The sequence below is a fragment of the Elephas maximus genome, chromosome 19, assembly GCF_024166365.1.
Source record: "Elephas maximus indicus isolate mEleMax1 chromosome 19, mEleMax1 primary haplotype, whole genome shotgun sequence".
Lineage (NCBI taxonomy): Eukaryota > Metazoa > Chordata > Mammalia > Proboscidea > Elephantidae > Elephas > Elephas maximus.
Window position 1 is genome coordinate 26,491,065 of NC_064837.1, and position 60,948 is coordinate 26,552,012.

The window sequence follows — 60,948 nt, forward strand, 5'->3', positions numbered from 1 at the left end:
CTTCACGTCCTCTTCACTTTCAGCAAGCAAGATTGTGTCATCTGTGTATATCACAGGTTGTTAGTGAGTCTTCCTCCAATTCTGATGTCCCGTTCTTCTTCATATAGTCCAGGTTCTCAAATTATTTGCTCAGCATACAAATTGAATAATTGTGGTGAAAGGAAACAACCCTAACACATGTGTTTCCTGACTTTAAACCACGCAGTATTCCCTTGTTCTGTTCGAATGACTGCCTCTTGGTCTAAGTACAGGTTCCTCACAAGCACAATTAAGTGTCCTGAAATTTCCATTCTTCTCAATGTTATCCATAATTTGTTGATTTACACAGCCAAATCCCTTTGCATAATCAATAAAAAACAGGTAAGCATATTTCTGGTATTCTCTGCTTTCAGCCAGGATCCATCTGACATCAGCAATGATATCCCTAGTTCCACATCCTCTTCTGAATCTAGCTTGAATTTCTGGAAGCTTCCTGTCAATGTACTGCTGCAACTGCTTTTGAATGATCTTCAGTAAAATTTTACTTGTGTGTGATATTAATGGTATTGTTCAATAATTTTCACATTCTGTTGACTCACCGTTCTTTGGAATGGGTACAAATTATGGGTCCCTTCCAGTCGGTTGGCCAGGTAGCTGTCTTCCAAATTTCTTGGCATAGACAAGTGAACACTTCTAGCTCTGCATCCATTTGTTGAAACATCTCAGTTGGTATTCCATCAATTCCTGGAGCCTTGCATTTTGCTAATGTCTTCCGTGCAGCTTGGACCTCCTCCTTCAGTTCTTGATCATATGCTGCCCCCTGAAATGGTTGAATGTCACCCAATTCTTTTTGGTGCGTTGATTATGTGTATTCCTTCCATCTTCTTTTGATGCTTCCTGCATTGTTTAGTATTTTCCCTGTAGAATCTTTCAATATTGCAACTCGATGCTGGAATTTTTTCTTCAGTTCTTTCAGCTTGAGAAATGCCAAGTGTGTTCTTTGATTTTGGTTTCTAACTTCAGGTCTTCGTACTTGTCATTATAATACTTTACTTTGTCTTCTCTAGCCACCTTTTGAAATCTTCTGTTCAGCTCTTTTACTTCATCATTTCTTCCTTTTGCTTTAGCTACTTGACGTTCAAGAGCAAGTTTCAGAGTCCCTTCTGACATCCATTTTAACCTTTTCTTTCTTTCCTGTCTTTTTAAATGACCTCTTGCTTTCTTTATGTTCTTGATGCCATTCTACAGCTCATCTGGTCATCAGTCATTAGTGTTAAATACATCAAATTTCTTCTTGAGATGGTCTCAAAATTCAGGTGGGGTATACTCAAGATCGTACTTTGGCCCTTGTGGACTTGTTCTAATTATCTTCAGCTTCATCTTGAACTTGCATATGAGCAACTGATAGTCTGTTTCACAGCCAGCCCCTGGCCTTGTTCTGACTGATGATATTTAGCTTTTCCATCATCTCTTCCATAGATGTGGTCAATTTGATTACTGTGTGTTCCATCTGGCGAGGTCCACATGCATAGTCACCACTTATGTTGGTGAAAAAAGGTCTTTGCAATGAAGAAGCCATTAGTCTTGCAAAATTCTATCTTGTGATCTCCGGCATCATTTCTATCACCAAGGCCTTATTTTCCAACTACCAATCCTTCTTCATTTCCAACTTTCGCGTTCCAATCACCAGTAATTATCAGTGCATTCTGAGTGCATGTTCATTCTACTTCAGGCTGCAGAAGTTGGTAAAAAAAAAAAAAAAACCCTGTAATTTCTTCATATTTGACCTTAGTGGTTGGTGCGTAAATTTGAATAATAGTCATATTAACTTGTCTTGGTCATCTAGTGCTGCTATAACAGAAATACCATAAGTGGGTGGCTTTAACAAAGAGAAATTTATTTCCTCATAGTAAAGTAGGCTAAATGTCCAAATTCAGGGCATCGGCTAAGGGGGAAGGCTTTCTCTCTCTGTCAGCTCAGGAGGAATGTCTTTGTCCTTAATCTTCCCCTGGTCAAGGAGCTTTTCAGGTGCAGGGACCCCGGGTCCAAAGGAAGCGCTTGCTCCTGGTCCTGCTTTCATGGTGGTATGACGTTCCCAACTCTGCTTGCTTCCCTTTTATCTCTCCAGAGATATAAGGTGGTGCAGACCCCACCCCAGGGAAACTCTCTTCATGTTGGATCAGGGAGGTGACCTGAGTAAGGGCGGTGTTACAATCCCACCCTAATCCTCTTTAGCATAAAATTACAATCACAAAATGGAGAACAACCACACAATACTGGGAATCATGGTCTAACCAAGTTGACACATATTTTTAAAAAACATTTAAAAAAAAAAAAACCATATTTTGGGGGGGACACAATTCAGTCCATGACACTTGTCTTCCTTGTAGGCGTATGGCTATTATCCTATCACTGACAGTGTTGTTGTACTTCAGGATAGATCTTGAAAAGTTCTTTTTGATGATGAATGTAACACCATTCCTCTTCAAGCTGTCATTCCGGGTATAGTAAAGTATATGATTGTCTGATTCAAAATGGCCAGTACCAGTCCATTTCAGCTGACTAATGCCTGGGTCCATTTCAGCTGACTAATGCCTGGGATATTTGTTTATGCATTCCATTTCATTTTTGACGATTTCCAAGTTTCCTAGATTCATGCTTTGTACATTCCCGGTTCCGATTACTAATGGATGTTTGCAGCTGTTTCTTCTCATTTTTGAGTCACAGCACATCAGCAAATGAAGGTCCCGGGAGCTTGACTCCATCCATGTCATTAAGGTCGACTCTACTCTGAGGAGGAACTTCGTTCCCAGTCATCTTCTGAGTGCCTTCCAACCTGAGGGGTTCACCTTCCAGCACTATGTCAGGCAATGTTCCACTGCTAGTCATAAGGTTTTCACTGGCTAATTCTTTTCAGAAGTAGATGCCAGGTCCTTCTTCCTAGTCTCTTAGTCTGGAAGCTCAGCTGAAGCCTGTCCACCAAGGGTGACCCTACTGGTATTTGAATGCCAGTGGCAGAGCTTCCAGCATGCCCCTACAGCAACACACAAGCCCCCACGGTAGGACAAACTGACACATGTGTAGAGTCCTTAAAGATTACAACCCTGGAAACCCTATGCAGCGTTCTACTCTGTCTTATAGGGTCACTATGAGTCGGAATCTACCTGAAGGCAATGGGTTTGGGTTTGTATATGTGTTTGGAGTCCTTCAGTGGTGCAAATGATTAAGCACTTGATTGCTAACCGAAAGGCTGGATGTTCAAGCCCACCCAGAAGCACCTGGGGAGAAAGGCGTACTGATCTACTTCTGAAAAGCCTGCCACTGAAAGCCCTATGGAGCACAGTTCTCTCTGACACACATGCGGTTGTCATAAATAGGAACCGGTTCTATGGCAGCTGGTTTTATATACGTTTCTAATTATATAGATAAATACCTATGTTATAATGTTAAGTGAAGAAAGATAAAAACTGTTCATATAATATATCCAAAGTTATGTGAAAGGAGAAAAAATATTTAGAAAAAAAATAAAGAAATGGAAGACACACCAAAATGTGAACCTTGGGACTATGGGTGATTTCTTATCTTTCAACTTTTTCTAGTTTCCAAATGTCTTTAATAATCTCATTTTACTCTTAAAACAGAAAAATGAACTTTTAAAAATTACATCATTCCTGGTAGGGATGTAAAATGGTGCAGCCACTGCAGAAAACTGACAGTTCCTCAAAAAGTTAAACACAGCGTTACCACATGACCCAGCAATCTCACGCCTACGTATAAATATCCAAAATTATTAGAAACAGGGACTCAGACAGATAGCTCTACACCAATGTCCATAGCAGCATTATTCGCGATAGCCAAAAGGTGGAAACAACCCAAGTGTCCACGAACAGATGAACAGATAAATCAAATGTGGTATATCCACACCAGGGAGTATTATTCAGCCATGCTACAACGTGGCTGAACCTTGGAAACACTGTGCTGAGTAAAATAAGTCAGACACAGAAGGACAAATATTGGATAATCCCATTTATATGAAATATCTAGAATAAGCAGATACATAGAGCAAGCAGAAAGTGGGTTGGTGGTCATCAGGCACTGTGGAAATGGGGGAATGAGGAGCTATTGTTTAATGGGTACAGAGTTTCTGTTTGGAATGATGAAAACGTTTTGGAAATAACTAGTATGATGCTTCCAAAAAAAAGAAAAGTTAAATGTTAAATAAAAATCTATTACCCATCCCTCTTTATGGTCCAAGTGCAGAAGGTAAAAGTAGAGGAGGCAAGACGTTAATACACCACTCAAGGTCTTTTCAACTCCATGATTCTGCATTAATAAAGTTTGTTGTGGTTTCCTAACTCCTTTTTACTTTTTCCAGCTTGGCAACTGCTGCCGATAAAGACAAGACGTAGCTCATAAATCACCCAAAAGAAAACTGTATTTATAATACCCAATACCAATGACTGGGCACCAAGGATGAGCAATACCAGACATTACTACACTGTACATTGATGCCACCTTTTGGGAAAGCAATTGGGCTATATGAATATGAAGCTGTAAAAAGTGTTTAGACCCTATGGCCCAGTAATTTGACTTCTGGACTCTATCCTAAGGAAAAACCTGAAATACCAGCTTTATACATAGAGGTCTTAATTAAGGATGGTTCACAGCCATAAAAAAAAAATTACAATTACGAATAACATGTAGCAACATGGGAAAAAGTTTATGATACAGCACTGAGTAGAAGAATACAAAACCATGTGTATCCTATAACCACTTAATGAAATGCATGTGAAAAAACTCTGGAAGGCAGTACACCAACATGGTCACGGTGGTTGTTTTCAGGTGGTAGCATTGTGGGGGGGGGGGCGGGGGGGAGAAGAGGTTCCCCTTGTCTCTTTTCCAAAATGTTTATAATGTGCTCTTTTTAGAATAATAAGTTTATAAATAATTGAAATTTGAAGTCTGGGCTGTTCCGTAGGAAATGATTAGTTTCCACATGACTGTCTCCATTTCCCTTTAGAGAAAATAAAGCCAATTTTTGCCTTCCATGAGGGAGGCTTGCATGTTGCTATGATGTTGAACAGATTTCAACAGAGCTTACAGACTAAGATGAACTAGGAAGAAAGGCCTGGCAAGCTACTTCTGAAAATCAGCCAATGCAAACCGTATGGATCACAACGGTTCAATCCATAATGGATCATGGGGGTGGGGCAGGACTGAGCAGTGTTTCATTCCTTTGTGCATGGGGTCATGTTGAGTTGGGGCCAACTTGATGGCAGCCAACAACAACATCTCCTATAATAATAACAGTCACGAATACTTGTTGAGCAACTACTACGTGCCAAGTCCTTTACATATTTTAGTTCCATGAATCCAATGAGATAGAAGTCACTATTACCATTTTGCAGATGGGAAAATCGAAGCTCAGATAAGCTAAATGACACAACTATGATGAGTGGCAGCATCAAGATTCAACCCTCGTCCTCCTAGCTCCAGACCCAGGTCTTTCCATCATGTCACATCGACTAACCCCAAAACAGCTAGTGGTGTCCGGGGCGTGCTAGGGAGAGTGCTGACACTTTATACATATTTTCTTATTTAATAACCCTGTAGAGTGTCCTCACCTTACCAGTGAGGAAACAGCGGTGAAGAAAGGGTAAGTCACAGCACAAGACACCACATTGGTACGGAGTAGAACTAGGATTCTAACTCAAGTTGGTCTATATTTATAGCCATTACACTGTTGTGGTTTCCCATGAGAAGAATAACCCAGAAACTCTGAGCCTGGGACACAGGGTGCCTTCGCTGGCTCAGTGTCTTAATTAGCTAGTGCTGCTATAACGGAAATACCACAAATGAATGGCTTTAACAAAGAGAAATTTTTTTTTTCACAGGCTAGAAGTCCAAATGCAGAGTGTCAGCTCCAGGGAAAGGCTTCCTCTGTCAGCTCTGGAGGAAGATCCTAGTCATCAATCTTCCCTTGGACTAGGAGTTTCTCTGTGCAGGGACCCCAGGTCCAAAGGACATGCTCTGCTCCCAGTACTGCTTTCTTGGTGGTATGAGGTCCTCAACTCCCTGCTTGCTACCCTTTCCTTTTTATCTCTTGAGAGATAAAAGGTGGTGCAGGCCACACCCCAGGGAAACTCCCGTTACATTGGATCAGGAATGTGATCTGGGTAAGGGTGTTACAATCCCACCCTAATCCTCTTTAATGTAAAATTATAATCACAAAATGGAAGACAAACACACAATACTGGAAGTCATGGCCCAACCAAATCGATACAAACATTTTTGGTGGGGGAGACATAATTCAATCTATAACACTTAGTCACCATCAAAAAAGGAACATCTGACCCTCATCCATTCCACAGCCACTGTGGAAAACAATTTGGCAGTTGCTCAAAAAGTTGAACATAGAACTACCATATGACCCAGCAGTCCCAATCCTAGGTATATATCCAGAAAATTGAAGCCAGAACAGAAACCTGTACACCAATGTTCATTGCAGTATTGTTCCCAATAGCCAAAAGGTGGAAACAACCACCATGTCCATCAACAGATGAATAGATAAACAAAATGTGGTCTATACACACAATGGAATACTGCTCAGCCATAAAGAGAAATCAAGTCCTGATGCAGGCCACCACATGGATGAACCTTGAAGACATCATACTGAGTGAAGTAAATCATTCGCAAAAGGACGAATATTACATGATCTCATTTATATGAAATAAAATATATTGAAACCAAAAACTGTTAGTGGTTACTGAGGGTGGGAAGGAAGCGGAACGGAGAAGTTTTTGCTTAGAGGGCGTTGAGATTATGTTAATGGTGGTGGAATAATTTGGAAAAGGCTAGCAAGAATGGTTACACAACTTGAAGAATGCAACCAATGTGACCAAATTGCACATTTAGAAATTGTTGTGATGGCATATGTTTTGTTATATATATATATTACCACAATTTTTTAAATAAATTTTATTTTAAAATTTTTAAAATAACAAAAAATGGAGCATCTAGAAGAGAGGTGAAGGAAATAAGGGAGAGCTTTCAGGGCTGTCCTGGACCGGGTGGGGCCCAGCTCTGTACAGCTCACACACCTGAGCCCATGGGCTTATGGAGGTGGTGGTGTGTAGAGACGTCCATGTGGCCTGGCCAAGGGCCAGCACAGATGTCACGTCCTCCTGCAAGTGCTGACAGTGCTGGTGCTGACCTGCCAAAAAGCCTCACGAGAAGCTGGTTAAGCTGTCTTTAAGGATTCCTGGTTCTGGGTGGGGAAATATCACCTCCTCTGTGGTGGAAAATTCCAATGCCACTTGGCTTGGCAAGGGAAAGGGATATTTAACCTCCTTCACCCCTGGGAGCCACAAGGCCCTATTGGGACCCAGCATCCTGTGCCAAGGCTGGACCTCCGTGCCTGGACCCAGAGGCTGAGCTTGATGAGTCAACGATACAAGCAAGGGTTTCAACTCTCAGGTAGGCAGGAAGTACAGGTCAGCCTGGGTGGTCAGGCCAGAGGCCAAATGATGTCTGAGCATGGCCAAGGGGCCTCTGAGATGTGAACAAGGTTGAGGAAGGAGCCAGGCCAGCATCAAAGAGAGGTCTGAGGATATGGAGCTTTGAGAACCCTCATGCACTGCTGGTAGGAGTGGAAATGAACCCAAGTCTTTGGAAAACATTTTGATACAATCTGGCAGGCATTCCTAAGTGGTGCAAATAAATGGTTAATACATTCGGCTGCTAACCAAAAGGTTGGAAGTTCGAGTTGACCCAGAGGTGCCTAGGAAGAAAGGCCTGGTGATCTACTGAAAAAAATCATCCATTGAAAACCCTATGGGGCACAGTTCTGCTCTGACACACACGGGGGTGCTGTGGGTCAGAACTGACTCAAAGGCAACTGAAGGCCCACTAGGTCCAATGAGACTCAAGGAAAGACCTGGTGGAGCTTCTAAGAAAGAAGAAACCACAAGAACCCAAGGTCCTCTCTGTCCTAGTAGACAAGAGTGAGGACCACGTGGCTTTGATGGCCACAGGCTGCCAGCCCACTACCAGGAAGATACCCAGCCCTAGGACGACATTAGTGCTACGGATGGCAGAGTAGAGAGACCGAAAGAGCCTCAGTCTGTGATGACGTCATTGAGCAGCCGGCACACCCTGAAGCACACCTGACCTCTGTTCCGCCCTTCCTCTTACGTAAGCTAATACATCTTCCTATTGCTTAAGTCAGGTTGATTAGGGCGTTCGGTCATTGCAGCTAAAAGCCTCCTAACTGATCCAGGTAATGTATATAAAGCCCCGTTATAATGCTGGACACATAGTAGGAACTGAATTTACACTGTTACTCTGAACTGTACTGTTCATGGATCACTTTCATATACACTGGCTAGAAGTACATAAAGAAGACAAGGCAGAATGAAAAATCCCAGTTGGACACCCTCACTTCTCATAGAAGACTCATCATTTTAGGCATTTCTGCCCAACTCCTAGACCATTATATCTCTCCTGACAGGCAGGTGCTATAATAATAATGATTTTTTAAAAGTACTACTTATATATCCCTTCACAGTATGCAATGAACCTGTGATGGAGGCAGGACAGGTTATCACCCCCAATCTACCGAAAAGCAGGGAGAAAAGGGGTTTGTTCATAGTCACCGAGCCAGAGCCAGGAGAGCCCAGGCCTCCCTGATTCCAGGTTCCACTACACCAAGCTGCCAAGTGCCTCGAGATCACTTCACCACCATGTAAAACAGCACTTTCTATTTTTTGCCCTGGGGGCAATAGTGGTTCAGTGGTAGAATTCTCGACTTTCATGCAGGAGACCCGGGTTTGATTCCTGGGCAATGCACCTCATGTACAGCCCCTGATCAACTGTCCGTGGAGGCTTGTGCATTGCTCGGACGCTCAGCAGGTTTCAACAGAGTTTCCAGACTGGCGATCTACTTCTGAAAATCAGCCAGTGGAAACTCTACATACAGATCATGAGGGTCCAAGCCCGCTGTGTAAGGGCTGACCATGAGTCAGGGTCTACTCAATAGCAGCAACAACAACACTGTTCACCCTAAAACAACTTCTGAAACTTCTAGATGTACTCCCTAGGCCTATAAGAATTCTAGGATTGGACAAGCAAGGTTGTCCCACCTTGTCTATACCTCATCATGAAAAGATTTTAATTACACTCCCTCCTCAGTCTCCATCTTTCCAGGCTTACAAATTCTAACTGTGGAGCTGGCCCTCATGGCAAAAGCTCTCTATCACTCCATTGTCTGGCCGCTTTCCAGTTCTATTACGTCTTTCTTGGAATGCGGAGGCCATAACAATAGAAACCACAGTGACTTCCATTTGGAAAAGCTTTCTCCAATGACAAGGGCCCTATTTATATATTCAAACCAATGACTGGAGAGGTTGTGGCTCGCCCAAGGTCACACATGGTGTCATCCATACAGCCTAAACAAAAAGAATTCCAGTTGCCATGATCTCCTCACCACACCCTGCTGCCTGTGTGCAGTATTCCAGAGGGGCACTGTATATGTGTCAGGTTGCACTCAGTAATAAGTGACAGGGGAAACATCAGGTCAAACTGGCCTAAAGTAATAAGGAGGATTTATTGAATTACATAACTGGAAGTTGTGAAGCAATGGAGCTTCTGGATTGTTTAATACGGGCTCAACAATGTCATTGAGAGCCCAATTTCATTCTGTCCTACCACCCACAGAGGCTATACTGGGTTGAATGGTGGTACCTAAAAACATACGCCCATGTCCTAACCAGTGGAATTTGTGAATGTGACCTTATTTGAAAAAGGGGTCTTTGAAGATGTAATTAAGTTAAGGATCTCAGGATGAGATCACAATGAATTATCCAATGAAAGGCATCCTTATAAGAGACAGAAGAAGACACAGACAGAGGAGAAGGTCACATGAAGTCAGAGGCAGAGACTGGAGCGATGTGGCCACATGCCAAAGAACACCTGAAGCTACCAGGAGCTAGAAGAGGCAAGGAAGATTCTTGCCTAGAGCTTCCAGAGGGAGCACAACCCTGCCAATACCTTGATTTCAACCCAGTGAAGCTGATTTGAGACTTGTAGCCTCCAGAACGGTGAGAGAATACATTTCTGTTGTGTTTAGCCACCAAGCTTGTGGTAATTTGTTATGGCGGGCCTAGGACTCTAACACAGAGGGCAGGAATTCAATCATGCTATTTAACTTAAGCCTGAACCCATGCCCCACCCCTACATCCAAGGATGGAGTTAGCTTTCCTCAAAGCCCACAGGCTGCTTGGGAAAGGTGTGGTCACCAAGAGAAGAGGAATGGATGTGGAGGAGGCAACCACAGCGTCCACTCCAGGCACCTTGTGCAACAAAGTCACCATCTCCTGCTCTCTGGGTGACAGAAGACCATATGAAGAACAGGGAGTACCCAAGAGGCATGATCTTCACATGTTCAAGGTGCTACACACCCTAAGGCTTCTCCAAACCCTGAGAAAGCAGTTGAACACCTGGAACACAGAGCACTTCCTTGTGAAATAGTGGATGTAAAACAGCTTATGGATGATAAAGATCACTTGCACTTAAGAGATTATTCCATCTACCTGGTCATCCAAGCTAGGAACTCAAGGTCATTCCAGATTCTTTCTTCCCCCTAGTCCTACCCTCACAGGCAATCTGTCACCAGTCTTGTGAGGTCTGCCTCCTGTACACAGCTCCACTTCCCTCCAGCTCCACAGCTACTGCCCTAGTGTAGGTCACCATCAACTCTTGCTAGATTACTGAAACAGCCCCCAAACTGGCCTCCCTGCCTCCAGTCTCAGCATCTTCCCACCATTCTCCACCACGAACCAGAAGGATCTTCTGAAAATAGAAGTCCACCCATGTCCCACTCCTGCTAAAACCTCTTCAAGGGCTGCCCAAGCCCCTTGGCACAGCTTTCAAGGCCTCACGCTTACCTGACTAGCTTCATCTCTCAGCACATCCCTCAACATAGGGAATGACATATGGTTCTCCAAATCGACCAAGTTCTCTCACACCTGAGGGCCTCTGCACACACAGCTCCCTCTGCCTGGACCACCACCACCACTTGCCAACCAAGCCCTCAAGGACTCAGCCTATAGACCGTCTCCTTCCAGAGATCTTCTGGCCATGCCCACCCCTTCCTCTGGGTCCCACAGCACCCTATGCTTACTCTTATTATGGTCCTTCTAGTGTGTTGTGATGGTCCATGTGTGCCGTTACCCTGCCCCCTAGACCCCCTAAGCTCCTTGAAACCAGGACCCCTCTCCAGCCTGACGGTGTGCATAGTAGATAGCAAGTGTTCGGAAATAAATGAATAAAGACCAACCCTACACTGGATGCCTTTGCTCTTTCTGAAAGAAAATTCATCCTAGCATTCCTCTACAGTAACAAAAAGAACATCAAGGAGGAAATCACCAAATCAATACCATTTACAGTAGCCCCCAACAAGATAAAATACTTCGGAATAAATCTTACCAGAGACATAAAAAACCTACACAAAGAAAACTGCAAGACACTACTGCAAGAAACCAAAAGAGACTTACATAAACAGAAAAACATACCTTGCTCATGGATAGGAAGACTTAACATTACAAAAATGGCTATTCTACCAAAAGCGACCTATAGCTACAATGCAATTCCGATCCAAATTCCAACATTTTTTAAAGAGATGGAGAAACAAACCATCAACTTCATATGGAAGGGAAAGAGGCCCCGAATAAGTAAAGCATTACTGAAAAAGAAGAACAAGGTGGGAGGCCTCACTCTACCTGATTTTAGAACCTATTATGCCACCATAGTAGTCAGAACAGCCTGGTACTGGTACAACAACAAATACATAGACCAATGGAACAAAATTGAGAATCCGGACATAAATCCATCCACATATGAGCAGCTGATATTTGACGAAGGCCCAAAATCAGTTAAATGGGGAAAAGACAGTCTTTTTAACAAATGGTGCTGGCATAACTGGATATCCATCTGCAAAAAAAATGAAACAAGGCCCATTCTTCACACCATGCACAAAAACTAACTCATAATGAATCAAAGGCTTAAATATAAAATCTAAAATGATAAAGATCATGGAAGAAAAAATAGGGACAACACTAGGAACCCTAATACATGGCATAAACAATATACGAAACGTTACTAACAATACAGAAGAGAAACTTGATAACTGGGAGCTCCTAAAAATCAAACGCCTGTGCTCATCCAAAGACTTCACCAAAACAGTGAAAAGACTACCTACAGACTGGGAAAAAGCTTTTAGCTATGACATTCCCGATCAGCACCTGATCTCTAAAATCTACATGATACTGCAAAAACTCAACCACAAAAAGACGAATAACCCAGTTAAAAAACAGGCAAAGGATATGAACAGGCACTTAACTAAAGAAGACATACAGGTAGCTAACAGATACATGAGGAAACCCTCACAATCATTAGCCATTAGAGAAATGCAAATCAAAACTACAATGAGATTCCATCTCACTCCAACAAGGCTGGCATTAATCCAAAAAACACAAAATAATAAATGTTGGAGAGGTTGTAGAGAGACTGGAACACTTATTCACTGCTGGTGGGAATGTAAAATGGTATGACCACCTTGGAAATCGATTTGGCGCTTCCTTAAAAAACTAGAAATAGAACTAGTATATAATCCAGCAATCCCACTCCTTGGAATATATCCTAGAGAAATAAGAGCCTTTACACGAACAGATATATGCACACCCACATTCATTGCAGCATTGTTTACACAGCAAAAAGATGGAAGCAACCAAGGTGCCCATCAATGGATGAATGGATAAATTATGGTATATGTTACGCATCGATAAAGAACAATGATGAATCTGTGAAACATTTCATAACATGGAGGAATCTAGAAGGCATTATGCTGAGTGAAATTAGTCAGTTGCAAAAGAACAAATATTGTATAAGACCACTATTATAAGAACTCGAGAAATAGTTTAAACAGAGAAGAAAATATTCTTTGATGGTTACAAGAGTGGGGAGGGAGGGAGGGAGGGAGAGGAGTATTCACTAATTTAAAAAAAAAATTAGATACTAGAAAATAACTATTTTAGGTGAAGGGAAAGACAACACACAATACAGGGGAGGTCAGCACAACTGGACTAAACCAAAAGCAACAATGTTTCCTGAATAAACTGAATGCTTCCAAGGCCAGTATAGCAGGGGCAGGGGTTTGGGGACCATCTAAGTCAATTGGCATAATAAAATCTATCAAGAAAACATTCTGCATCCCACTTTGGAGAGTGGCATCTGGGGTCTTAAACACTAGCAAGCAGCCATCTAAGATGCATCTCAACCCACCTGGATCAAAGGAGAATGAAGAACACCAAAGACACAAGGTAATTATGAGCCCAAGAGACAGAAAGGACCCCATAAACCAGACACTACATCAGCCTGAGACCAGAAGAACTAGATGGTGCCTGGCTACAACCGATGACTGCCCTGACAGGGAACACAACAGAGAAACCCCTGAGGCAGCAGGAGAGCCGTGGGATGCAGACCTCAAATTCTTGTAAAAAGACCAGGCTTAATGGTCTGACTGAGACTAGAAGGAACCCAGTGGTCATGGTCCCCAGACCTTCTGTTAGCCCAAGACAGGAACCATTCCCAAAGACAACTCTTCAGACAGGGATTGGACTAGACAATGGGACAGAAAACGATACTGGTGAAGAGTGAGCTTCTTGGATCAAGTAGACACATGAAACTATATGGGCATCTCCTGTCTGGAGGGGAGATGAGAGGGTCAGAAGCTGGCCGAATGGACACGAAAAGAGAGAGTGCAGGGAAGGAGTGTGCTGTCTCATTACAGGGAGAGCAACTAGGAGTATATAGCAAGGTGTATATAAATTTTTGTATGAGGGACTGACTTGATTTGTAAGCTTTCATGTAAAACCCAAACCCACTGCCGTCGAGTCGATTCTCACTCATAGCGACCCTATAGGACAGAGTACAACTGCCCGATTGAGTTTCCAAGGAGCGCCTGGCGGATTTGAACTGCCGACCTCTTGGTTAGCAGCCGTAGCACTTAACCACTATGCCACCAGGGTTTCTACTTTCACTTAAAGCAGAATAAAAATTAAAAAAAAAAAAATTCATCTTAGCCTTTTGCTAAATCTCAATGTTTCCCACCTCAATAGAGCAAGCACACAAGCACAAAAGCTTGCATAGCATGACTTGGGTCACATCCTATGTTTGGAACTTTGGCCAATTATTTCACCTCCCTGAGCCTCAGTTTTTATTTCTGTAAAATGGGAATAAGAAGCCCCACTTCTAAGAAAAATCACTTAGCATATAATCTGGCAGAGGGATACGGCACAATAAATTTTACTTTCTTTTACACAGACACACACACGTACACACACACACTCTTCATTTGAAGTCAACATGTATTTGTTAAGTACTTACTATATGCTGGAGTCCCTGGGTGGTACAGAAGGTTAATACTCTCAGCTGGTAACCGAAATGTTGGAGGTCTGAGTCCACTCAAAGGCACCTTGGACTAAAGACCTGGGGATCTACTTCTGAAAAACCAGCCATTGAAAACCCTATGACGCACAGTTTTATCTGCCATCCACAGCCATGAGTCACAACGGACTCCACAGCGCCTGGTTTACTGTAGTAGGTGTTGGGGGTAAAAATGACAACCCTAACCTTGATTTCCCCGTACACTTTTCTGAGAAAACTCATTTATAAAATGAGCAGCAAATCCTGTCTGCTAGTTCACAGGTGAGTTTGCCAACGAGCAGGACGGTAACGCTGAGCCAGTCTCAGCATCTTCTCCAGAACCCCGAACTTCCCTATGGCTCACGCTGGAGGCAGAAGAGTAAATGGATCTTTTCTGCCACCTGCTGGACTACATGAATAAGACCGCAGAGAACAACCCCCCCCCCCTAAAAACCAAACCCAGTGCCGTCAGTCGATTCCGACTCATAGCGACCCTATAGGACAGAGTAGAACTGCCCCCATAGAGTTTCCAAGGAGCGCCTGGCGGATTCGAACTGCCGACCTTTTGATTAGCAGCCGTAGCACTTAACCACTACGGCACCGCAGAGAACAGGCAGGGGAAATTCAGGCGCCTGCCTGGAGATGCCAAACACATGGCTCTAACTTACATCTGCCACATTTGTTCAACAGCTAATAAGAAGCCGTCAGAGGAAATTGATTTTGAAATCAAAACCACTTTGCTGGGGAAAAAAAAAAATGCACCTTGTAATGCTCAGAACATGGAAGCGTGCCTCTTGGGGCGGGGCGGGGGGGGGGTCTGTCTGACTCAAGCAAAACCCTGTGAGACGGTGAGAAATATTTTCTTCAGAGATTATGGCCGTGGGTTGCTCCACAAGCTGCCATCAAGTACAAAATCCTGGTGAAATTCTCCAAACCTTGGTCCCTAGAACCCCGCCGAACTCTCCTCCTACCCGTAAACACCTGCAGCATCTAGCTCAGTCGCGGAACCAGCTCAACAGAAGCTGCTGGAAGCAGGAAGGCCGTTTTTTCCAAAGGCCTGGGCTTTGCAGCCAGACTTGCTAAGTCAACAAAGTGGGAGCCAGACCTGCCTCTTGCCTTCGTGTTAAACCCTCCACCTCCTCCTTCCAACTCAGCGGTTCTTCTCCCCGCCAGCCCGACTCACGCACACACTCATGCTCACGCACAAACACGCACATGCGCAAACACGCCTCCAGAGACACCACTCTCAGTTATTTGGGTGGAGAGTCGGCTCTGGGAGAAATGGGAGGCAGAATCCAGATGGACCACAGCCAGGGATATGTTTTCTTTTTCTCCATATTCCAACCATCCTGTGAAAAACCGGGCCCAAGAATGCAAACTCCGGAAAACCTATGGCAGTGCAGCTCCAAGGTATTTACACAGTGCGTGAGTCTGCTTGTGTCTCCCGGGAGGCAGGCTCAGACTTCCCCAAGTCAGCCCGGCTTTGCTGAACCCAGCCAGTGCTCCTGTGCATAGAGTGGCCTTCGCAACTTCTGCAGTCAGACTCTGAGGAGGAGAAGGCAGGCTCTGAGGAGAGAGAGGCCTCCTCTCAGCTAGGCAGAGCAGGGGAAGCAGTGCTCACCATACCTCCTGACATCCCATAACCGAACCGTCCCCCACTGTAAACATAGCACCAAGCTGGGTTAAGGGGTGAGGCAAAGGGGCTCATTCCCCCAGAGTTTCCCAAAGGGAAGAAAACCATAATGGACAGAAACACATTGGGGCCATCAAAAATACACAAAATTACCTATACAAACTATGAGTGGCACAATTCTGATCGTTCACTACATTGCAAAAATTGAAAAGTATTTCATCAAAATAGTAAAAACAAAACAAATTATTGGCACTCTGAGAGTAATCAACCAATGATGAAGTTTTAAATGTTATCTCTACCCAGCTAATGATCCACACCCCTTCGCCCCACCCCCCAGCACTCACTGGTTCACAATCAAACCAAACCAAACCCAGTGCCTTTGAGTCAATTCTGACTCGGAGCGACCCTAAAGGACAGAGTAGAACTGCCCCACAGAGTTTCCAAGGAGCACCTGGTGGATTCAAACTGCCAACCCTTTGGTTAGCAGCAGTTGCACTTAACCACTACACCACCAGGGTTTCCCAATCAGGCTTGCCTAATTTTCTTCCCTTTGGGTATCTTGGGGGCTCAAGAAACAAAACTCTCATTTACTCTAACCATCCTAATTTCTGACCGTGAGCTTCCATTTGGACATTTCGGGGTTCTCCTCACTTCCTCAGAGTTGTGCCAGAGCCTCATGTAGTATCTACACAAATGGGGCTGGGCAGCAGGTCTCCAAGTTGTCCATCTACAACGGTCATCTTTCTCTATGTGTCCCCTCCAGGTCCATCAGGCTCTCAGCATGCTTCAGGCATGGGCATCTTTTGTAAGATGGTCCCAACTGCCTAGAAGCACCAACATCTATCACAGACTGAGCACCTAACCCCCGTGGTACATTTCAGGAAGCAGGGCTCATGTTCTGTCTGCTCCTAGCATCCCCAGATCTCTCCCTCCTTACCCATCCCTCTTGCAGGGAACTTTGTAGGGGGTGGCTGGGAAAAAGTGTTAACCCTCAAATTTCTTCAAGATACCCAACTTATAGACCCAAAATCCCCTTGCCTCCTTTTGCAAAGCAAAATCCAGGAAGATTTGTCTACTGTTTTTGACCCAGCCATAGGCCTCCACTAAGGCTGTGGGCACAGGGCCTGCTTGCATGGAACAAGGCAATGAGAGAAAAAAACAAGTGCATACCCCAACCCATGGCAGCCTCTAATCTACCTTTTGTCTCTGTGCCTTTGCTTATTCTATTTCATCTAAGTTGAGATCGTACAATATTTGTCCTTTGTGACTGGGATATTTCACTTAGCATGTTTTTAAAGGTCATCCATGTCATAGCATGTATCAAAACTTCATTTCTCTTTATGGCTGAATAATATTCCATTATATATATATGTATGTATGACATCTGGTTAAAAAGAACATAACCACATTATCAGACCAAAAAAATTTTAATGATTCCTAATATTATCAAAGAGCCAATCAGTGAGGCCTTTGTGAATGGCCTTGTTCACACACTTTTGGGGCCCTTTGAAAAACAGTGTAAATAGTTAAATCCTCAATCAACTGCCACGGAGAAGTTTATGCAGATTTTGGACCTGAGAGCTTTGCTTGATTCCTTCAATAAGGAGGGAGTTGAGACAAGCCCTTAGCTTGCCAAAGAAGCAAAAGCGACTTGCTCTGGCTGATCACAGACTTGCAAGGGCAACAGAGAGATCAGACATTAAAGCCATGTGTGGGTTTTGGTCCCAGTTCTGTCACTTACTGGCTACGTGATCTTGGAGAGGCCAGAACATTTTGAGTCTTGTTTTCCCCACCTCTAAAATGGGGTAAGGAGTCCCTGGGTGGCATACATGGTTAAGTGCTCAACACCAGCTGAAAGGTTGATGGTTCAAAACCACCCAGACATGCCTCAAAAGACAAGCCTGGCGATATGCTTCCAAAAGGTCACAGCCTGGAAAACCTTATGAAACATGTGATAGACATACTTGCAACAACCAAAAAAAAAAGAAGAGTAGCTAGAGATTGCTTATATACAACCAAAAACCTAACAGGTTTTGGCTCCTTGGTTTGGAGGTTTAGGCTCATGGTTTCACGGGGACATTCCAGTTAATTAGCCTAAAAATGTGTGTGGTGCTTCTGTTCTACCCTCCTCCTCTCACTGCATGGTGCCTGAGGTCTTAAAAGCTTGCAAGGGGCCATCCAAGGCATGACAGTTGGTCTCTATTTGCCAGGAGCAACAGAGGAAGGAGTCAGGAGGAGGACGAGGATATGGAATGTGTGGCTGATTGCCTCCAAGAACAACTGCCTTTCATGCCATGAGACCAGAAGAACTGGATGGTGCCCGGCAGCCATTATCAAACATTCTGACCAAAGATTCTGTAGAAGAATCCTGATCAAAAGGGGGGATATGCAGAACAGAATATCAATTCTCATGGACTGCAGACTTGCTGGAGCCATGGGGGCTCAATGGACCCCTGAAACTATTCCCCTAAAATAATCCTTAAACCAAAAATAGCCCCCGAAAAAAAAATTCCCCTAAAATAATCCTTAAACCTTAAACCAAAAATATCCCCCGAAGTCTTAAAACCAAAGTTTGGCTAAGCCAGTAAAAAAATGTCTGCCTTGAGCATTAATGCTCTTGTAAAAACTATCTCTATGGGATCAAAGTGACAACAGCAACTTGAAAGTTTAGATAGGAACCTTAGGGGGCAGTGAGTTTATGATAATCAGGGAGGAACAACTCAGTAGAGGGTGAGAATGGTTGCATAACTTGAAGAATATAATCAACGTCACTGAATTGTACAAGTAGAAACTGTTGAATTGGTGTTGTTCTGCTGTGTATATTCTCAAAAACGATTAAAAAAAAAAAAAAAGCCCTATAGAGCAGTTACACTCTACATACATGGGATTGATCAACCCAGCAGCAATTAACAACAAAAACAAAAATGGGATAAATAAGAAAAATAGTCATGTCATACAAGTAATTGTGAGGATTAAAGATTAAATGGAAAGTAGTTTAAAATCTTTTATACTGATTAAGGGTTATACAATTGCTGATTTAATTAATTTCCCATTTAGTTTCCCAGCTTACGGAAAGCCCTCATTAACTAAGTAAATGTTCCATTTTCTCCATCAACAGCAATAGAAATTAGCCACAAAGTCACCAATTTCTCTTGGATTTCAATTCCTGGCCAATAGTGCCAGACCTACAGAGAAGCAAAAACTAAAAATTTACTCTCTTTCACAGAGTAGTTTTAAGTCTCCAAGTATTTCAATCCTTAAAATATAATCCAGGGACTTTAAATGAAGGAGTAAGGCCTTGCTCAGAAGAACCTAACTAAAAAGGTGGGGGAGAAAAAAGTAGACAAAGCATATTGGGTTTTTTCTACCTTTATTTATAAAGAGCACAATTCCTCCTCCGGACACAGACACAAACACTCACACTTTCAAGGGGGAACCCACAAAGAATGAAACAAGAGAACAGGGAGAAGAGTGAGGGCCTTATTTAATACCAGTCTGCGCACCCCAGACTCAGGGATCACCAAGAACGTTTTCCCAGAATGACATCTGACCTAAAAACAGCGAGAGAGACATCTTCACGAGGTAACCCCCCCTCCACCTACAAGGCAGAAAGGCTTCACGCTCAATCTTCAGCATCATCAAACTGTCCCGTTTCAAAGACCATCTTGGAATAATGGGGTATCAGTGGAGGTGGATGGTGCCAGCTGGGGTCATAGACCATGTCTCCTTGTGGGGCACAGCACACCCAAGGTTTGACCTCTTGAGAAATGCTCCCCTGGATGTCGTCAGCATCTGCAGGCAGTTTTAAAAGACAGATTAAAGGAAGGAAAACCAAAACCAAACCAAACGCACTGCCGTCGAGTCCATTCCGACTCACAGCGACCCTGTAGGACAGAGAACTGTCCCATAGGGTTTTCAAGGAGCGCCTGGTGGATTTGAACTGCCAACCTTTTGGTTAGCAGCCATAGCTCTTTAACCACTATGCTACCAGGGTTTCCTAAGCAGGGGAGGAAAGGTAGAAATGGACAACCAAAAAATATATGTCTAAGGGAAGACACTTGGATTTATCATTTGAAACACGCACACGTGCATGTATGTGCACATTCACGTGCACACAAACGCACACTTTGCACTTTCCTGAAGAACTGCAAATACGCTCATGCTAAAGCAATCCATAGTTATGCCTCTCAAGGGTTCTTGACAGTGCAGAAGTAGTGAATGGATAGCAGAGCACTTTTGTCTATAGCGGTTCAATTCGCTCAAAGATGTTTGGAAAGAGTAACACCGTTTTTATGTTAAAACAAACTGAATACTCTAAGAGTCAAATGTAAAATTTACATGTATTTTTGTAAATATGTAAGAGAAGCTGTCAGAGAAACATCACACTTGCAGCACATATCTGGCTAAACTTATGGATGTGGGTTCCTCCTCCGAACTGTCTGCTGTTAAGGGTAGTAGCAAAGTCTGAGAAGCCCTGGCCTAGGACCCCAGAAATCCCACACCTACCATAGGGATTCCCTTGATCCATTTTCAACTCCAAGTCCCAGTCCTCATTAAAAAGGTCAGCCGTTGGTTCCTTGGGCAGGCAGCCGGAAACCCCTTTTGGCTGCTCCCAGGCATTCGGTTCCCCATCAAAATCCTCACCATCCAAAGCAAAGCCTTCCTCTTCAAAATGGGAACCCTCGCCGTGGACAGGACAATCATTAGGGATGCTCTGTGTTCCTCTGGCTAAGAAATCAATAAAAGGAAGGTCTTAAAACAACTGACAAACCAGAGAAAGCCTAGTCTTGCATTTGGAGGGCGTAGGGAAAGCATGATTGGTGGTGTGGAGCTGCTGATGTTGTTAGTCGACATCTAGTCAATTCGAACTTATGGAGACCCCATGTGTGCACAGTAGAACTGCTCCATAGGGTTTTCAAGGCTGTGACCTTTTGAAGCACATGACCAAGCCTCTCTTCTGAGGTGCCTCTGGGCGGGTTTGAACTGCCAACCTTTTCACTAGTGGTTGAGTGCTTAATCATTTGTGCCACCCAGTGACTCCTGGTGGGGTGGGGAGAGGGCGTAAAAAAATCACTCATATCTAGCTTTGTAAGGGATTTGGAAAATAATCTGAAAGACTTACTAAGAGGGCAAAAGAATAAGTATACAAACTTTCTAGCCACCTGAGCACAAAAATAATTTTATATTCTCAGACGTAGGGTTGATCATTTATTTTAAGTAAGATGTTTTCCCTTAAACAAGGCCATTACATGCCAAGTCTTGTAATCCGTGGCAGGGAGCCAGGCACAGTTTTTATTTTCAGGTAGCATTCATACCACTGAGGCAAAGGGCCTCTGACAAATGCCACACTTTCACAACACAAGCCTGAATTGAATGTTTGCTCTTCTATCCCTCCCTTCATCCTCAAAGCGCATGTCAGACGTGAGCGCAGGGACAAGCAGAGAGTAGCAGAACACAGCTAGAGGGACAGCAGAAGCTGCTACCATGGCTCTCGCTCCTGACATCAGGGACAGCTAGAAGGTCAGTTTTCAAAAGCTCTCAAAATAGTGAAAGAAAGTTTGGGGAAGGATAATGGACCTCCAAGCATATGGTGCTATGGTGATGCCAGTTCAGAGGTAGAGGAAGACTCAGCCTCAGAAAGGTCAGCCTATCAACACTGTAACAGTAACTATTAAACAATGAAGTAACAGTTAAGGGCAAGAGGGGGCTGCGTAGGTTCATATCCCAGTTCTGCTAATTACTAAATATGTGACTGAGACAAAATTTATTTAACTATTTTGTCCCTCAGTTTCTTCATCTGTAAAATGGAGACAAGGTTGTTATAAGAATTGGAATTGAGAGGGGAGGGGAGGGCAGGGGAGGGGAGGGAAGGAGAAGGGAGGGAAGGAAACGAGAAGGCAGAAGAAGGTAGAAGAGGGGAGGGGGAGGGCTGGAGGGGGAGGGAGAAGGACATGGCAGGGAGGGAGGGGAGGAGTGAGGAAGGAACAAACTAACACTGTTCCTGGCACACAGTGAGCACTTAATGCTAGCTGCTCTGACTGTAACTGTTATGTGCTTGGTGCTTTCTCTAGCACAGCACTGTCCAATAAAACTTTCTGTGATGATAGAAATATTCTATAATTTGTACTGTCCAACAGGTTAGTTCTAGCCACATGTGGTTACTGAGTACCTGAATTTTGGCTAGTGCAACCAAGGAGCTGAATTTTTCATTTAATTAAAATAGCACTGGTTGCTAATGGCTATCGTATTGGGCAGCATAGTTCTATATCCTTTCACCCAATCTTCAGAGCAGCCCTCTGAGGTAGGTATTCTTACCCCCATTTAAAAATGAAGAAAGGCTAAGTGACTCATTTCTAAGGCCACGAAGCTCAAGCTCAGGACTATCTCACCCAGGGCTAAAATTTAAAACAGTTTTGCCCTGCTCCAAAGATACTCTTTCCATTGTTCCATGCTGTTTCTCTTAGTGGAAGCAAGGGGTTTATGTATAAGAAAAGTCCAGGGCTTCCCTTAAGGAAGCTCCGTTGGGCTCCCATCAAGGACACTGTTGAAACAGTAAGCAGAGACAGCAGCAAAGGGAAGGACTGGCAGGAAAGAGCAGGTAACAAGAAGCATAGGGAATGCCCGTCTAGTCAATCCCCTGGTTTCTGCCAACATCCATCTCAGTCTCTGGGTGTCTACTTACCTAGTCGACCTGTGGCCTTCACAGTCTCCCTCTCCATCGGGCAGCAGTGGTCATATGTGGCAAAGCCCATCTGTAGGAAGAAGCAGCAGTTACCTGGAGATTTGGGTATCTAGGGTATGCCCGTTATTAAGCTACTGTACCTCAGCTCCAAAGCCACACATCTAAATTCTGCTTTGTGATTCTCGGGCTGGAACTCTGCAACCTACTTTTCTGCTTTGTCCTGTTAGACTTGGCTAGGCTGGAAGGAGAAGGGACATGCTCCTTCCTAGTCCTGTAAACATCGCCCCAGCAATACTTCTTCACCCCAGCAGCAGGAGTGCCTTTCTACAGCAGCAGTTGAATCCAGTTTATGGTTTTCCCAACACTTGCAGAAAGGGCCTCATGGCTCACCCCAGCACTTGAGGCCCCTCTTCCAAGCTTGGAGCACTAGTTGAGGCAGTCCCCTCAGAGACAGGAATTTCAGCTCTGCAAGGCTTCACTTTTACGTTTTAATCTTTCCCACCGCACCCCTTTGTTCCCTCAGTCCTAGTGCTGGTAGCTATTTCCTGTAGTTGCTACCTGCTTATTCATCTTTTACCTTCTCAGTTAGTACCTAGATAACAACTTTACATCTAGTTAACGATGCTCTCAAATTCTCTGTTCAAATAGGTAGTGTGGTTTCTATCTCCTGGCTGATGTGTCGGGGGAGCAGGGCTCTGGTTCCTCTGCATTGCTGAGCACTGAAGGAAATATTTCTGACCTAACTGGAAATCTTCTCCCCTCAGCCAACCAGAAGCATCTGTGTCCATCACTCAAAAGTTACTGAAATCGTATGGCCTCCAAGACTTCTTTCTAGGTGGAATAAGAAACACTCACAGCCTGCAAGAGAAGACTGATTTCAATACCAGATGTGCTGTTCAGAGTGACCAGTCAGGTGGCCATGTCACCTCAACCATCCTGCCTGGGTTTCTATTCTATAGAAACTGGAGGTGATGTTACCTCATCATAAGCAGGAGGCTCATGCTAACATTTATGGAAACACCTAGTATGTAGCAGGAATGTAACATTTGTTGAATTCGAGTCCACTTCTCTTTTCCCCCCATGTGTAAACTGAACTTGACACCTGCCCGAGACCTAAGCATGCAGAGTATTAGCATTCATGATCTAGTCATGCCTGGATTTAATGATTCAATTCCCTCCCAGTGGTGACAATCCTTGGCCACTGCTGCCACCTGCGAGGTCTCTCACCTAGACTACTGCAAGAGACTCCTAACTGCCTCCCCCATCCCTTCTTACCCAGCCTTAGCGTGATCACTACTGTGATCAAAAACCTACAGCCCTCCACACAATCAGCTATGGCATTCAGCCCCAGCCCCGTCAACCTGTGCAGCATAGTTCTCTCTCTCCCCTCTGGGACCCAAGCTCCAAACCGTTTGCCATGCATGTTCTCGTCTCAACACCTCTGCAGGCACCAGCACCCTCTCACCTTGGAGAGGAAGGGCACATCCCTTCCTACTCTGCCAGGGTAAATGCCTCTCATCCTATTCGGCGCTCCCAAATATTTTATCACTGTATTTTTCACATCATACCTTGGTTAAGTACCCTCTTTGATTCTTAATAAGTATTCCATTCATTCATTCAATTAATACTGGAGTGTCTGTCTGTTACCTACGTGGCAGGCACTGTGCACTCAACCAAGGCTTCTAGCCTCAAGGAGCTCAGCGTCCAGCAGGGATCACAGACAGCCAACTGTGCAGGTAGTAACTGTAATAAAGGTCTTTGGAAAACCAGAAGCTGTCTGGTGTATAAATGAAAACAAGTTTCCGAAAACACTGCGTCAAATGGGGTGTTTTGGTTCCGGTATAAAAGACGAGAGCGCATGTGGCCTCACCGGGTGCTCAGGGTTAGCTGCGCATCCCCGCCAATGGACATGAGTCCCTAAGGACATTCCTCTCGGCGCCGCCCTCACCTGGCCCCCGCCCAAGCCCCCCACAGCAGCCGGTTTCCGGGGCTCTCGGCCATCAGCATCACCTCGCACTGACCGAGCACGCAGAGCCGTCCCCGTGAGCCTGCAGCCTTCCCTCCCCACCCGACGCGCCCGCCTACGCCCTCACAGGTCCTTCCCCGCAGCCCCGCAGCCCCGCGGCCCTGCGGCCCCGCAGCCCCACAGCCCCGCGGCCCTGCGGCCCCGCAGCCCCACGGCCCCGCGGCCCCGCGGCCCGGCCGTTTCCAGCTCTAGCGCGCGCCCAAACGGCGCTCGGCATTCGCGGGCGGCCCGCACCGGGCCAGAGGCGCTTCCCCCGCTTCGCGGCCCCAGCCCGACCCGGCGCGGCGCGCCCCCCACTTCCCGACCCGCCGCAGGTGGTGGCCGGAGCGGCCCCGGCGCCGCGCTCACCCCCGGGCTGGGAGGCGCCTCCCGCGCGCTCGATGGCGGCGGGCCCCGAGGCGGCTCGGCCGCCCCCAGCGCCTGGGCCCCGGGGGCCTGAGGGTCCATGCCAGGCGGCCCGCGGCTCGGCGCCCTGGACGCTGCTCGGCCACGTGACGCCCCGGCCTGGCTGCCAGCCCGAGGAGACGCCGCGGACGGCCAATCAGCCGGGGGCCGGCCGAGGGGGCGGGGCCGGGTCACGCGGAGGCCGGGGGCGGGGCGCGGGCGGGGCGAGGCGGAGCGAAAAATTCCTCCCCCGCCCCCACCCCGGACCCCGAATGGGAAATAGGCTGGGATGCTGATTTTTGTAGCTCCCACCAGTCCAGCCCCTAGGACTGAACGACTGACTACGTCTGCAATGCTTCAGTTTCAAAGGCTCGAATTTCTGTATTGAATTACCCAAGGGTCTACCGACTAGTAACCCCAGCTCTCAAAAGTTTCAGTGCAATTGTATAGCTCCAACCACATTTCACTTTTCATCTCATTTCAGGAGGGCTCCTACGGAATTCAGGCTGGAAATGAAATATAACTCACCCACAAATGGATGAAACAACTCAGCAGCCCAGTGACTCCACCCTGAATTAATGACAGTATTTAAAATTAACCAGTTTGATCAAAACAACCAACTCCTGCTATGCGCTGGACAAGGTTATTGACAGTCATTGCTCTAAACGTGTGATGTGAGGGTAGTCTGACCCCCGCCCCGTTGCTCAGCTATCTTTACATGCTGAAAGCCTGGCGCTCTACAACACAGTTATTCCCATTTTGCCTTCGAGGTCATAAGAAGGCGCTCTATGATAGGCAGGCTTGAGCTGTAGATACGGCTAGTCTAGTACTCTAAAACCTGCCTCCCTACACTGTCTATGCTCTACTAACACACCTGCTCAAGGTGATGACCACATGTTAACATTTAAGTATCAGAGAAGCTGGAAGTTGGGACTCTTGGCTCACCAAGCAACCTTACCACACCTTTTGGGAACTTAAATTAGCCTATTCCTTACCTCCCTGAAGAGTGTATTGTTTGTAAATAAGGCATTTGAAAAAGTTTAACGGTTGACACTTACTATTCGGTGTTGGTTTCTATTCTCTCTGTAGCCTTTCCTACAGGGAAATGAATGTGACCAATTAATGTGCTGTGTTCTGCTGACCTGGTCAGTGTCCCCAAGTCTGATGGCTCTAGGTTAGCAATGTCCAACTAAACCTTCTTCGATGGTGGAAATAGATGTCCTGTCACCTGTGCTATACTACATGGTGGCCACTAGCCACGTGGTTACCAAGCACTGGAGATGTGGCCAGTGTGACTGAGAAGCTGAATTTTTAAATAAATTTTAACTTAAGTCACCACACATAGCTAGGGGCTACTATCTATAAGCGTGCAGCGCTCCATGAACTAGCCAGATGCATTTCATCCCCTGCAATGGTGGGAACCGTAGACATGACCCACCTTCAGGGCCTTGCCGACACCAGCCAGCCACAGCCCCCTTTACTCTCTTCCCTTTCATGCAAAAAGTCTCTCTCTCCCAAAATAAAAACACCACGTAGAATGTTACACTTTCCAAGACTTAAGTCAGAGGGGGAAAGAGGAAATTTTTCTTAAGACAAATGACAAGCAAACAACTTAGAGCACAAAAGCTCAAAATAAAAATGCCCAAATCAGACTCTGATACTCATGAAAATTTAATATATAATAAAGGTAGCATCACAAAATCAGTAGAGAGAAGAGTAACGGCCATAAATGGTGCACAAAAAATTAGTTAACTGCTGGGGGAGAGGAAATCGGTTGACCTCAACAAGGGAAAGGGCTTTCAAAGTATTTTAAAAACAATACAAATCACCAAAAATACCTCTGAATGTCAAAAAACATCATTAAAAAAAAAAGCTGGGGGTAAATTATTTGCAACAAACCAGGGACAAAAGATTAATACTCTTTATATAAAGAATCATTTCTTGTATATTAGTAAGAAAAAAAGAATAGTTCAAAAAGTGGTCAAAGAACATGAAAAGACAGGAGAAACATAAAAAAAAAATTAACTTCACTAATAGCAACCCATTGCCATCAAGTCGATTCCAACTCATAGCAACCCTACAGGACAGAACAGAGCTGCCCCATAGGGTTTCCAAGGAGTGCCTAGTGGATTCGAACTGCCAACCTTTTGGTTAGCAGCCGTAACTCTTAACCACTACGCCACCAGGGTTTCCTCACTAGTAGCAACAAACTGCAAATTAAAACAACGATATGTCACTTTTTACCTATTCAAATGGTGAAAATAAACATAACAGCCAGTGCAGGTAAAGATGTTGTCACTCTAATGCAATGCTTCCAAGAACCAAGGTGACAACACATACCAAGATTCTTTTAGTTATATCCTTTTATCCAGTAATTCCACTGGCAAATATTAATCTCCTTAAGGAAATAACCAGGAATGTAAATAAAGGTTTACAAGACTCTTTTACTACAGTGTTTTAAGACAGAAAAATTAGAAATGACAAGGTCCAACCACAAGAGATTAGTAAAATAAGTAATGGCTCATTTATACAATGGAGTGTTAGTAATCCATTAAATGTTTTTAAGGCTATTTAATGACACGGAAAAATAACAATATTAAGTTGGACATGAACATAAAATTGCACTGAATGCTTCTCTCAGTGACATCATGAGATGAAGGGAAAGGCAGGGCTTCATTCCCTTGGAACCCCTGCTGAGAATGTGCATCTCTAACAAGTTCCCAGAGGAGGCTAATACTGCTGGTTAGGGACCAATTCTGAGAACCACTGGTAAAGCCAGGCCAAAAAACCAAACCCGCTGCTGCGGAGATGATTCCAGCTCATATTCTGACTCAAAGCAACCATACAGGACAGAGAACTGCCCCATAGGGTTTCCAAAGAGCAGCTGGATTCAAACTGCTGACCTTTTGGTTAGTAGCCTGGCTCTTAACCACTCCACCACCAGCGCCCCACTGGTACAGCAGTGGTTCTCAAAATTTATTATATAATACTATTTAAAGTATAGATTCTGATTCAGCAAATCTGTGGTTAAAGTACAAATTCTCAGCAGGGGTTCGAAGAAGAACGAACCAGTTCAAAGGCCTGCTTAAAGGATATAAAATTCTAATAATTTCCTCCCCTGTTCCCAGAATGTCTTCTCCTCCCAGCCACCCTTTCACACCACACTTCTGAAGCCCTTCTGTGCTGCTCTCATCTACTTCCTCCCCTGGCCCTTCTCTGTTCCTGGGCCTCCCCAGTGCCAACACTTCTCTGCTCATTGGCCCCAGGGACAGAAGACAATTTATAATGTTATAACCTCCTTAAAGGACAACTTTTCCTCAGTACCCAGCATCTCCTTCTCTACTGCTTCAACCAGCTCTTGGGACACCCAGCTCTGTTCCTTCAACTCCTATACCTCCATCCCAAAAGGCCTTCCTTCTCTCCTGACATGGTGGGAGCTCAAATATTCCTTGCATGAATGAATGAGCATCAATCCAATTCTGATAAGGGAAATCAAATTATTAAATTTAATTCCAGATGACGGCATTACAGGATGTGTTTATTTTCTCCCATATTTCCTATAACAAATGCGTACTATATATACTTTTATAACAAAGAGAAAATAAACATGCGGAACTGGGCTTCCTCCTCCATTTTAACTGACCAGGGAGTGGGGTATAATAAATTAAACTCACTTGTATGATTTCCATATATTTTGGAAAACATTTAGAACCTGAAGCAGGTTCAGCCTCAACAAGTAGCTTTCTGCTACTAAACAGTTCATTCTCTTTTTTGGAATTAAAGATTAACACATCAACGCAAAATTAAATTATGTCTCAAAATCCCATTAGCCATCTCTAAGCAAATTACAAACTGACAGTCTGCCCAGAGGGCTTACAATACTTTTTCACAAAGTGGGCTGTGTTCTTCCTCTTTTCACAGCTGGCCAGCCTGATACATGGTATGTTTAGCTACAAACGCCTCTGCTGATTCTCCCTGCAACATCTTCATGGCTCGCCAATAGATCTGTCCACAGTTCTCAGGTCTACCAAGAGGGTGATTCAATTCCTCTTTGATGTAATCCATCCAAAGATCTTGAAAAGAGTCAAAAAAATTACTGTCAACATACGATCAGACAACTGGCAGGGCTTTATCAGGTAAATTTAACTATTTAGTATTGATTCAACTCAAGATTTCCAAGAAATTTAACTTCTCGCTGTTATTTCCCTAGAATCCTATATAAGACAGTACCTTTCGCACCCGGATTCTTTACACCAAGGTATATCAAAACAAATTTTAAATAACAGTCGAAAACCTTCACTTTAATCATGGCAGCCTATGTTATTTCTTAAAGTCAAAAAAACTAAATATTTTAGAGGGAAGATTTTACTAAGTCTCTTTCAAGGTGAAACTGACCCAAATGAATTCACTCTAACTTTAAAACTTGCTAATAAAACTTGCTGAGGGCAGCAAAAATGCAGCTTTCATTCATTTCACCAGGAAAAGGTCAGTGAAACCATGTACAAACTAATTTTTTTTTTATATGAGGCTGGTAACTATACATGTCAGTGTTTTTGTGTTCAAATATAAAGCCCCAGATTCTACATGACATACCTATGCCCAGAGGTACATCTTACAAGTCCAACAAACGAATGTAATGTGGTGACAGACCACAATTGGTGCGAATGTGTATCTCACTTTCACCCTTTCCTGGAATCCCCATATCTTTTTGGTTCTGACCTACACTAAAAACTCAGTTGTCCTTATTACCGTATTTTTTCACAAATTACGTGTGAAATGATTATGTAAAACAGTTCTGCCCGTGCATATACCGCACATATACCCTGATATTTCCAGAAATGAATTCTGGCCTCACTTACCCGCCCTCCCGTATTATAGGTAAATCGTATCATTCTGTTCATTTTCTTTTGTTCTGTTCACTTTCTTTAATCTGCTTGCTTAACCAAAAATCCAAACCCATGGCCAATAGGTCAATTCCAACTCATAGCGACCCTATAGGACAGAGTAGAGCTGCCCCAGAGGGTTTCAAAGGCTGTAAATTTTTACGGAAGCAGACTGCCACATCTTTCTCCTGTGGAGCAGCTGGTGGGTTCAAACCACCAACCTTTTGGTTAGCAGCTGAGTGCTTTAACCACTGCACCACCAGGGTTCCTAATCTTCTGCTTATGAAAATGTTACTTTTAATCATAATTATATAATAAAGGTATAAAGCCATGGTCAGGAAGTCATGGATTGAGTTTGGTAGTCCTACAGTAATCAGAAAATAAACAATCAAAACCGCGTTTCTTTTAATTTAATAACTACAACACATTATTAGCTCAACAGTTGAATGCAAAAACCTTATCAGATCGTCCTAAGTGAAACCATTAGGTTATGTTAGGTCTCCTTATTTCATTGTTTAATTATGTCTTTTTCATGTCAGTTGAAGTTAGTAACATGTGAAAAAAAAACTGTTATACCATGCTTACGAAAATAATGTCCGGAAGGAGAGGGCTGTGCGGCTGGCAAAACTACATATAACGCATGCGTTATTTGCAAAAAAACACCGTAACTCACCCCTTCCAAATGTCACTTTTAGAGACCCAAACCAAGCAAATCTTTCTCTAATCCAGAGTTCTTAATATAAGACCCATAGACCCTCAGGCCTGTGAATCCCTGAAATTATAAGCAAAATTGTGTGCAAGTGTTTTTAAACAAAATGAGGAAGGGGGCAGGAGAAGAATATATAATTTTATTCTCAAAGAGGGTCATGACTCAAAAACACTTAAGAAACACTTTCTAACCATACTGATAGTTCACAGACAGCACATGCAGATAGACCCACATGTCTATAACTGAAGTTTACTTACCAGAATCTGCAGATCCAAACTCCCTTAACGCTCTCTCATAATATTCTCTTAAGTTCACCATCTTGCAGGATTCCTAACAGAAATAATAGACAATCTTATCTCAAAAATATAATTTATAGAAAGGGCCACATAAACTAGAGACTACAACAGCCTGAGACCAGAAGAACTAGATGGTGCCTGGCTACAACCAATAACTGCCCTGACAAGGAACACAACAGGGAACCCCTGAGGGAGCAGGAGAGCAGTGGGATGCAGACCTCAAATTCTTGTAAAAAGACCAGACTTAATGGTCTGATTGAGACTAGAAGGGTCCCAGAGGTCATGGTCCCCAGACGTTCTGTTAGCCCAAGACAGGAACCATTCCCAAAGCCAACTCTTCAGACAAGGATTGGACTGGACTATGGGATAGAAAATGATACTGGTGAGGAATGAGCTTCATGGATCAAGTAGAGACATGAGACTACGTGGGCAGCTCCTGTCTAGATAGATGAGAAGGCAGAGGGGGTCAAAAGCTGGCCGAACAAACACAAAAACAGAGAGTGGAAAAAAGGAATGTGCTGTCTCATTAGGGGGAAGAGCAACTAGGAGTATATAGCAAGGTATATATAAATTTTTGTATGAAAGACTGACTTGATTTGTAAACTTTCACTTAAAGCACAATAAAAGTTTTTTTAAAAAAGACGAACAAAAGGAATAAAACTTTAAAAAATAAAATACTTAGGAATAAATTAAACCAAGAAGGCACAAGGCTTGTACACTGAAAACTACAAAACATTACTGAGTTTTCCAATCTGGTCTCAGCACAGTGGCTCCTACGAAGAAGGAGGCAAGAAGAAGGGCCATTCTGCTATCAAGGTGGTGACCAGAGAATACACCATGAACACACACAAGCACATCCACTGAGCTGGCTTCGAGAAGTGTGCTTATAACAAAACGTATTAAGAAAACGCTCTGCATCTCACTTTGGTGAGTGCCATCTGGGGTCTTAAATGCTAGCAGGCAGCCATCTAAGATGCATCAATTGGCCTCAACCCACCTGGAGCAAAGGAGAATAAAGAACAACAAAGACATAAGATAAAGATGAGCCCAAGAGACAGAAAGGGCCACATAGGCCAGAGACTACATCAGCCTGAGACCGGAAGAACTAGATGGTGCCTGGCTACCACTGATGACTGCCCTGACAGGGAAAACAACAGAGAATCCCTGATGGAGCAGGAGTACAAGAGATGCAGACCTCAAATTCTGGTAAAAAGACTAGACTTAATGGTCTGACTGAGACTAGAAGGACCCCGGACGTCACGGTCCCCAGACCCTTTGTTAGCCCAAGGCTGGAACCATTCCCAAAGCCAATTCTTCAGACAGGGATTGGACTGGACCATAAGATAGAAAATGATACTGGTAAGGAGTGAGCTTCTTGGCTCAAATAGACACATAAGACTATGTGGGCACTCCTGTCTGGAGGCAAGATGAGAAGACAGAGTGGGATAGCAGCTGGTAGAACCGACACGGGGAATACAGGGTGGAGAGGAGGAGGGTGCTGTCTCATTAAGGAGAAAGCAGCTAGGAATACACAGCAAGGTATGTATAAGTTTTTGTATGAGAAACTGACTTGATTTGTAAACTTTCACTTAAGGCACAATAAAGAAAAATAAATCTAATTTATAATGGCTCAAACTCACTTTAACATTATTATTAAGCAGTTACTATTTGTTAGGTACTTAAGGGTGGGGTAGTTAAGTTAAACGAAGCCTGGCTCTTTTCCAAACACAAACAACTAGTTCTACCAATCACCAAAGTGAAGCAAATGCTAATCAGTGATAAAAGCACTCTGCCATGGTACCATGCAAGGAGCCCTCGTGGTGCAACCGTTAAGGGCTCAGCTGTTAACCAAAAACTCAGCAGTTCAGAGCTGCTGCCCCACCAGAGCTCTCTGAGGGAGAAAAGACCTGGCGATCTGCTCCTGTAAAGATTATAGACTAGGAAACCCTATGGGACAGTTCTGCTCCATCACATATGGTTGTTATAACCAGTTCTCAGTGGGGGAACCCGGGCAGCTTCACAGATAACATATTTGAGAGCCCTGATGGATGAGTAAGATTTAAATAAAGAAAATAAAGGAGAAGGTTCTCCCTATGGCCAAGGATTTCTTCCTTTTGAGTACTGCTCTCTGACACATACTAGTTATGTCTACCTTACAACCTTCTATATCAAGGCACTTCTTATATCAAGGCAAAGTATTAATAAATACTAATAATATGACCTTTGACAAGTTTTCTTTTAACCAACTCTAACCTTACAAGTTTCTCACCTGTACAATACAGATAATAATACCTCTTAGAACAATTGTGAGGATCAAATTTAAAATGCTAATTAAGCACCTTGGAGAGTAGCTGGCACTAACTTTATAATCAATAAATGTTAATTTATTACAGCTACTTCCATTTAAATGCATTCCTTTTTGTTTCATTTTCAAAGCAGATTAACATCTTCAGTTAAAAAATCCTTTCATATAGTCATTCAAATTTCTCTTAACTGGGACTGTATCATTTTGTAGGAAGTTAATCTAACTTTGAGTTTTACACATCCATGAGAAACAGAATCACATTTACTGAGGGCTCATAACCTGCGCAGCACTATGCAAAGTCCAGTCCATGCAGAATCTCATTTGCCACCTGGGTTTCCAACAATATATAAAGAACCATAAAAAACCATAAAAAAATGAACTAGTATCTCTAGTCCTAGAAATTTATCTCAAGAAAAATAATTTGAAAGAAAAAAGAAAGCCATATAAAGAAAAGGCTATTTTCAATCAATATCAAAAAACTGGAACCAACCTATACGTAAAGGAAAAGTTAAAAAAAAAAAAAAATTATGGTTTAAGAGTAATACAACCACCAATAAAAAGACAGCAACCATGTAGAACAAAACATGTTTACAAAATAAATATGGTTGGTTGTATTTATGTGATGGGATCACAGATATACTTGGATTTTTGTGTATTACTTTCTAATTGAGACTCCTGATTTAATTTTCCTTACTTATAAATTCTGCTGTCTACCTCACAACCTAGTACAAGAGGCATGCAGAGTGCTATAGAGGCAGGGAAGTGGTACCTCACCCAGCGAGGCAGCAACGGCTGCATCTAAGCGGTAACATCTGAGTTTTCTATTTCCCAGACACGTACTTTCTCTTTTTTGCTTGATTACGATTCTTAAGCCAAGTCTATAAAAAATGGGTTGGACCAGGAGACCAGAAATTTATGCTGTTATAATAACAGCTTTTTAAATAACCAAACGCTAACGGATACCACAAAACCATCCTCCCAGACAAGAAATAAATAGAACACTTACTTGCTCCTTTTCAAACTGGATCATTTTCCTGAAAAAGTCAACTGAAAATGGTCGGCTCTCCTGTAAACTAAAAAGGAAATGGGGGGGAGGCGGGAGAGGCAGGGTTATCTTCCCACAGTAACAAAAAGGCTTGTACCTCATCAATACAAAATACCTCTGCCAGCGCCTCCACAACACGTGGTTTAATAAAGACTTGGCCACGTTCAGTGCAGGAGTTCAACCTGACCACCCATTACTCTCAATGCCTTACATCTGTAAGGACTTACTCTCAACTACCACTGAACATTTTTTCCTACCAAGTCTTCTTCTTGTTTTCTTCTTTGTCACTTTTAGAGGTTTAAGTTCTCTCTACAACATCTCAAGGTCTTTTAGAATAAGACCAGTAATTCCATTTCTAAGAGTACATTCTAAGGAAATATTCAGACATCATCAAAGCAGTATTGCTGTGGCCAAATAAATCACAGCACACCCACGGGATGATGCCTCACAGCTGTTTTTCATACATTGTGCTCATGAAAAGTTTTTACTGCTGGGGGAAAATGCCCAGTCTAGTGCTCATCAGTGAAAGTTGTACACAGCTCAGGAGACAGAGAAGGCCATATAAACCAGAGACTCCATCAGCCTGGGACCGGAAGAACAAGATGGTACCCTGCTAGCACCGATGACTGCCCTGGCAGGGAACACAACAGAGAATCCCTGATGGAGCAGGAAAACAGTGGGATGCAGGCCTTAAATTCTGGTAAAAAGACCAGACTTAATGGTCTGAGACTAGAGGGTCCCCAGAGGTCATGGTCCCCGGACCCTCTGTTAGCCCAAGACTGTAGCCATTCCTGGAGCCAACTCTTCGGACAGGGATTGAACTGGACTATACGACAAAAAATGATGCTGGTAAGGAGTGAGCTTCTTGACTCAAGTAGACACATGAGACTATGTGGGCAACTCCTGTCTGCAGGCAAGATGAGAAGGCAGAGGCGGACAGAAGCTGGCTGAATGGACACAGGGCGTGCAGGGTAGAGGAGGAGTGTGCTGTCACCTTAGGAGGACAGCAACTAGGAGTACATAGCAAGGTATGTTTAGTTTTTGTATGAGAGACTGACTTGATTTGTAAACTTTCACTTAAAGCACAATTTTAAAAAAGTTGTATACAAAACTGGGATTATAGTAAGTATAATCTTAACTATGTAAAAAATAAATTTTAAAATGATACATCAACAGTGGTTTTTTTCTTGATGATGGGATTAAAATGAATTATTAGTTATCTTTATTTATTTTGTATTTTCCACAATAGGCATGAACTGTTACTGTTCAAAAGAGGGAAAAGAAATGTTACTTTTTTTTAAAAAGCTTCCGGATTACTTCCTCAGATATTATTTGTGGTACATAAAATCTGGGTATGAGGAGCCGAGCACGGGAAGGAGAGACCACTAGCAGGTATGAAAGATCACGAGTACCTTTTAAACACTGCTCTTGCCTTTTTGTAGCCACCACTTCGATAAGCCCAATCCAGGTACTTATCCTTTAGGGTTGCTGAGTCAGCACCTGTGACAGCTAGGGTAGCTTTCTACAATTTAGAAGAAAAAAGAAATAAGCTGTCTAAGGAAACTTACAGATATGAAAACAAATTTTCCCAGAACCACCCAGGGCACCCAATTAATGGCGCTGAAAAAACCCCAAACCTCCCAATCAGTGTCCATATTCATTCCCCAAACACAGCAAGACTTCGCATGGGGCCTATACCTTAAAGACTGCTTCAGTGTCTTCTTGGCCTTTAGCACCTTCACTCCACTCTGCCCAGGAAATCCACAATGGTAGACAAACCTGCTCACAATAAACAATTTAGAAAATAACTTAACACTGTGCTCTGAAAACTAACCACTATAGGATAAACCACAGGATACTTCCTAGATAATATACAAAGTATGGATTCATTCCATTTCAAATTCTCATGGACTCCAGGCTTTCTGGAGCCATGGAGGGTGGATGAACCCCAGAAACGATTGCCCTGAGATAACTTTAAACCTTAAACTGAAAATATCTCCTGAAGTCTTCTGAAAACAGAACAATAGTGTAGCTTAACTAGCAAAAAATGTCTGCCTTGACAAAATAATTCTATTATGAAAACATTCTGCATCCCACTTTGAAATGTGGCGTCTGGGGTCCTAAATGCTAACCAGCGGCCATCTAAGATGCATCAGTTGGTCTCAACCCACCTGGATCAAAGGAGAATGAAGAACACCAAGGTCACATGATAACTATGAGCCCAAGAGACAGAAAGGACCACAGGAACCAGAGACTTACATCATCCTGAGAACAGAAGAACTAGATGGTGCCCGGCCACAACCGATGACTGCCCTGACAGGGAGCACAACAGAGAACCCCTGAGGGAGCAGGAGATCAGTGGGATGCAGACCCCAAATTCTCACAAAAAGACCATACTTAATGGTCTGACTGAGACTAGAGGAATCTCAGCAGTCATGGTCCCCAAACCTTCTGCTGGCCCAGGACAGGAACCATTCCCGAAGACAACTCATCAGACATGGAAGGGACTGGACAGTGGGTAGGAGAGAGATGCTGATGAAGAGTGAGCTATTTGTATCAGGTGGACACTTGAGACTGTGTTGGCATCTCCTGTCTGGAGGGGGGATGGGAGGATGGAGAGAGTTGGAAGCTGGCAAAATTGTCACGAAAGGAGAGACTGGAAGGGCTGACTCATTAGGGGGAGAGCAAGTGGGAGTATGGAGTCAGGTGTATGCAAACATATATGTGACAGTCTGACTTGATTTGTAAACGTTCACTTGAAGCTCAATAAAAGTTAAAAAAAAAAAAAGTCTGCCTTGAGCGTTATGCTCTTTTAAAAACTATCTATATGGGTCAAATTGACAACAGCAACTTGAAAGATTAGATAATAACCTTAGGGAGCAGCCAGTGTATGCGAATGTGGGAAGAACAACTCAGAAAACGAGGGTGAGAATGTTTGCACAACTCAAAGAACATAATCAATGTCACTAAATTGTACGTGTAGAAACGGTTAAATTGGTATATGTTTTACTAAGTTCTCAACAACAAAACAAATAAAATTAAAAATATATATATATATACGGATTCAATCTGAGTTTGCCTTCTGGGCAACCCAGGACTGGAATGGCATGCCAGAACACTGACAGCCTTCCTACCAAGTCACCCAGAGCAATACTCTCTTGTTAGTTCTAGTTCCCTTCTGTTGGGGAATACTGCCTATAGTTATTAATATCAATTATCTTTTATTTAATTAAAAAATTAATAGCCCACAGCTAGTCAAACCCACAGGCAGGTCTCCGCTGTCTAAAACCCACAAGTACTAATGTAGGCTGAGGTGTCTATCTGATCTTCACTCATGTCCCAGAGACACACACAAATGAACAGTAAAATAGTTGTTTCCCACTTCATCTACTAATACAAAAATATTGCAAAGCTGTAACTTAAAGATTTAGAAATATATGTGTGTTTAAGAGCTGGAGGCTTTGGAGGCATGTGAGAATAAATTCTATTAATATTTCTCACTTGTAAAATATCTAAATAGAATATGAAATTTTATCTAATACAGTCAATTTTCAAATAAAGAATGAGAATAAGCTTTAAATGGAAGTTAATTCTTCTGTGTGTAACTGACCTCACCATTTGATAAAAATTCCACTCCAGGGTCAGCTCTTGTCAGATAAGTACACTCTAAATTAGCTTTGGCTGAAGTCTTAAAAGGATTCCTAAACAGAATGAAATATATGGACCGCACAAACCACAGCCTCCACTAGCCTGAGAAGAGAAGAACTACATGGTGCCCGGCAACTACTACCACCCGCTCTGGCCAGGATCACAGTAGAAAAGTCCTGGACAGAGTGGGAGAAAAATGTAGAACTAAATTAGAATTCATAAAAAAGACCAGACTTACTGGTCTGATAGAAACTAGTGGAACCCCCGAGACTAGGGCTCCTAGACACCCTGCAAACCTGGGACTGAATCCACTCTGAGATCACCTTTCAGCCAAACAATAGACAGGCCGATAAAGTGAACAATAATACCTGTGCACAACATGCTGCTCAGAACAATCACCCACACAAGACCAAAAGGGCAGTACTAGCCCAAAAGCAAAGTTCAGAAGGCAGGAAGGGGCAAGAAATATGGGCAAACGCAAACAGGGAACTCAGCGGAAAAGTAGATAGAGAGCTCTCACACTGAGCGGACTACAATTAATGTCATGAAACAAAATGCATATAAACTGTTGAACGGAAAACTAATGTGCCCTGTAAACTTTCACCCAAACCACAATAAAATGTTCAAATAAATAAATGGGATGAAATACAAAAGACACAACTCCCAGACCTGGGGCTTCAGGTGTGCAAAGGCTTCTTCCAACAGCACGGCTATGTCGCTGCTCTTTGATTCAATCAGCACCTGTAGCTTCATCTGCCACATTGTCACAGAGTCTCTGAACAATTCAACCCCGGCGCCAGCCACCTCCAGGGCTTCCTTAAATAAGTCACGGTGCAGCAGCAACTCAATCTAGGCAAGACAAAAGGTTATTCGGAAAATTAATTACTGAAGCTTCAGTTATCTATGTAATGAATTATCTAAGGCAATAATTTCAATAGTCTTTGCACTAAACTTTTTACCATGACTGCTAAGCAGGCACAAGGTGAACAATTGGGAATTCCTCATCCTTTCCTTGCATCCATCCCCAAGAGATATCAGAAAAACAGGGAAGAGATGAAAAACAGAATAATTTAGACTCTACGTTTTTAATAAAACACTTGGTTATACTAGAACCCACATCAAAATAAACAGAGTATAAAAATGAGTAAAGATAAAACCAATGTTTGTGGGGTGATAAGGAACCAGGAAGGGGGCCCTGTGGCATGATGGTTAAGCACCTGCCTACTAAAAAGGACAGCAGTTCAAACCCACCAGCCGCTCTGCAGTACAAAGATGTGGCAGTCTGCTTCTGTGACGATGACAGCCTTAGAAACCCTATGGGAGCTGTTCTACTCTGTCCTGTACGGTTGCTGTAAGTCACAGTCAACTGGATAGTAACAGGTTTGGGGAAGAAACAGTCATTTAAATGGAGTTGAACATACTATAAATTGACACAGTTTTTCTAAAATGTAACTTGACACTGTGTAACAAGTGTCATAAGGAGTCTGGGTGGTGCAAACAGTTAAGTGCTCATTCTACTAACCAAAAGCTTGCTGATGCGAATCCACCCAAAGGTGCCTCAGAAGAAAGGCCCAGCAAAACCCCACAGCCATTAAAAACTCTATGGAGCACAGAATCAACTCAATGGCAACTGGTTTTGTTTTTTTAAAACAAAAGCCATAGAAGTGTCCATACCTGGCAACAACAGCAGTAACAACCAAAAAACAGATGAGTGGTTACACAGGTAGATAAGTATGCATATACGTGTACAGCAAAGTACATGCGCATGTATGCCTGCATATATAGTAGCATCTGTAGACATAGTATACGCACATTTGTGTGTGCTACACATATATTCAGATATATAATAAATAGGAAGCACAGTCACAGATACCTCCTTGACATAATCGAACACCTTACAGGATTGGTTTACTGGGTTTGAAGACTTAGGACCATGGTTTTGTGGAACAACTCAGCCAACTGGCACAGCACAGTCTATGAAGTTTATGTTCTACATCCTAGTTTGGTAAGTAGCATCCAGGGTCTTAAAAGCTTTTCGAGCAGCCATCCAAGATACAACTATTGGCCTCTACTTGTCTGGAACCAAAGAGGAAAAAAGGAAACCAAAGACTCAAAAAAAGAAACTAGTCTACTGGACTAACTACCTACACGGACCACAGCCTCATCTGTTTAGACACCAGAAGAACTAGGTGGTGCCCAGCTACCACTACTGACCATCCTGACCAGGGACACAACAGACGGTCCCAGATAGAATGGGAGAAAATTGTAGAACAAAATTCTAATTCTTAAAAAAAGAAAGGCCAAACTTACTGGACCAGAGAGACTGGAGGAGCCTCCAAGACTACTGCCCTGATGTACCCTTTAAACTCTGAACTGAAACCACTCCTGGAGGTCACCCTTCAGCTAAATAACACACTGGCTCTTAAAATAAACAGCATCACCAGTAAGTACTGTGCTCCTTTAAAGAAAAAAAATTATCTATATGATCGATATGAGGCCAAAAAATGGCCAACATTTACCCTATAGCAAAGATGAGAAGTGCAGGATGGGGGGTGGGAAAGGGAAGCTAGATTAACAGAAGCAGAACACCCGAAATGGAAATGAGAATGTTAACACAATGTGGAAAAGGTAACCAATGTCACTGAACAATATGTATAGAAATTGTTAAATGGGAATCTAATTTACTGTGCAATCTTTCACCAAAAACTCAGTATTTTTTCAAAAATATGTATCTTAAACTTGGTGATTTTACTTTAATAAATATGCCCCCAAGAAATAAATGAACAGATGAAGGAAACCAAAGACTCAAAGAAGAAACTAGTCCACAGGACTAAGAGCCCACATAAGCCACACCCTCTTATAACCTGAGACCAAAAGAACTAGATGGTGTCCGCCTACCACCACCAATCGCTCTGACCAGGGACACAACAGAAGGTCCCAAATAGAACAGGAGGAAAATGTAAAACAAAACTCAAATTCCTAAAAAAAAATCAGACCTACTGGACCAAAAGAGACTGGAGGAACCCCCAAGGCTATCGCCCTAAAATAACCTTCAAACTTGGAATTGAAGCCATTTTTGGAGGTCACCTTTCAGCCAAAGGCTGGTTTATAAAATAAACAATATCATCCATAAGGAATGTGTTCCTTAAACAATCAACTATATGAGACCAAACAGTCAACATTTACCTAAAATGAGAAGGCAGGGAGGCAGAGGGAAGCTAGACCAATGGAAACAGAACTGAATGGAAATAATGAGAATGCTGACACATTGTGAAAACTGTAACCAATGTCACAGAACGTTGTGTATAAAAATTGTTAAATGGGTACCTAATTTGCTAGGTAAACTTTCACCCACAACACAATAAAATAAAATAAAGAAGAAATAATTGAATGGAAGGAAATCTCATCTGTTCAAAAACACTTGTATCAAAAAAAAAAAAAAACCTAAAATCAATCCAATTTTACAAAATTGTGGAAAAGCAGGTCAATGACAGTCTATAATCAATTCACTCAACAAGCATTTTTACTGCACACTATATATGCTAGATGCTAGATTCAATAATGAGCAAATGGGGTACGTTCCCTGATACCCACAGAGCCTCCAATCTGGCAGTAGTGACAGAGTTTGATAAGTGACATGACAGCAAAAGAATCAGATGCTACAGAAGTACAAAGCAGGAGCACCGAGAGCTCTCTGGAAGTGCTGAGAAAGGACTCCCAGAAAGGAAGCAACATTTAAGCGAAGACTTGAGGAGCAGGCATTAGCTAGGTAAAAGCAAAGACTCCAGGAAAAGAGAAGGCTCTCCCAACTAACATGTGCAAGAGGATGAAAATGAGAGGCAATAAGGGTACAAAAAGAAATCCAGAATGGCCGGAGGGTAGGATGTAAGCTAGAGAATGGAACAAGATGAGGCTGGGGATACAGGCAGGGGCCAGGTCAAAGAGTTTTGGGCTTCATCCAAAGGGCAATGGGAAACCACAGAATAATCCGGAAAAAGAATCACTAAGTTTTAAGTTCAGAGGCAGTAAACGGAAGGACTTTCACCAAAAGCAAGGTCACCAGACTCGAAAGGTAGCAACAGAAACAGAAACCTGAACACCAATGTTCACTGCAGCGCTATTCACAATAGCCAAAAGGTGGAAACAACCTAAATGTCCATCCAGAGATGAATGGATACACACAAGATATGGTATATTCATCCATACAATGGAATATTCCTCAGTCACAAGGAGAAATGAAGTCCTGAGACGTGTTACAACATGAACGAACCCTGAAAACGTTATGCTGAGTGAAGTCAATCACAATGATCTCACTCACATGAAATAGCTAGAATACGCAAATGTATAGAGACCAAAGTTTATTGATGGTTACCAGGGGTGGGTGGAAGGGAGAGGGAAAGGGGAAGTCACTGTTTAGGAGGCAACAGTTTTCTGTTTATGGTGATGGCAAATCTGGCAATGGATACTGGTAATGGTTGCACAATGTGATTAATTAATCGATGTCACCAAAATGTACACATTAAAAATGTCAAACTGGCAAATGTTACATTTATATATATTTTTACAACAATAAAAAAATAAATAAAAGCTAGGTGACCAAATGAACGATGGGGTGGTTGAGTTCGGAAGGGCAGCCTCTGAGATTTGACGAGAGCAGGATGTTTGAAACTGCTTGAGTGGTGAATGACAAAAGAATGATAATAATGGATACAGCAGGATTGCCAGGCACCTCTTAAAACCAAGTTGAATTGATAGGGTGCAACTGTCTCGCCAGCATTCAATAGCTCAAGCAGTGTCAGTTGAATTCATCCAGGCCTGGGATTTTCCCAGACAGATGCCATAATACAAGGGTAACTGGGTCTTGGTATAAATAATACAATAGGTTACTATATGGCATATATGTTATGGAAATACATGTGTAAGAATGAGAAAAATGTTAATGTAAAAATAAAATACAAGAGCAAGACATTAATTGCAATTATGTAAAAATTACATAATGATATAGATCAAAAAAGGTAAGAATTACACAAATAGAAGGCACCAACAAATACAAAAATTTTTGCCCTGTTTTTCCCCCATGAAGGTATTTAAATACATTAACACATTCATCAGCTCATGTAATCCTCTCAAGACTTTGTGAGATGGCAAAGACAAGGGTCATTATCACTATCTTAAAACCAAGTAAAATAAACACATAAAGGTCAAGTAGTTTCCCCAAGTCACCTAAATATTAAGTAGCAAAACCTGATCTGGAACTGTGTATTCCCACAGCACATCATTCTGGTCTCTGAAACAGGCCTTACCCATAACACAGGGTAATCAAGGCTTAGTACACCTCTCACTACAATGTCAACTTCTGAAATATAGGAATACATCTAATTTGTCTTTATCGTACCAGTGGTTAATCTGGGCTAGCCACCTTAATCTGGGCCATCCTTCAGGAAAAGGATGTTCAGTAAAAGACAGATAGGTAGACAAACTGAATAAGCCCAACCTGTGAATCTTTCTTCTGATTTTTTCCTATTATATTACATTGTTCCCTTTACTGGTATGGATTTCATTTTTGGCAAACACCAAATACTGACAGCCAAATGTAAATACTTTCTACATTAACCCTATCAAGCTGCCAAATGGGCTTACTTATATAACTATATGAAGCAGCCCGGGTGGCACACTGGTCACGTGCTCAGCTGCTAGCTGAAAGGTCGGCAGTTCGAACCCTTCAGCCGCTCCACGGGAGAAAGATGTGGCAGTCTGCTCCCATAAAGACTGCAGCCTTAGAAACCCTATGGGGCAGTTCTACTCTGTCCTATGGGGTCACTATGAGTTAGAAAATCAACTCAGTGGCAATGGGTCTATAACTATATATATTGAAAACGCATGACACCAGCACTGAAGAACCAGAATAAAGTGTATTTAACTGGTAGTGAATGTGTTCTCTATGTCCTTACCCACTGCTTGTATTGGAATTCTGGCAGAAGCTTGAGCTCATGTGCCTTTCTGAACGCCATTATGGTTCTTTCCAGCCTCTGAAATGAGAAAAATCCCTCAGTCCATTACAAAGATTCCCACTAGGGTCTTCTGACAATGACAAAAGCAGTTTTACATATTTCTGAGAATTCAGAGAAGGTGCTACCGAGCTGCTCCTCCATGAACGTTTGGCTCATGATCAGACTGAGCTGGGAAGGCACACAAGCACAGCCTGGTGAAGAAGAGAGCACCTCCTAACTAGCTGCTGGTGTAAGGGCACGCGAGACTCAGAACTTTAGCATGACAGGTCACCCACACGGGGAAAGACACTGGTTAAGCATGAAGCTCTAGGCGGATATCCCAGACTGGAAAAGAGCTGTACTTCTGTTCTTTTTTCAGAGCACGGTCATTTTCTAGTCAGCCACTGTAACCACAGAACCTAAGCCCTTACCTTCTCTCTGAGGAATTCACTGTTTGTCTTCTTACTAAATCTCTCCATACAAAAGTTGATGTAACACTTCCACATGGCCGCTAGAGAAGTCAGACAGATTGATGATCAGATCACCAATTCTCTAAATTCAACATGTATCTTTTCTCCAAAGGGAAAATGCCGCCAAAGCAGAGTTTAAATTAGCCCGATGAAAAGTTATTACAATTACAGCCTATGTAACATCTCAAATATTAGGGAGAGACAACTGAGTAGTGCCATAAATATGAAAAATAAGGGCTTTCTGCATATTATAAGTCTTATCCACTTGGCCTTTAAATTCCAATATTACAGAATAAAAATTAAATCTACATCAAAAAATAATTACGGAATGATAGTTAAGAAACTTTAATTATCATTTCCCCAAATAACTAAATATCAGTCATTCTAGTTCCATCTTTCACCATCAGAGAAAGAACGAACAATGTGGAGAGTAAGGCACACTGTAAACTGCACTATAGAGAGCTTCCTGACATTGATGGTGATAATGGGAATGAAAGCTTCAGTTTAACACCCGTGAGTGCAATCCCTTCTATACCACACCATGGTTTGGTCAAGCTCACCTGTGGGCAGAGTCTTCACTGCCTCTTCATATACAGCACAGCACCTCTCCTCCTTCCGGCCCACCTCTGCTGCTTTGGCTTGTTTCGTTACAGGCCGCTCTTCTCCTGGCTGGGACTTGATCTCTAATTCTCGCCGTGCCACATAATCCCAAGTGAGAGGGTCGTCTGTGTGTAGGGCCTGAAGGCTAAAACATGCACTTACTGGCATCTGCCCTACGACAAGAGACTCACTCAGAACACCATAGACACCTTCTTCTATGCTCTAAAAATGTACATAGAACACCTCTTTAACAATTTCAGTACCACCACAGCCATTTCCCAACAGGTCCTCCAGATGAATTTTGTCCATGGGTTACGGCTGTCACACATTTACGGAGTTTCAGAATGTTTCAGATATCACTCACAAATGTTAACTTTCAAGTGAACCAACTGCTCAAAATGAAATCCGCAGTTATATGTGATAGGATGAGCCTCCATGAGCCCTGACGCCTTAGTATTATATCCAGGCTCTTGGTTTTCTACAATAACAGACGTAGAGAAAAAGCATAAGGATCAACTTAATTGTCTACAAAACCCTGAAAGATATCCAAAGACCAAACCGATCCAAGTTCTATTTTATCTCTTGTCAAAGTGAAAGTGCTACCCAGGTGTGGAAGTTCCCAAAAGGAAGGCTGCAAATAATTCCCTAACTATATAAAATTACCTGCAGCATGCAACTATAAATGTCCATGAGTAGAACTCATTTTATTGACAAAAGACATGCCAAGAAAGGAGGATGTGGTTTTTTACATGAGTCTTAGAATATATTTGTTACTGAACAAAAACAAACTATTTTCCAAGCGAAACCAATGAGTGAGTCAGACCAACTTCTCCAGGAACATATTTTCTTATGTAATATTTAACTTTTCTTCCAAAGATTTAGTGTGGTATCTGCTTTTCCCCCTCCTAAATATCCAACCCCAAACCCTTAAAGAAATCAATCAGAAGATCAGAAATAGATAGAGTCACCTTTCACAATTTTACTTACTCATCATAAATTTCCTTTTGCAAATGCTTGGCAAAGTCAAATAGCTGTGCAATTGAAAGCAATGACATGTGGAATTCTGCACCTAAAATTTAAAAAGCACAGGAGGTTCATTGCTGGTAAGACTCTAAAGAACCACTTATCATTTTCTCGACGTTAGATTTTTGGGTCCTTTGAATTGGGGAAAAAAAAAAAATCAGCCACAGCCCCATCACACAAACAAAGCCATTATTAGCATACTGTTTCCAACTTTCTTTATTCTACGCTTCTTAAGGGCATGAGGGAATGGACTGAATCATCTATTTCTTTTCAACTTCCCACATGAGTTTAAGTGCTCAATAAAAACTAAAATGTCCAAACATATCCTAATGGGAAATATGCCCTCTGTAAAAGGAGAGGGATGTTATTTCGGCATTCAGAGCTGTATACACATTCTAATAAACATTTTTTAAATTAAAGTCTTCCTCATTATAAATAGAATGATCACCCTTTCCCACCATGACATTCTGCTTTCAAAAGATAGAAAAAAAAAGAAGCTACCTACCTTTAATTATGCTTACAGAGTTTTTGTAGATGATCCGTGCCAATTCACCAGCAAGGATTTCTTCAGCATAATCAAGATTCTCCTAAAGGAAGGTATATTGAAGGTAACTTCATGGGCAATGCCATTAAGTAGAAAGAACCCTACCATGAAGACTAACAGTCCTAAACCAGCTGTGCCATGCGACTTCTAGCAAATAACGCCTCATCTTCGGGCCAGTTCCTTCACTTATAAAATGTGCTGCTTGAAAAAATCACTGTTCTTGAAACTGTTCTCGCAGGTTTCTGGACTGGCCACAAGATCACAAGGCTTTAAAGCCTCACTCTCCCATTTAGATCATAATAGGGCAGGTCTTAAGTTCCTTGTTTAGCCCTGTGTGAAAGATTTTATTTGGAAAAAATGTTCCAAGCAGAAACTCACTATAACATGTGAAGGTATCAAAGTTTCTTTTTCAGTGCCAACATTTTAAAACTTTTTTTTTTTAATTATTCTCTTACATAAAAAATCACATAAACCAGGCTTAAGGGTCTGACTGAGACTGGAGGGACTGTGGAAGACATGGCCCCCAGGCTCTCTTAGCCCAAAACTGAAACCATGACCAAAGCCAACACTTTGGACAAAGATTAGACTGGACTATAAGACATAAAATGATATGCATGTGAAGAGTGCTCCCTTAGCTCAAGTAGATACATGAGGCTACATGGGTAGCTCCTGTCCAGACGTGAGATGAGAAGGCAAAAAGGGGCAGGAACTGGTTGAAAGGACATGGGAAATTCAGGATGGAAAGGAAGAGTGTGCTGTCACGTTGCAGGGAGAGCAACTAGGGTCACATAGCAATGTGCGTGTAACGAACAGATATATGCACACCCATGTTTATTGCATCACTGTTTAAAACAGCAAAAAGATGGAAGCAACCAAGGTGTCCATCAACGGATAAAGGGATAAATAAATTACGGTATATTCACACAATGGAATACTACACATTGATAAAGAACAATGATGAATCTGTGAAACATTTCATAACATGGAGGAATCTGGAAGGCATTATGCTGAGTGAAATTAGTCAGCTGCAAAAGGACAAATAACGTATGAGACCGCTACTATAAGAACTCGAAAAATAGTTTAAACAGAGAAGAAAATATTCTTTGATGGTTACAAGAGCGGGGAGGGAGGGAGGATGAGGGGTTTTCACTAATTAGATGGTAGATAAGAACTATTTTAGGTGAAGGGAAAGACAACACACAATACAGGAGAGGTCAGCACAACCAGACTAAACCAAAAGCAGTTTCCTGAATAAACTGAACGCTTCGAGGGCCAGCGTAGTACACACGGGGGTCTGGGGACCATGGTTTCAGGCAACATCTACGTCAACTGGCATAATAAAATCTATTGAGAAAACATTCTGCATCCCACTTTGGAGAGTGGCATCTAGGGTCTTAAATGCTAGCAATCGGCCATCTAAGATGTACCAATTGGTCTCAACTGACCTGGAGCAAAGGAAAATGAAGAACACCAAAGACACAAGGTAATTATGAGCCCAAGAGACAGAAAGGGCCACATAAACGAGACACTACATCAGCCTGAGACCAGAAGAACTAGATGGTGCCTGGCTACAACTGATGAGTGCCCTGACAAGGAACACAACAGAGAACCCCTGAGGGAGCAGGAGAGCAGTGGGATGCAGACCTCAAATTCTTATAAAAAGACCAGATTTAATGGTCTGACTGAGACTAGACGGAACCCAGAGGTCACGGTTCCCAGACCTTCTGTTAGCCCAAAACAGGAACCATTCCCAAAGCCAACTCTTCAGACAGGGACTGGACCGGGCTATGGGATAGAAAATGATACTGGTAAAGAGTGAGCTTCTTCTTGGATCAAGTAGACACATAAAACAATGTGGGCAGCTCCTGTCTGGTGAAGAGATGAGAGGGTAGAGGGCGTCAGGAGCTGGCCAAATGGACACGAAAATAGAGAGCAGAGGGAAGGAGTGTACTGTCTCATTAGAGAGAGAGCAACTAAGGGTATATAGCAAGGGGTATGTAAAGTTTTTGTATGAGAGACTGACTTGGTTTTTAAACGTTCACTTAAAGCACAATAAAAATTTTGAAAAAAAATTTATAGTTAAGTCCGATTAAAAAAAAGTATGTATAAATTTATGTATGAGAAACTACATAACTTGAACTGTAAACTTTCACTTAAAGCACAGTAAAAGAAAAAAAATCACATAAAAACGAAAAGAAAGAAGCCTAAGGAACCACACACTTCACAACTTTCTTCAGCTTCTTTCAATCCATTAACATACAATTTAATGAAATACAATATTAAAAGTAACTTTTGACCATTCCATCATTATTCATTTCTATGATCACTTGCCTACTTTTGTAACTAAACACATTTAAATAAATCAACTCTAGACTCATCTTAAAGTTTCAAAATGTAACAACATTAAGTTGGAAAGAAAAACACATTCCCAAGACTTTTTTTTTCCTACTGCTAAACAGGCTCAAAACACTACATATTGCTAACAAGTGACAACGTATTAGAATCTTACCACTTCCATTTTGGCTTTTTCAAATTCTTGCTTTTCCTTTCTCAGTTTCTCAGCATGCATCAGCTCCATCCTAAAGTACTACAGAGGAGAAATAATGAACTGAAAAATCTTTGTGGAGAATTTTTTTTTTTAATCAGAAATACATAATGTACCATTTTTTTACCCATAAGTATTGAATCTGGGGAGCTTGAGGGGAGTCTCATATTTTATTTTTACAAAACTAGCTGACAACAACAAGGTGTGGTGAAAATGATAATGTATTACGCTCTTCTGGCAAGCATTTTGAGATATAAATCAAAAATCTTAAAGAAGTAAAAAGAGTAGCTGCTGAGGCTGATTATGTACAACCAAACGGCTCATGGGATTTGATTCCAGTTTGCAGGTTTAAGGTTGTGGTTTCATGGAACATCTCAGTTATTTGACCTAATCATGTGTTCAGTGCTTCTGTTCTACTTCCCAGTTCACTGCATAGTGCCTGGGGTCTTTAAAGCTTGCAAGCAGCCATCAAGGTACAACAGTTGGGTGTCTATACACCCAGAGAAACAGAGGAAGAAAGAGAGTCAGGAACAGGAGGAGGAAACAGGGTGTGTGGCTAATGGCCTCCATTAACAACTGCTTCCTTTGCCATGAGACCAGAAGAACTGGATGGTGCTACCATTACTGAACATTTTGATCCAAGATCCTATAGAAGAATCCTGATCAAAGCGGGGGAGGGGGAGGGTAGGAACTGCAGACGAGAACTTCAAATTCTCACAGACTCCAGACTTTCTGGAGCCATGGGGGCTGGATGAATCCCTGAAACTACTGGTTCGAGATTATCTTTAAACCTTAAACCAGAAATATCCCCTGAAGTCTTCTTAAAAGTAAATAATAGTTTAGGTTAACTAGTAAATAATGTCTGCTTAAGCAGTATGCTCTTTTAAGATCTACCTTTATGGGAGAAAATTGACAACAGCAACTCGAAAGGTTAGATAGGAACCTTGGGGGCAGTGAGTTTATATTAATGAGAGAGAACAACTCAGAAAAGGTGGGTGAGAATGGTTGTATGACTCAAAGAATATAATCAATGTCACTGAATTGTACACGTAGAAACTGTTGAATTGGTATATGTTTTGCTGTATATATTCTCTACAACAATATAAAATAAAATGATTTCAAAAAAAACTTTTAAAAGTTTATACTCTTTAAACTAGTAATTCTGTTACTAGGAATCTATCATAGAGAAATAATCCTCAATACCCAAAAGTTTCATAAACAAAAGTGTAAGAGCAAATACTGGAAACAATCTAAATGCCCAATGACAGGGAAAGTGCTGATACAGGTAATGGCACACCACAATTCTGTTATTCTGCTTTGTTTTTAAGCTGGTTACAAAATTGTACATACAACACAATTACCCCTACATGAAAAATGTGTACGGAAACCAAAATGCTGTAAGGAAATGCACTGCAGTGTTTACACTGCTTATCCTCAGTCCATCATAGTTTTTTCCTTCTCTGTGCTTTCACTTGTCTGATTTTGTTCCCCAGTTTTCTATAAGCACATATTACTTTTATAGTATAAAATAAAAAAATCACCTTTACTTTTTTAAGAACTGCAGCTATGAAAACAGATAGTGTGGATTAGAGGCTCTCAAAATGTGGTCTCGGGATACCTGGGGGTCCCAGACAAACTTTCAGGGTCTCTGAACGGTCAACAGGTTATTTGTAATGTATTTATTATTTTTTAATGAATTAATACATAAAAATTTTAAATTCCTCTGTTTTAATTTCTAATACAATAAAAATTAATAGACATAGCCCATATAAACAAAAGCTCTTTGGCTACTCGGTACTATTTAAGGTTGAAAGGGGTCTGAAGATCAAAAAGTCTGAATACCACTGACATAGGTCAATATATACTAACATGCAACTATATACAAAAATGCAGAACACAAGAATATGTAGGATAATGCCATTTTCAAGAAATAAAACATATGTTCTAAGTGTTCACAATACACAAAAAATATACATAGTAAGACTATAAATACTTTTCTGTTATTTTCTTCATACAAGTGTTTTCTCTGTCTATAATAAACTCCAATCACTTTTGATAGGAATAGGCAACAGATCTATTTCCATTCTAGAAAATACAAGTATGGGCATTTATGAGCACCTCCAAAAGCATATAAATGGCGACACTATACAATAACCTTCCAATAGTAGCAAGATTGCTTCTTACAATAGTTTCTCAATTAAAGTCATAAACGCAGAAAAGGGACATCTAACAGAACATGAAAAGAAGGCAACAAACACAAGGCTATGATATAAAAACACCATTAATTACTACAACACCAAAAATACAGATGTGGCTTCTATAAAACCTATTAGCATAAACACCTATATCTTTTTCCTTTTCATTTGAACACTAAATTCTGAGAAATGCCTCAGAAAAGGGCAGTTTCCAAAAATACACCATTATAAACATTTTTCTCTCAAGAGCCTGGCCATCAATATTTTAAAGCACCCCTCCTCTAAAAGGGAATAAATTTCCCAAGAGGGTAAGGAGGTACTAACAGGGTACCCATCTCAAGAAAAAGAGACCAAGAGAAAGAGAAGGAAGAAGTGAAGAAAACAGGAAGAGAGAAGACCAAAAATAACAAGAAACAAGAAAAAAAAAAAGATCTCTAAACTTTGGCTCCCCTTTTAAATAAAAATAGGGTTCAGTCCCCTATTTCTCCTAACCCTAGTGGGAAACCTCTAACAACCTAGAAGCTGTACACTGTCCACACTTAACACTGGCCAAGAAATATAAAGAAGTTTCTACTCACCGTCCTGGCTCCCTTGCCCCCAGAAGCTCCCCAACACACTTATCACTGGCCTCTATAAACTGAAGTTTTCTTTAACTTAGCAATAAGAAAGGATATGCATCTCCAGAGAAACAGGAACGTCACTTTCCCATCCTATACACTCAGACACACACTCACTTCTTGATAAAGTTTTGGACACTCTGGGTGAAAGCGCAGAGCCCGAAGAAATAGCTGTCTTGCACTTTCTGAAGACAAGCGATCTTCCATTTCCCATTTGGCTGCCATAATCCACAAAGCTAGAAATGAAGAAAATCATCAGACTTCACTTCAGTCAATATAATTAAGTCAAACGAAAAAAGACCAATGCTCCAATAGTAATAGTCAAAGAACTTTTTAAGAAGTCTTACCAAAGAAGGGTATATAGAGAAATGAGCTTCTAAGAGATATCTGTGAAGTTTTCTTATTTTAACTAAACTTAAAAAAAGCATTGTAAAGCAAACAGGTAAATGTTAGTATCTGTTCAGTATGGATAATGGGTACATGATTACCTGATAATGTAGTTCATCAAATCTCAGGCCACCACCATTTTAAGTCACACAAATTTTAAAGTTGTGAAAACCCCAGAAAAAGAATTTACATCTTAGAATCGATGAAATCAGATTATTTTTTTCTCCATTTTAAGTAGTTTTTCTCTCTTGGAAATAGTTCATAATTTAAAAAGTAAATTTTTAATTGTACCTGCTGGACATAAAGGCTTAAAAACAAAACCTCTCTGCCTTTCTCTATGGGAACTTAACACTGAGTTAAATTCTAGCCATTTCCCTAGCAACTTAATAAAGCTCAGCTATGTTATTTGGCAAGATTGCTTATGGTAAAAATGACCCATGGTTCTTGAGGACATCAAGGTCAACTGGCATAACATAGTTTATGAAGAAAATGTTCTACATCTCGTTTTGGTGAGTAGCGCCTGGGGTCTTAAAAGCTTGTGAGCAGCCATCTCAGCACACCCTTTTAACTCACTACTAAAGTCACTCCTGAGGTTTACCCTTCAGCCAAAGATTAGACAGGCCCATAAAACGATATGAGACTAAATGGGCGCACCAGTCCAAGGGCAAGGACAAGAAGGCAGGCAATAAGGTACAGGAAAGCTGGTAACAGGGAACCCAAGGTCAAGAAGGGGAGAGTGTTGACATGTCCTGGGGTTGGCAACCAATGTCACAAAACAATATGTATATTACTGTTTAATGAGAAACTAATTTGCTTTGTAAACCTTCATCCAGAGTACAAGAAAAAAAAAAATCATGAAAAATAAATAAATAAACGACCCACGGCTGGTAACCACATGTGGACTTGGAGGGCTGTGATTAATGGACAGCCATTGCCTTGGGCTTTCTTGAGCATGTAACTCCTGAAACTCACTATGGCTTTGCTAGGCACCAGGAAGCTATGCCCATCCATGGGCCTTCCAAGCCAGAATGGCTCCCCCACCCACTCATGCGGTATTGTCCTCTCACACCTGAACTGTCACCTAGGGAACCAGAAGTCTGAAGAAACATGCCAACTGCTACTCTGCTATATCCTTCTGAGTAAACCATGGCCAATACAGCCTATTTGAGTCTTGCGTAGTACGACATACCTGGTTGAGACATTTATACCCTGAGAATAGGCACTGCACCTCCACTATAATGTGTCATTCACCCATAATTAACCAGAAGTCTTTTCCTTACAAACACAAGTACCTACTTTGTGCCAGACACTGTTCTAAAATCTGTATTAACATTTTCCCCTTCAAGTTTTTGAAATCCCTCAGATTTTGCCTGACTCCAAATAGAAAGTTCCCCAAAGTACCGAAGAGTTTATCTCACCATCTACTAAAAAGAAACACAGTCCTTGTCTACAGATACACCTGGTACAGTAACTAACGTACAGCAGGCAGGAATGAACTAAGAAAAGGCTATTCAGCAACAACTGCTCAGACCAACTACCTAAGCTCAAGTCCTCAAAACAATTTCTCTTAGGTTTATAAAGTAAAATAAATTCCAAAATGCTTAAGTCTAAATAGTGTTTAAAACAAAACAAAAAAAAAGACAAAGATTTCACCATACCTGGCTTGTTTGAATGAATGGCCAACATAGCAGAGAATACCTTGCTAAGTTGAACTTTGGTAGCCTGTAAAAAAGAGAAAAAAAGCTTTGTATTCCTCGCACTGTGAAATCAACGTCATTAGCCTCTAGCTAATCTGTCCTGTATCCTCGCCAATTGTAAAACCCAACAGAGTGAGAACTGCTATTGCTAGGGGCAAAGCAATAGTCACAATTGTCATTTTCTCGTACCACCAGAGAAAAAACTGAGACGTCCCTTTCTCATCCTATACACACACACACTCAGTCACTTCTTAATAAAGTTTTGGACAACTCTGGGTGAAAGCGCTTAAACATAACCATTCTGAACATAACTCATCTTTCCTCAACAAATACACGTAGCAATCGCTTTCTTTTCAACTGACACGGAACTCATTTAGGAAAATACTCATTCAGATATACAAACGCTATTACACTGAACTTCAGCCTTCTTGAATTTTTTTTGTCTCTATAACTTTGGAGAAAACCAAAGGAACCATGGATATCTCTACAACTGTGGAGAAAACATGGAGTTCAGTAAGGAAGTACGAGGCTTAAAAGGCAGACTGACTGAAAGAAAAGAAAAGAGAGCAAGACCTGGCTCCCCAATACTCACCCATTTCTTACAAAAGACCACATATGACAGCCACAGCTGAACGTCATCCTGCAAGAAAAGCAACGCGGTAAGTTGCCTCAATTCACCTTTATATATAATACATCTTTGCAGTGATTAACTTTCTTAGAAACAAAGGCAGATCTCAGAAAATCCAATTTGTTACCATGCCCCTCAGCCCATTAGGCTTGTCCTCACCGAGTCCTTGCATCTCTAAGCCATAACTCACTCCATTCCCTCAACATCCTCCCACCATACTCAAAAACAGCTATCCAATTTGTTCAGTGAAGTTCTTATAATCTCAACGAGGGGTTAAAACACAAAATTTGCCATTCCCCAGAACCCAAAGCACATATAAACATTTCATGTAATATGACCAGCCCCAGAGCCAAACCTGGACAGAATTAAGTTACTGAGGAGCGGTCCCTACTCTAAGCATTTATTTCACACTCCCAAACTGCAACCCTCCCTACTCTTCAACATACTTTACTTAGAAACAGACCTTCTATCAGTTTGTTCCGGTTCAAAGCCCTGCTGGGAATATTTGTTTCCACCCCAGATATACTAAATCAGAATCTACAATTTAACAAAATCCCCAGGTGATTCTTATGTGTAATAAATTTTGAGAACTGCTACTCTACTAGTGGTTCTCAGAATTGGTCCCTAACCAGCAGCACAAGCATTGCCTGGGAACTTGTTAAAAATGCAAATTCTCAGCAGGGGTTCGAACCACAAATGAACAGAAGCTCTGCTCAGAAATACATTCAACCATCTCCCAGACAATTTTTTGATCCTCAATTATGTATCAAATACCCTGTTTTCAACACCAATTACAAGGTAGTGAGATCAATTTTCTTAGTGGCCTGTTAACTGGTTGAAAAAATGTTTTAAGCAATGATGCCATCAGAAAGATAAGACCTGAGATACCCAAGATAAGACTACAGAACAGTACATTTGAACACCTAAGTCATAACATGTGTAACACACATCCTCACATCTTCTACAGTCAAGGACACTCTGATCACTTACCTTCCACTTTGATGAAGCACGTCGGAAGACGCCTTGTATTCGTCTTACGATAGAATGCTCAATCTCGTCCTTCTTAAATGAATACCCAATGCGCTAAAAGAGGACAAAAAAACCAAAGCCTCATGTCAATCACATTTATCCGAAGCAACATTCCTACTTTATCATTAAACAGTACTGATGGGGGAAGCAAATAATTACAGGCATGTCACCACACAATTTATCAAGGCCAAGTGCCTCCCAAACCTAAGTTCCAGCTATAGAGCCACACTGCATAATTCTGTTTCCCTTGTCCCCCAACTTCCAGAAAATCATCTACTTACTGTTCTTCTTCTCTGAATCAGCTCCAAAAGATTAATTTCATACTACGGATAAAAAATATACAAATACTGAGAAAACAAAAATTACTATAACCTTTTAAACACAGAAAATGCATTTAATTAAAATCATACAAAAAAACAAAAAATCAAGAATATAAAGTAAAAATTATTTTGTTATGAAGATGAATACCTAGCATTCACTGAAAAATTCATCTTATATTTGTAAAGCTCACCGAAACCAAAAACCAAACCCAGTGCCATCGAGTCGATGCTGACTCACAGCGACGACCCTACAGGACAAAGTATAACTGCTCCATAGAGTTTCCAAAGAGCACCTGGTGGATCTGAACTGCCAACCCTTTGGTTCGCAGCCATAGCCCTTAACCCCTACGCCATCAGGGTTTCCAAAGCTCACAAACACATATAATAATTAGCACACTTATAATCTCTTAAAAAAAAGTTACCATGAAGTCGATAATGACTGATGGCAACCACATGTGTGTCACAGTAGAACTGTGCCCCATAGGGTTTTCAATGGCTAATTTTTCAGAAGTAGATAGCCAGGCCTTTCTTCCAAGGTGCCTCTGAGAAGACTTGAACCGCCCACCTTTTTGGTTGGCAGTTAAGTGTGTTAACTGTCTGCACCACCAAGGGACCTATAATCACTTTAGATATTTTTTAAAAAGTTACTAAAACCGTAAGACTTACAAGAGCTATAGTATCAAAATTCAAGTAACTTTCCAAACATCTAGTCTACAAGAGTGTGCTCAGACTTTTAGTTAAAAAAAAGAGTTCTTCACAAAGCCAACTCTTCAGACAGGGATGGGACTGGACTATGGGACAGAAAATGAACTGGTGAGCAGTGAGCTCCTTGGACCAAGTAGACACATGAGACTATGTGGGCAGATCCTGTCTGGAGAAGGTACGGGAGGGCAATGGGGGCAGAGACTGGCCGAATGGACACGAAAACAGAGAGTGGAGGGAAAGAGTGTGCTGTCTCATTAGAGGGAGAGCAACTAGGCATATACAACAAGGTGTATGTGAGTTTTCGTATGACAGACTGACTTGGTTTGTAAACGTTCACTTAGAACACAATAAAAAAAAAAAAGGTCTTCAAATAAAATCTTAGCTGATACATCAACAAATAAAGCAGACAAAAGTATACTAGCTGAAAGCTGCAGCAGTATATCAACAGGGAGCTGCCAGAAATTCCAGCCAGATTCAGACGAGGACGTGGAACCAGGGATATCATTGCTGATGTCACATAGATCCTGGCTGAAAGCAGAAAAAACCAGAAGGATGTTTACCTGTGTTTTATTGACTATGCAAAAGCATTTGACTGTGTGGATCATAACAAATTATGGATAACATTGCAAAGGATGAGAATTCCAGAACACTCAATTGTGCTCATGAGGAGCCTGTACACAGATCAAGAGGTAGTCACTCGAACAGAACAAAGGGATGCTGATTGTTTTAAAGTCAGGAAAGGTGTGCATCAAGGTTGTATCTTTTCACCACACCTATTCAATCTATATGCTGAGCAAATAATCCAAGGAGCTGGACTGTATGAAGAAGATCGGGGCATCAGGATTGGAGTAAGACTCATTAACAACCTGCGTTATGCAGCTGACACAACCTTGCTTGCTGAAAGTGAAGAGGACTTGAAGCACTTACTAATGAAGATCAAAGACCACAGCCTTCAGTATGGACTATATCTCAACATAAAGAAAACAAAAATCCTCACAAGTGGACCGATAAGCAACATCATATAAATGGAGAAAAGACTGAAGTTGTCGAGGATTTCATTTTACTTCTTCCAGCCTGACAGATTTACTGACACACAGTGTTAACTTTTTAACCATCTACTATCATCAAACTCCCATTCCTCTATCTTGTCCCACAAGAAGCTGTTTATCAAATCCTTGCTTAAATCTTGATACACTGTGTCTCTGATCTATTAATTCAATAGAAAAAAAGAAGGGAGTTCAATCTGGCAAGGACTAAAGCCTTAGCGCTAAGAGCAAGGCTACTCCCAATAATTACCTCTATTTCTTATCAGTTCAAAAACTACCTGTTTTATCACAGATTCTAGAATTTTGTAGAATATTAATACCACACTCACAGTTCTATATTTTACCTGATTTAAAATCTGTGAGGGGATTAAGAAGAGATGAAAGTGTTCACTTACTTGAACATAATTGATAAAATCTTCCTTAAAAAGGGCTCTTCGCTGTATTCTGTATTCTAGATCCGAAGCCTTCTTAATGATAGCTCTGAGGAGAAAGCCATTTAAAATATAACACTTCAAAAGAGCAAAAGTTAAAGAACTTTTTCTTAAAAATCTCTTTATTTTTAATATATTTTTAAAACATATTTACCAAAACACGTAAATACCAAATACAAGTATCTATGGCATACAAGCATACATGATTACTTCTGTGTTCTTAACTGCATCAAGATTTACTTTAAAATTTTTATGAAAATTACCTTACTCTATAACCAGTACCATTTACATTTCTATCAGCAAAGCAAATAATGTTAAGTACTTTACATTACTTATATGAAGTATTACAAAAGATCTTTTTCTCTCCACATTCAGATTGCTTAGATTTTAGTAATAATCAAGTCTCTTTCCTAAATTACTATTTGTAAATTTTCAACAATTAAAAAAAAAAAACCTAGAATGAAAAGGTTTATTGCTACAAAAGATTTATAGGAAAACATTCACTATCCTTAGCCAAACCGGGAATACACAACACATGTATGCTACAAGAATTTAATGCAAGATGTGGAAGACAACTGTCTTTATGGGTGGTAATAGTAAAGACTTACTGAGGACCTTATTAAGAGTCTACACTGTTATACTGTTCCATTAACAAATGTTTACGAGTCCCATAGGCACGTTACTAAATTTAGTCATTGCAAAACAAAGAAACAGTAACCGAAAACCATTTAACAACTATTAAGCTCAATTAATTTTAACAAATAAATCACTGAATGCCAACTATGTCCCAGGAGCTGTAGCTAGGCGCTGGGGTAAAATACGAAACCCAATGGTCCCCGTCTTCAAGCCTAGGAAAACTTATTCGCTCCTCCTGACTTGCCACTTTCACATCTTCAGAAGAGTACAATGTAGTGCAATCAATTTAGAGTACACCGTACGGTAATCTAAATGTTTAATCTGTCTCTCCCACCACACACACACACACACACACACAGTGGACTGTTAACTCCTGATGGGCAGCGACCCAGTTTTTTATCATTTTTGTAGCCTCAAGACCTGGCTCTAAGAAAGGCTGTCAATATGTTTGATGGATAAACGGACAGACAGATGGACCATCTCGCAATGGATGAGAATTAATTCTAGGTATCATCAAAATCCGGAAATGGGCTTCCACCACGTTAGGAAAATAAAAGTGCCCCCATCCGTGCCCCCGCCACGCACACGCCCCCAAGCTCCCCTCAGCCCGCCCAGCTCTTCTTCTTCCCCAGCGCTCCCTCACTTAATCTCCGCATGGCTGAACAAGCCGATGCGCTCCAGCTGTTCCAATTCGGGGAGCCGATCTTCTATGCGTTCCTGGATTATCTCCGCCATGAGGTTCCAACTCTACACCACAGTCAGAAAATTCACACCCGCCAACACGCGCAAACAAAGTCCACCGTCTATTCCTGCAATCCTGCCTTTACTCTCGCACGTACTCACGTAACGTGCTCCCTAGCTCCCGCCTCTTCCGCTTCCGCCACCTCCGCCAGTGGGGAGGGCCCTTCGGCTCTTGCGGCAGCTGGCACCTCCCTGCGGCTGAATGTGGGATTGCAGCAGGAACCCCTCCGGGAGGTGGGAGGGAGACTCTGGAGGACAAGATAGCAGGGGAGGGGCTAGGATGGGCGGGGCTAGATGCGCGCGAGGCTTGGACGTGGTCGGGGGACCGCGAAGGCGCTTGCGGATCGAAAGCAGTTACCTGAACGTAGCTTGAAATGAATTTTCCCTAAGGATGTTGGCTTCTTTTTTTCTGTTCCCATCCTGCGCCCTCGGTTTTCAACACCAGCAACAACAACAAAAACAAAGAGTGTAGGATAACGTATAATAATAAAAAAAAATTTTTCAAAAAGTCACTGATGAGAGTCATCAGGGGCGCTAACGCGGACCGGTCCACCGAAAACATTTCTTTGCTTTCGGCTAGATTTAGTAAGCCAGTGTGACATATTGAATTTCACGTACCGATCAGAGTCTCTGATTGAATGATTAATTTTAAAATGGGGAGAAAGTTTCATTGTTTCAATAACTAACCTGGGTTTGTAGACAAAATCTAAACCCATGGCCCTGGGTGGGTATCAGGAGCTATAATTTTTTTAGAAACGGGGATCCTGGCATGGAAAAATTTGGAAGTTACCTTGATAAATCAATATAGACAGACCTTCCTTAAACCTGCATTTAGCCTGCATTTCTAAGAGAACCATCAGATAACCCATCTTTGGAAGCGGTACCGCTGTTGTCATCACCTAACCTAAAATAATAACGATGTGGCTCAGTTCTATTTAAGTTCGGAAGATGATAAAAAGCCCAAGCAGGACTTCTTGCTAGACCAGTTTATTTCAACATACATATTAGCACCTTGATCCTCTGTGATTTATGAAAGGGGAATAGTCTTCGTAATTAACCATGTTCCACTTTCTCTGTGCCTTTCCCTTTTTTCCTTTTACAATTTACCTGCTGATCTCAGAACTGAGGCAGAGGTTGGCTTTGGCGTCATCATTTCTTAATTCTCTAAGCTGTGAGACATTAGGAGAGTGGAACAAAATCATGGATATAAAACAAAGATGAAATTTCTTGGTAATAGGAAAGGCTCTGGGGCCTGTGTTAACACTAAGATACC

General features: G+C 42.0%; 2 protein-coding genes across 2 annotated transcripts; both read right to left on the minus strand.

Annotated features, from left to right (window-relative positions):
• Positions 1 to 19,452: 19,452 nt before the first annotated feature.
• On the minus strand, positions 19,453 to 25,347 carry COPRS (coordinator of PRMT5 and differentiation stimulator). The gene is made up of 4 exons (XM_049859674.1): positions 25,150 to 25,347; positions 22,776 to 22,845; positions 20,600 to 20,821; positions 19,453 to 19,885 (listed from the first exon to the last, which is right to left on the minus strand). The coding sequence occupies exons 1-4, from the start codon at positions 25,246 to 25,248 to the stop codon at positions 19,716 to 19,718; spliced, it is 561 nt and encodes a 186-aa protein (XP_049715631.1). The 5' UTR covers positions 25,249 to 25,347; the 3' UTR covers positions 19,453 to 19,715.
• A 1,502-nt stretch (positions 25,348 to 26,849) lies between these two features.
• On the minus strand, positions 26,850 to 59,784 carry UTP6 (UTP6 small subunit processome component). The gene is made up of 19 exons (XM_049859667.1): positions 59,578 to 59,784; positions 58,263 to 58,347; positions 56,078 to 56,119; positions 55,758 to 55,850; positions 54,732 to 54,779; positions 54,101 to 54,164; positions 52,173 to 52,291; positions 49,208 to 49,285; positions 46,660 to 46,741; positions 46,119 to 46,200; positions 45,092 to 45,276; positions 44,493 to 44,572; positions 44,023 to 44,100; positions 38,741 to 38,920; positions 36,122 to 36,202; positions 35,836 to 35,945; positions 34,385 to 34,451; positions 31,035 to 31,107; positions 26,850 to 29,258 (listed from the first exon to the last, which is right to left on the minus strand). The coding sequence occupies exons 1-19, from the start codon at positions 59,667 to 59,669 to the stop codon at positions 29,101 to 29,103; spliced, it is 1,797 nt and encodes a 598-aa protein (XP_049715624.1). The 5' UTR covers positions 59,670 to 59,784; the 3' UTR covers positions 26,850 to 29,100.
• Positions 59,785 to 60,948: the final 1,164 nt, after the last annotated feature.

Bases quoted from the DNA above. Each gene is read 5' to 3' on its own strand.
- COPRS (XM_049859674.1), bottom strand. From the start codon at position 25,248: ATGGACCCTCAGGCCCCCGGGGCCCAGGCGCTGGGGGCGGCCGAGCCG. The intron at 20,822-22,775 runs GTAAGTAGACAC...TTGATTTCTTAG, and splicing joins GAAGGCCACAGGTCGACTAG to CCAGAGGAACACAGAGCATC. The intron at 19,886-20,599 runs GTAGGTGTGGGA...AACTGCCTGCAG, and splicing joins GGATCAAGGGAATCCCTATG to ATGCTGACGACATCCAGGGG.
- UTP6 (XM_049859667.1), bottom strand. From the start codon at position 59,669: ATGGCGGAGATAATCCAGGAACGCATAGAAGATCGGCTCCCCGAATTG. The intron at 55,851-56,077 runs GTAAGTAGATGA...GTCCTCTTTTAG, and splicing joins TGATTCAGAGAAGAAGAACA to CGCATTGGGTATTCATTTAA. The intron at 34,452-35,835 runs GTACTCGTGATC...TTTCCTTTTTAG, and splicing joins GCAAGAGCAGTGTTTAAAAG to TTTACAGGAGAGCCGACCAT.